The sequence below is a fragment of the Corapipo altera genome, unplaced genomic scaffold (genome assembly GCF_003945725.1).
Source record: "Corapipo altera isolate COAL_440 unplaced genomic scaffold, ASM394572v1 23, whole genome shotgun sequence".
Taxonomy (NCBI): domain Eukaryota; kingdom Metazoa; phylum Chordata; class Aves; order Passeriformes; family Pipridae; genus Corapipo; species Corapipo altera.
The window spans coordinates 1,899,949-1,962,632 of NW_020884878.1; the positions used below are offsets into that span (position 1 = coordinate 1,899,949).

A 62,684-nucleotide genomic window follows, 5' to 3' on the forward strand; every position below is an offset into this window, starting at 1 on the left:
GTCCCCATTGTTCCTTACCCGGGACCCTATCCCGGTCTCTCCAGGGGATCCCTGTCCCTCTCCCCTAGAGCCGCTCCAGCCGCCGCCGCGTGCGCGCCCTGCAAGCCCCGCCCCCCGGGCCCTCCCCGCGGCCCTATTGGCTGCTCTGGCCGCCATCTTCCCTCCCTGGTGACGCAAAGAGAGAGGATTGGTGCAGGAGGAGGAGGGGCGTGTCTAAACGTCATTTGCCGCGTTCTGATTGGCTCCTCGGGGAAGCCCCGCCCCGTACCCGCCGTGCCTCACGGCGGGGTGGAGGAGCTGCCGCCATTTGCGGCGCCCGGCGGTGACGGCGCCGGGCGCTAGAGCTGGGAGTGTCACCGCCCGAGGGCGTCACCGCCCGGGGTGACAAGGCAGGGAGGGACCTTCATGGCCTCATGGCCGGAGTCCTGCCGGCGCTCGGAGCTGCCCCTGGTTCGATGGCACCGAGCGAGCCTCGCAAAGAGAACGATGTCACTTTGGGCGGAGCGGGGTTAAGTCACTCAAAGGACAGCGAAGGACACATGGGATCGGATGTGGTCAGCAGGATTAGGGGCTGAATTTCCCTTTACAACTTACTAGCAGGAGCTGACGCTGTCGGTGGTACCTGTGGAGAGGCAGGTCCAAGGGCTGTGCAGGGTGTCACATGGAGCTGCATCCTCCAGGAAAGCAGGAACACAGAGGGATTATTTCCTTTGAGGGGTCCAGACAAGGGAAGGTTAATTAGGTTTCCTTTTCCTTCAGCTTGCTGTTACATTGTCCCAGACCCTTATTCTTCCAATTAAAGTTCCAAACAGTATTTTTCTCCCCCCTTTTTTTTTTTACTTACCGTTTAATAGGCTGACACATCCAGGCTATTAGAAGAACAGCATAATTAATGTTTGCTTCTTATAACGTTTTACTTAATACTGCCCCAAGTTTTATAATTCAGAATTCTTTGTTCTGCTCTGAATTTACTGTTCAGCACTGACAAATACTGCTTCAGCCCATAATCTCAGATGTTATTCAGTGATAAAAATAATTTGTATCTTTATTTTTGGACTGGTTAAAATCGGATTTGTGGTCTTTTCTGATAAATGCTGTAAGTTGTGAAAAATAATACTATCGATATCAATTAAAATATTTCTTGAAATTATTTAACATTCCCACTGGCATTTTTTTAAATTAAAATCTAAACATTTGAAGTGAGTATATGTTTTTCTAGCAGGATAAAAAAGAGCTTTATCTAAACCCAGGGATGTGGTCAAGTCACATGGACAACAACCACAGAGCAGTGTAAAAACCACAACTTGTACCTCAGTTTAATGGCCACCCTAAAGCAGAAAATCAAAAGATACTTCAAAGTACTGACAATCTCAGTTGCCTGCCAATAGTATTGTGCAAAATTTTAATTAATTCTACATGCTCCAGTATATCTACTGTTATTTTTATTACTTCAATTTGTGTAGGTACATAAATAATGCATGTATTTGTGTTCCTGCCAGCACAATCATCTTTCTGCACGTAGAGATTACCCTTCCCTGTGATCACTCCACAATACTGTGAGAGAGACTACTTGTATCTCACAGTTGCATTGATAATTTATCTTGTTTCAGCTTAAAGTCTCCCCTCTAAATAGTTTATTAGAACCAGATATTTGTATTTGTGGGGAGTCACAGGTGCACAGGTCACTGAACCCTTTAGCCAAGCAGGTATCACCCAGGACAGACCAATTCACCAACTGCCATCAAAAAGTGCCCTTTTTTTTGTTGTTTATTTTGGCTTCTTAACAATTATTGGGGAGCCATTTTTTTCCTGCATGGTGCACTGAACATAGAAAAATATCTGAGCACGTAACATCAAAGCACAAATCCCCAAATCACACACTTGGTGTTTTCACAGTAAATACCTTCCCTTGCTGTGAAGTCTGACCCCACTGGAGCTGTCACCCAGCACAAATCTCTGCTCACACCAGTGACAGTCCTTATGAAGATTTCCAAACAGGAGGCATGTGATTTCATTGAAGACACAATATGCACTATAACACCGTATTGCAAATGCCAACAGTACAATAATAACTTTAGTTATTAGTTTTTCATCTGAATTCCCCAGGGCTGTTAGTGTTGCCACAAATTCATCAAATACCTTCTGTTCATTGTTCATGTGGTAAAAGCAGCTGCAAGATCCGCTGGAATGACACAGTTGTACAGCCACAGATTTGGTGTCCAGCACTCCCAGACGAACCCAGCTGCATTAATAGGAAGTATCTTTTTTTTTTTTTGGGTAGCACATCAACACTGCTGAGTCACAGTGTATTGCTGTGAAGTTCACCACAGTAAGTGCACAGCAGGTGCTCCGGAGATCACTTTGTAACTCTTGACAGTTACACCACAGACATAAAAAGGCATTTTGACAAAGGAATCTTTAAGAGCCTCACCTTAAAAGAAAGAGAAGTAGCCTAAACAAATCCGAGTGTCAGTGTCAGTACTCTAGGACCCAAAAAACAGCAAGTTGCCTGGAATGGGAATTTTTTGCTGCGTGTTTGCATAAGAATAAAACATAATTTGTGACACAACTGTCCCTGGGTAGAGCCAGTAACTTATGCATGCTGCCATGATGCATCAGAAATATTTTCTGCATCTTGTTTTCCTTCAATTTTTTTTTTGCTTGGGTTGCACTGTGTGAGGTACAGGTCAGTGAGAAGAGTTTCTTCTCCCCCCTGCACTCCCAGCAAAGTTAAAAAAGGGAGGGGGGATGGAAGAGTCATTATTTTAGAGTCATGTATTACACAAAGCAAAGAAATAAATTAAGGTACCTAGATGTAATTGAAATTACTTTTTGTAAGATGCCCCTTCATAAATAATGTTCATAGGGCTGGATAATTCTCAGTGATGCTCGTTACAGTTTTAACTGGAACTATTCAGTTAAAGACAATCAAATCAAGCAGTTGTACCCTAATTACTTGGCTACCTGTCTTGTGTGTCAAGGCTAGTTTTGTGGCAGTATATTTTGGCCACCTATACCAACTTTTACAGTGTAACAATATGTAATTAGCTCGTATGTGCACGTAGACAAAGTGTTACAAACCATGGATCAATAAACATAATTCCATCAGCAGATTCCTGCTGCTGAAGCAGTAGAAGGTAATGTGCTTTGCTGGAGAAAGGGGTTTATTTTGAATATCTTTATAAGGTATATAGGTTTCATTTTCAATTCTCATCTCTTTGTTGGAGATTAGAGGGACAGAGAGTTGGAAAACCTCTATCATTTTTTTTTTTGCATTTCTATCTGCAGACCTTGAAACAAAATGTAGAATGAGGCAAATTTATTATGACTGATGATTATCAAGTTTCTGGATTTATAGAAGGTACTTTAATGCTTAATTGCCTCTTAGTGCTGAATAAGCATTTAATAAACCAAAATCAAAGGCTCATTTAAATTATATACTCTAATTACATAGTACAGTAAAAAGAAGTTTTGATTGCAAAGTCAGTCTGTTGGGTAAGGACACCGTTTTTTAGAGGTCAGCTCAGATTTAACAGTACCTAAGTTCACAAAACCTAAGCTACCTTCCTGCATCCTGCAGTAGGAAGAGCTGTGTCCATCAGCTCTTTACTGCAGCAGTTCTCAGTTTTAACAATGCTGCTGTTGGTAGCAGTGCTCCCAGTTTCTCATGACCTGCACAGGGTGCCAGGTTAAGATTTTATGTTTGATCCTGTTGAAAGCAGAAAACTGGGCCAGGCACTGTGAGCTCTTCCTCAGCCTCCCCAACTGTTTCCTTTAGTTATTCCTAAAAGGCTGAATGGATGTTCCAGGCATGGTTCAGGTGGGAAAAAGACTGCACACAAGTATTGTTTTCCTGGTTGTCCTCATTATATGAACACCCCTGCTAAGGCTGTACGTGTTGAGATTTGGGGTTTACTTGGCAATTTTGTTAGTGGCAAGAATTCCTGATTCCTCCCCGAAGCAGAAAGACCAAACTGGGCACTAAAGCAGGACCCTTCCTTCCCCCTCAGGGGTAGCAGAGGGCACCCCAAGAGCACAGTTCACTTAACCATTGCCAGTTGGTTTTGTATTTGTACAGAGGTGAAACAGGAGAGCCGAGCCTGAGCCATTCCCCTTCTTCCTGGCTTTTCCCAAGAACTCAGCCAACCACCACACGTGAGGTTCCCGAATACAGCAGGCGTGTTACAAAGCAGCTCAAATGCTACTTGTTGACTTTTGGGGGGGGAGTTCCTAAGAGAGTGGGTCTGTCAGTCTCCACGCACCGTGCACTTTTTTGTTGGGAAGGTACCATCTTTAATCTTGCTTCGAGGTCCGGTCTTCTAACCCCAGCTGAAACTGGCTGACACCGAGATCAGCTACAGAAAACTCTGCCCCAAAAGTCCGAGCTCATGGGAGAGAGAAGTACTGGGCCAACAGACCAGATGCATATTTCAGAACTGCTGTTCATATGGTGTTTACATAACTACTGAAGTGGCTTATAAATAGTATATAAACTCTGAAATAGATGTTTATTTGCATTGACAAGAATGAAAAGTCAGCAAGCAGATGTTTAAAAAAGGTTCCAAGACAGGCCTGTTAAGTGAAAAGAGTCAAACCTGACCAAAAGCATTTTTAATTTTAATTTCAACTACACGTTAGTGAGGTTAGTCAGCCTGACTAGTTAGTCCAGACACAACACCAATACTGACACACAGCCAATGCATCAGGAAAGAACTGAACTGCTGCTGCAAGGCAAGCACAGTGCAGTGCTAATTACCATCGGTGTGAAATCAGTCTGAATGCCAGACCTGTTGACTCTGTGCTTTCATCACTGTCTTAAAGATATTGGCAACTTTTACGCCTTTAAATCTTATTAAAAATGATCAGAGAAAGCATTATGTCCTATAGACATCAGCTCAGAGAAAAATATTCCAGCTCTTAAAGCAGAAAGTGCTGATTTGAGTGAAAGCCTTATTTAATTTATAGTTCCAGCATCTGCAGCTGATCCAGTGGAGTCCACAGCAATGCCCACTGAGCAATCAGGAGCCATCACAGCATGCATAATGCTGTAAACAGCAAATCCCCAAAACCAAATGATTAAAGTACCTGCTGCACACAGTGGAGCATAGCTGACAGCCTCTCTGAATTTTCAGTTTTAAAAAAATCTTTGCAAGTTAGCAGAAATCTGGGTCATCATGTTCTGGAATGTAATCATTCTGTACGAGGCAAATATGATTACATCCCTTTGCCTAACAGCATGAGGTAAGCTATTGCAAAGGAACTCTTCATTACAGGCATTATTTTGGTAATCTTCCCAAGGCAGTTGTGGATTTGATTAGCCACCAGGACTGAACTCTCTACAGCAGGAATTACCACCCACATATGGATACCAGCATACCAGGAGAGATGATCAAACACACGATGGGTTAAATAATTCAGGGGAATTTTTTTATCTCTAACTGATATGGAAGCAGAGTGTGCTTTCTGCTTATGCTTGCTAAACTACCACGTCAAATCAGCCTTACACATGTAAGGGGAAAAGAACTTCCAGGAAACAAACTTGGGGGTTGGTTTTGGGCTTTGAATCCACCCACAAACTCAAATCCGAGACCACATGCAATCAAACTTAATTAGAATTAGTACAGGTGATGGACTGTTCTCCAGCTCCCATAACAGACAACCACGAGAAAGTGTTAGTCCCAGAAGGGGAAGGCAGGGTCACAACATCAGAGGTACATCAGAGCAAGCCTACCAGCCATACATCCAAACCACATCATCTGTAAACCAAGTGTTGGCCACATCATCCAGAAAAGTTATTGCACGAGGTCAGAATATGCCACTTGTATGGAGCCTGAGCATTCAGTTAAGTCAATAATAAAAGGTGTAATAAATATCTGACAATTAAAGGATAAGAAAATCCTTCAGAAAAGAAAAACAAGTTTCTCCACATCCATCTGTTCTTCACAGACTAAAGCTCTATTAAAAAATATAAAAAGGAAAGGACAATTCCCAGTGCACTGCAGGTTTAAGCTTTTGGGCAGGAACTCGCTTTTACTTTCTGCAAAGTAATTAGCAAGCAAAAAGTCAAATCAAATTAGACAATCTATATGCAAATCAGAGCTAAACTCATTACAGATTATTTTTACCAGTAAGGGTTTATGCAGTTCTCCTCTATCCATTTCTCTCTTGTGATCTAGAAGTCTCATGGAAAGAGCAACAATACACAACTGAGGAAGATCCAAATCTCAGGTCTATGGAGATTGTTATCCGTAATATTTGGTCAGGAAGGATTGATCAAAAGTGTTTCAATCACACCTTTCCAGTTTCAGTTCAAGGCACAAACCAGAACTGCCATGAGTCTATCAATTAAGCTCCATCAGCTGTTTAAGCAGAGGAGGAATGCTTACCCCAAATCCCTTCAAAATCATTTTATTTAGAATGAAGAATTAGAAAGACCAAGCACATATGAGTCATTTTATGAAGAAACGGACCGGAGATTTGCTTTAGAAACAAGGATTTAATTATAAAGACTTAGAATAAACCTTAGTTTCCTCAGCAAAGACCATAAACAATTACAAATATCAGTGGAATGAGAAACAGAATCTCACCTAAGAGGTGTTATATAATTACACTTGGTGAGGTTTCCATCATGTACTTTTTTTTGAGGTTATCCTTTCTGGGGCTCCTTGAGTGATCTTGGTTGGGTTTTGTCTCAGCATCTGCAAAACTATCTCAAAACTTAGAACTAATAACCAACAGTTTGTTTATTTCTGCAGTCCTTGGAATTAGCATCCTGGTTATCTACATTCCTGACAGCTCTAAAAAATGATAAAAAGGCCTTGGCAGGCCAAAAAACAAAAAAAGAAGAACCTCTGCAAGTTCCAAATTTTCTGAGCATGAAGGATGAGTTCTTACCTTATGCAAAAAGTGTAAAAAGTACAATTTTGTGCACCAGTGCCACATAAATCTTTCCATTTAGCAAAACAAGGAGCAACACTGTGCAGTGCCCAACAAATGGACCTGCGGTGGCCTCACAGCTTCCTTTCAAGGGGCAGTTCCCACCTCTTCTGCAACTCCTTTCACATACATCACTCAACTGCTCAGACTTCTTCCTCACTGGGTGCTGTACAACTGCAGGAAGAGAGGAAGCAAGAGTTGTGCTCACTAATGTTTTTTGCTACACTTCTCCAAGTAACTTAAGACTACTTCAAGTTAATACAAATACACAACTGAACTAACACGTTCTCATGCTTGCATATCACACAGCAGTTAAAGCATCTTGGAACCAGGTAAAACAAAATCCACCAAGTTTGGAATTAATGTTATTCTTCAGCTGGCCTGGTTTCCTAAGAAACAAAGCTCAGGCAAATATACTGCCTGCATACATTCCATGAAAATGAGTCTGGAAAGAAAAAAAAAAAAAGATACTCACAGCTGGCTGATTTTCAGAGCAGATTTGGGAGGTGAGCAGAAGTTACTGGAACGTGACCCCTCAGGAGACAAATTGCATGGCTGTTTTCTGAGGGGAAATAAGAACTGGGCTATCTCATTACACTGACCCCACATTGCAAGCCAAGGCAGCCATCAGGTATTTGCTGGACACCCAAAGTTCAGGAGTGTCACAACTTGTGAAACTACTTCTTCTCCACAACAGGCTCTTTCCTAGAGAGCAAGTCTCCTGTCAGGGTAAGAGATGCTTCCACACTCATTTATCAGCACACAACAAGTGATAAAACTTCAATCTTTGTATACAGTTTGATCAACATCTTGGGTTGGCTTTTAAAATATCAAATTAAACAGTCCAGATTTTAAGGCAGTGGAAAAAAACTTCTCATTTCAGTATTTCCTTATTATTGTTTCCTTAAACTTTTGCCTCTAGAGCCCACACCTTAAAAGACAATATTGTTGTAACAATTACTGCTATATGCTAATATGAGTGTCAGGTTTCTTGTGATCAGTCTTTTACACTTGTGGTATGTGTCCAACTACGTCACTGAGCACTGGAAGGAATGAAGACAGCAGAACACAACGGAATCCAACAGTAGTTTATTACCCACTCATTGCAGATGAAGTTAAACACTTCAGTTACCAGTCAATACGAGTTTAAATATTAGTTGACAACTGCAGAAAGTGTACAACGAGTACAAAATCATTAACCATAGTGTAACAAAAAGTTCCAGTGTACTGATGTCTAAAACATCAGTTGTACACTTATTATACAGCAACCATTATATGATCCTCAGCTAACTCGGGGCTTGCATCTCAAAGGTGTGGTTTTTTTAATGAAGTTCTCCAAGAGGTTGAGAGATTGGGTTACAACTGCATTATTTCCCAAAATACTACTAACATACAGCCTTACCTTACACAGACAAAGCTGGTTTGTATTTTATCAACACTTCCTTTTATCAGGGAATGCAGTAACAAGAAAAAAAAATCTATACATAAAAAAATTAAACTCCAATACACAATATATTATATATATGTATATCTATATTGTACTACAGATTTCATATAAATCAAGTATAGGCCAAATTTTGGCATCAGTTTTAAGTGCATTAAGTTTAATACAAAATCCCCCTCAGACTCTGCTCTTACTGTTCACGTCACTTGCTCCTGAACTGATCTTTATCAGCTTTGATACTTTAGACATCTAGAGTTTTCTTAAGATCTTATTTCCATCTCAGCAATATTACCCTTGTCTTTCATTACACTTTCTAACAAAAATAAACTTGTAAGAAAACTTAGTGACTAATTTAGTCAAAGTTTAGAGACTAATAAAATTCTCCAACTTGATGGGAATTCTTATTTACATTTACTGGTCAATAACTTCAAGGTAGTATTATCCCATGTACCCTCTATTCTCCTTTGATCCTACAGGAACAGTTACTGATAGTACACATCCTGCTTTGCTTTCTTAAGTGGACTCTTACCAACATGCAAATTATTTCTAGTGCAGAATGGAGTGCAAAGAAATTTTTCCAATGCATGGTTAAATGTGCTTCAAATCTAGCATCACTTTTTAGAGAACACCTAAAGAGCTCTATCTTCTCTGCCACACAATGTCATATTTTGTTTCCAAATTCAGCTTTGTTTAAGGAAGTATTGTAAGAAGAAAAACAGCATTAATGACTCAATTCATCTATCATTTTGACAAAGATGGTACTTACAATAAATTTTAAAATGGGCTTATTTTTTTTTTTTTTCTGAAACAAAAAGGCCACTTGAGCTTTCCACTGGAATAAAGTTCTGGCATGAAGTCATTCAATGAGACTTCCTCCCACAAAAAGTTTCAGTTTCCGCAAACTTGTTTGTAAAATACAGAAATAAATTGTATAACCTACAAACATTCTACATTAGACCAAAAAACCACCCAGGAATCAATTACAGCAAGTTGAGTCACAATACCCCAATAAATCAATTGTTCTGTCATCACTTTATCTACTGACATTGTTCTGGGGTCTCGTCACTGACACAATTCTGGTACAGGGGGGAAGCATCAATGAAGTGTCACAAATGTGCAACCACTTCCAGCTACTGAGAAACAGCTTCCAAGTTAAGCCCTTTAAAAGTCTCGTAAAAATGGGGCTGAGTGTGATTTTAGCAAGAACAATCTCTCAGACCTCAAAAGCAAGGCTGTCACACCTCAGAAGGGAAGTCACTTCAGACACTGATGTCTGTACACAGGTCAGAGCATGGATTTGTCCTTCAGGGTTCACTCTCAGTGTAACATGGAAAGAACCAGGTGCAAAACTTCGAGTAAAGTTAACAGGAGTTTGACAGCAATGCCCCTTCATACCACTCAATTACTTAGTATCATCTGTATTCTATGTCAAAAATCTCAATTTTGTATTGAGAAAGCAAATACTGAAACAGAAACAATTTTTAGCACAACAGATGTATTTACTTACAGCATGCAAGGTTTGTTTTTATGCATTTTTGCAGCTAACAGCCACTCACAGCCCTTAAGTATTTACAAGTTCAAAATTACAATCTTCACATAAGTAGCAATTGGTTACAAAAGTTCTGGTCAGCCCCTTGGAAATAAGCAAGAAATGGAGTAAAAAAGTACTGAGAGCAGTAATTAAAAATAGCAAAGGAAAACATAATTGCTTCTAATATCCAGACAATGTAACACTGTTCTGGTAAGAAAAAAATAAACAACACAAAAGCCACGTATCACATTTAGAGATGCCATTTTATAAGAAATGCATCTTTATGGTGGTTGTTTGGGTTTTTTTGGAGAAAAGCTGTACATAACCTTTAAAAAATTCCAAGCAAATAAACCATACACAACTCCCTTTGGTTTGCCAATTTACCTTTAAGTAGCTTTTCCACCTCCCACCTTTCCCCCACAGTTTCAAGGTGAGTGGTAAGGCAAACATGAGCAGAGACTGAACAGCTTCACAGGTGATCACACAGGAGAAGGATGCTTCAATCAACCCCAGCTCGTGGTATAGGATGCAAAAGTAATCACTTTTTCAGAAAAATGAAGCTTTTTTCAAAATAACAGATTCTAAAACTCACCCAGGATGCAATGCTCACTGCTGACTGAGGGCCAGGTCAGCAAAAAAAATCCTGCTCCTTTATTTATGCCTGTTGGTATTAAGTTTCATTTCATACAGTAATTAAATAAGATGAATTTAACTCGCAGCTTTTTGTAATAAATGTGCATTTTTATCTGTTTCTATAAAGTAGAAGTTCTCTCCTTAAGACTATACAGCCTGGGACAGAGGGAATTCCCTAGCAGTGACATGGAATACATTTTTGCACTATTTCATGAAGGGTTTCAAGCATATTTTCCTTCTGTAAAGACATCTAACTACCTTTTAAAGCTATGTTAAATTTATTTAACATTTATTTAACCATTTGGTACCAGCTGATGCTCATACTAGAAACATTTTTCACGTTCAACTCTAGGAATAGGTTAGGGCAAAAAGTGCTCCAGTTCTACCTGCTGCTTTGTTATGCCCAATTCCAAAGAATCTCAGCTTATTAGTAAACAAAATTATACTACAATACAAACATTTACGTTGGGATTTTTAAGTGTTTGCATTTCTGTGATTCTTTATTCTCTAACAGTATTTGTATTGCATGACATTTGTGCTAAACTGCCCTCTTGAGCCTAACCCCTTATAAAACATGAAAATAGAAGAGTAAAACTTTTTCTCATGTAAACTTCAGTAAAGTAGTTGCAGTCTGAAGAGACAGAGTTGTGAAGGTGCTGCATAAACACTCTGATGTGCATTTCCTGGGGACCAGACTGTGGTACATGGAACATGACATTTTGAAGTTACTCAGTGTAATGTATAAAAATATAAAATATATATTCATGAGTAACAGTAGAATAAGATACAGTGCAATTTTCCTTAGCCTGTTGAAAGCTCTACCTGTGTGTGATCCTTTCCACCCCTTCTATATCCTCCACACTACACTTCATGTTCCATTAATACTACAAGAGAGCAAGCACAGCTAGAAAAGACAGCTTGAGCTACACTCTATATGCTGTAAACTTGAAGTGTCTAAAAGTCCAATATGTACCTTAAAAATTAGTTTTGCTCACTTTTCTGTGCTAGAATTTAAACATTTTTTGCTATAAACTGTAAAGCTAGGATATTCAAGGAGAATATGCCCTAAACTTTAGAGAAAGCTATCCTATTATTTTCACCAGTCCTCAGACTAATTTAATATAATTGAAACTACAGCACTTTCTCAGGGCTTTAAGCATAAGGCATTTTGTGTACATTCCCCCAGCTATTTATTTAATGGCTATCTTGGTGTGCAAAGCCAAACCAGTGGAAATCCCACCCTCAAAACCTCAGAAACCAATTTACCCTTTACTGCACATTCAGCATTGAACTGTAAAAGGGAAACAGAGAGAAAAAAAATCAAATGCAGAAATATGCACAGAAACAAGGGAACCATTTTTCTACTGGGTAAGGTCTTTTCAACCACACAAGTTGTTCAACACCCCCTCAGCTCTGAATTCCTCAGTTTGAATACATTCATAGCGGTGCATTCGGGGTGCACTGGAGAAATGCATCAGAAAAGTTATTTTTCACATGGTCTGGTGCCAGTGTACCATAAATTCCTCTGCTTCAAAGAAAGTGAAGTTGATTTCGTAAATCTACACAGTAACAGTTTGGAGATATGATCTCCAATACAAAAAAAAAACAAAAACAAAAACAAAACAAACCCCTTCCAATTCCAAATAACGTTTACAAAAAATTTAAGCTTTGCATTCTATCTAATCACTGTATTTCCCAACCAAATGATGCTTTTCCTGAAAGAGAAACATACAATGCAAAATTAAGTAATTTGTGTCTGTCACTGAGACAGCGCTTCCTGGAATAACAGTTCCTGACACGGAAAGAACACATTGGGCAACACATGAACAAGGCAAAATGAAACAGAAATAGGCACATGAAAATACAGTTGAAGGGTCATATCCTACTCATCACTGGAAAAAGGACCATGAAAAGCTGTAAAATTTAGATATGCACAAACAGTTCATGCATTGACCATACTGTCTTGACTGCTCACCATCTGTCAGTCAGAATGATTAAAAATTTAATTTGATCTTTACATTGTCTTATAGCTATCTAAACTGGGTAAAAGTGACTATCACCTTTAAATATAGTATGTTAATGCATAAAAATACATATATTTTCTAGAATAAGGATTATATTTTCTAACCAAATACCTAAAAGCAGTGGTCCTTCTAGATTAGTTTGGAATAATAAGTGAAGCCCATTTCCTTGCAGAATGGGGTGTTTTTATTGTTTATATGTTTAAATAATTAATTTTGAATATCTGTCCACTGTATAAACAATCTCCAGAAAAATATATCCTCTTCCAGTAACTTACAATACACATTAAAAATACTTACAAAAGGGATTATTGTTCATTTACAACATCTTGAGCTCACAGACACAATTTTTGGGCTATTTCATTACTCAATTTTGATCAGGCAAAACTGAATATTCTGGTTAACTTGAACCATGTCAGCAACACGGACAATCTAACATTTCAAAATATCTGCCTAATTATGTAAGATTTTAAATAAAAATTAGGCATTTTTACATCACAGTATATATGGCATTTCTTAATTTAGCAACAGAAAGGCACAGTTATCAAACCATAAAATACAGTACCTGAATTATGTATACTCTAATGATATCTACCAATGCTAATCCAGACATTTTACTCTGTAGAGGGGGCTAAAGAAAAAGGCTTCTGCTTGTTTATTTAGAAAAATTCAACCTCATTACAAGTTTGGTCCATTAGAAATACCTATTAGCTGAAACATCTTGAAGCAGGACTTCAGGAAAGAACAGAAGAAAGCAAATTTAGCAGCCTATGGTCCAACAACTTGAGTAAATTACCATGAAATGGCAAACAGATGATGAATGGAGCCTTCTGATTAGTTGTCAGACATACCTGTTAAAGTGTCAGTGTACACAGGTACAGACTGACAGACATCCCAGATACATTCACTGCATCACACACACACACACAGACTTTGTTACAGCAATAAGTCTAGACACAGCATTTACAGAGTTCAGCACCTCTCCTGGACTGATACTTGACTGCTGGCCCTACAGCATCCCCAGAGATGTGCAAAGCCCTCTAAATGCTTTGCCTGCTTTCTACTGCTGTCAATGTGAAGACCCTGCTAAAGCCAAGCTCGCCGGCCTTCCCGTAGCAAACTAGTGCACCTCCAAAAAGCAACTAGCTCTGTTCTCCCTATTTAACGTGCTCAAACTGCATCAGGAAAGACCAATGAAATGGAAGAGGCAAGGAACAATAAACATGAGGGAGAACCCAACCATTCCATAGGTGATATAGCGATAGGGAAGCTCAACTTCCATGCGCTGCCGTGCTTTCCGTACGTCGCCGTGCGGGATGCGAAATATTTTACAGGCCAGGGGGATCGTGGCTTTTTTCATGGCCACTTTTGTTAACAGCAGAACTATCACCCCGATCAACAACCGCAGGATGGCTTTTCCAAACACAGTCACGGTGAGGGAGGACAGGGACAACGGTAAGGTGTGGGGAGGAGGATCCAGCTGGAGGCCCATTATGTGGTTGACGTGAGAGCCGCAGGCCACGCCGGCACCACAGCCCAGGATCTGAGCCGTGTCTCCTCGCGACGTGCTCCACGTGTCCAGGGTAAAGGAGAAGATGCCCAGGGCCAAATGGAGACTGATGATAATTAAGGGTGCATATTTGTAAGTCAAGTTGAAGTTATCAATCAGGTCCACAACTGGATGGAAGACAACCAAGATAAGAATAGCATACAGAAACCCAGCAATAACGTCCTGTTGAAGAGAAAGACATGGTTTCAGTGTAATAACTGTTAAAAAAATATTTTAAATCACATTAACAAGAACACAAGCCTAGACTGCTGTAATGCTAAAAGTGACTTGTGGATTCCCTTTTTTTCTTTTTAAAGATAAGGTAAAGAATTGTATTTGACCACCTATTAACAAGTTACCTGAATCCTGACCAGATCATGAACGAAGTTACGATCAAATGATCCATGATCAAAGTTGCAGATCTAGACTTTCTAGTAAGGTCTGTTGTGACAGGACAAGGGGTGACGGTTTTAAATTAAAAGAGGATAGACTGAGACTAGATACAAGGGAGGCATTTTTTCAATGTGAGTGATGAGGCACTGGCACAAGTTGCCCAGAGAGGTGGTGGATGCCCCATCCCTGGAAACATTCAAGGTCAGGTTGGACAAGGCCCGAAGCAACCTGGGCTAGTTAAAGAAGGCCTTGCTCACTGCAGGAAGGGTTGGACTAGATGGCCTTGAAAGGCCCCTTCCAACCCCAAACCATTTAGTTGTTCTTATAGGATTCTGTCTGCTGGCAACAGTGGTCCTTGTCCAGGGTCAGGGCATTCCAACCTACAGCCAGCACAAATCCAGCCCAGCTAAATACATTCTGCCAATTTAAGTTTGCTGAAACAGCTCAACAGTGGATCTCAGTGCTTGGGTGCCAACACACAGGCACGCTGGCAGTTGAGGACCGCTGCAGCCAGGCATTAGAGCAGCTTCAACTTTCCACTCCAGCTTCAAAATTAACAGTGGAGCAAGAACAGAGAACTGATTCCAGCTATTAAAGGAGAGGAAGAGGTAACTTCCATGGCTTCATACTTGATTTTCAGTTTTATTACTGATTTTAAAAAGGTTTTTCTTAGTTAAAAGACTACTCTATTTTTTAATTTAGCGTTAAAATTCAGTTACTGTTGATTAATCACTCAGTTGTGTGGAATTATCTGCACCTTTTGTCACCTTTAGTTGTTAATGAAGAACAAGCACTACACTAAACCAAAAACTAGAAATTGAATCCCCTTCATTCTCATGCTTATCAACTCTTCCATATGAGCCATAAGGTGGGACTTGGATCAGCAGGGTTTGTAGTGCTCCCTCTTCAATGGATCCTTTTTGTTCACTTCCACTAATTGAATGCTTGCTAAAAGCTCTAATACAATTGACTGATATGAACATCAGACTTGCTCAGTTCTGAAGCAACCACAACTGTCTGCTCTATTTGCCATCCTATTCCCCCCAAACTCAGGCACCATGGCTGATGTTTCTTGCAGGCAACACGTGGTGAATTGTATTCCCTCAAACACTGCAGAGGATTCAGGTGTGAAACTGCCAAATAACCCAGTCTGGTCACTATTTGTTGCACTGCTTTGTTCTAAGACATTATGTGTCAGCTGAACTACCAGTCCATCACATCATCCTCCACACAAGTGGTTCTAATTTGGGAAGCCTCCTAATTAGTGATACAAAAATGCCATTCAGTTTTTCTGAGCTGCCTTATTTTCACATGCTCCCTTTACACTGTGTTCATCTAGCAGCTTTTCTACTCCCTACCAGGCTTACTCTTTTCTGTCAGTTAGCTTTTCTCCTTCTAGCACGTGATCCTCAAAAACCATCCTCATTAGCAGTCTTGCATTCCAGTTACCCCTTTGTAGTGTTCTTGTTTTCCCATTTTTACATTGCATACATCTGTGTTTCAGTTTGGGGTTTTTTTTAACCCTGTTTAAAAAATGAGTTTGTTTTTCAAAGATGACAACTTCGTTATTTGGTTCTAGAAACTCTGGGAAGTGAAACCCCAGCAGGTAGTGTGGTGCTCTGAAATGAATGTGCTTTGAGCAGCTGAGATGGAACCCAAGTGAACATTAACAGCCACTTTCTCATTCTGCAAAATTATTTCTACTCTGTAGAGGAAAATTTAGTCTACACTTCAGAGTAGTCATCAATTTCTGGACATTAAATAGCTGTTAAGTTTCAACTGCGGACTGAGTTAATAAAAGACAAGCATAAATTAACCATGATATTCACTTTTAGCTGTTGTATCAACTTCTGTGCTGAAGAAATGTAAGTATTCTGTTCCTGTATGGTAGGACATTCAAAAAAATACATCTATATACAATTATTGCACTGTAAAACCTTCAATGTGATGGCAGTTTATGAAATCAGAACAGCATTAAAACAGAAGCTTAGCAGGATTATTTTCTTACCAAAATTGAATGCATTCCCATATAAATTCGACTACAGCAAACCAAAGAACACCAGCAGAGTGCAAGGATCAGTCCAAACATAAAAGGATACTGGTAGGGAACAGAAATGGAGAAACTGTATTAGAATTTGGAAAAAAAATAAATTTTAAAAAAAAAATCACTCTATGAGAATTCTATAAATAATTCCAATGAATGCCACTTATGCTTACCCTTTTCCTTGCCCTTTCCTTTCCCCCAAGCCTATTAGAACACCTTTTCATAAACTCAAAATGTTAAGTCAAGCTTTCAAATTCTCCCTGGTCTTCCTTTGCTTTCAGGATATATGAATTTCAGTGCTCAGGTCATACCTTTTCAAAGCACTAAGAAATGAATCCATCTCTGTAGCAGTTGTCTTGCCATGCTGAGAGACCCTAAATTGGCCACATGGGCAGAGACAAGTGTGTGCTATAAACTGTGTAACAGTTCTACACTGAGTGAAGCAGCTACATCACATACCAGTAACCTTAGCAATTATCCAGACAGAACCTAGTGGCTTCACGTTTTCTTCCTGAAAAGGAGGAACTCATCATAAAATCACAAATAAATTCAATCCTTCCTCAGTCCTTTATTTTAGAGCTTCTGCAATCCCTGACTCCACCTCTGGGCATCAGTATGAAACTCCTAAAACAGTGATCTCTTTTGTTCTCTCCAAACCCATATAAATTTCCTCTCACAGTCCATATTTGTTAAACAAAAAACATCAAATAATTATTTGCAATTATTTCCATCTTCTCATAGATTTTTTTTTATTATTAATAAGGACTGTTTACCAGGAAGAAACAAAACAGTTTGCTTTAATAAGCACATGCCAACACAAGTAGAAACTTAGTTCCTTAACTTTCTTAGGTTTTGGATAAAACTATGCTATATTAACATATTACACCTTCTCCACTAACATATTGCAAAATGTTGTACTAGACAGGATACAGCTTCCTTTTTTTCTGTATTAAAAATAATTATTAGTTCTTTAAAAGAAGCAGTCACAAGACAAAATGGCATGTTTCCAAAATTGCTTCACTTCCCATGATAAATCATTTTCAATAGAAACAGGCAGTCTAGATGTACTCAAATTTAGGAATAAAATCTAAGAATGACAGGCAGTTTTCTTGCCCTTTCCCTTGTCCCTTTTATGGGTAACCTGAAGGGTAGAATACACAACAAATTAGAGAAAGTTTCTTTAACATTACTGGAGAAAGTCCTGTGTCCTCTGTGAAGGCCACTGAACAGACTGACAATTTCCTAAATCAGTCCTTCAGTGAAAGGTATGAGAGAAGATTATCAGTCTTCTGCATTATTCCAGTGCTGTTTGAATTCTCAGCTCCAGAACCAAGTTAGCATGACAAACCTAAAATAATTTTCTCAAACTGACAGCATATCACTAAGCTTAGATTTCACATAAAGATTTCACATCAAAATAAATTCTAAATGCCCAGCTCACAGTTGTGTTACATCCGGGCTAAACTAATTCCTGTAGCAATATTTGCCTTTGTTTTTACTACATTCATCAACAAATTGGACCTAAACAAGATTACAAACTTGTGACTCATTTCTAGCTGAAATGATGAAGGAACAAATCCAGCTTCCTGCCTTTCAGAAGTGTGCTAATAACGGGCAAACCAGCAGGAATTTGGTCACACTCAGGCAGGATTGCAGGGTTATCAGATGCCGACGTTGGAAACCAACCCTGTACGCTCCAAGTGCGGCCCCATCGCTCTTCCTCATGATCCTTCTCCCTTCCTTGCCACTGACCTCAGGAGAGAAGGAATGCTGCCTGCACCAGGAGGACAGTCAAGCCACACAACCTCCCTGCATGGGGCTGCTCCCCACTCCCTGCCAGAGGACTCCCAAAGCAGGAATGCTGTCTATGCAGGGATAGCTGTACCCTATGTCCCATGAGGAGGAGCTCTGAGTTGCCACGTGGCCATCCTTGTTTCCTGGCACACATCTTCTGTGTTTTCAGGGTCCAATCAGGGGTAAGGATTTTCTTTAATAAACACAGACTTGTCCTGTTTCTGAAATACCTGACAGAAACAGAAGCTGGAGCTTTAGCAGGAAGACCAGTGCAGTGCCAGGCTCAGCAGGGCTACAGGAGTTAATGATCCCGTGGGTGAGAAGCTGGGATTGTGGGAGGGAAGAGGTCAGAGCAGCTTTAACATCAAAATCCCAAGAACAAGGAGCATGAAGGAAAAAGTTAGGTGAGGAGTCTTGTTTTAAGAGTCCTGAGCAGGTCATTGTAAACAGCAGGGAAAGGATTCTGAAAATGAAAAAAGAAATGCTTACTCTCAGTTAAGAAATCTCAAGGGAGGGGTGTTTGGGAAGAAGGAAACTGTCAGAAACTCCAACTTTGAAGAATATTTTGGAAAGAGTATTTGTCTCTGTCATATCTCATTCTAATTCTGAATAAATACCCTTTAAACCATCTGAAAATATGGGCCAGCTTAGTTCCTCTGTAGAAAAACATAGCAGAATAGTTTGGGTTGGAAGGGACCTTTAAAGACCATCTAGTCCAACCCTCCTGCCATGGGTCGGGACATCCTCAACCAGATCAGGTTGCTCAGAGCCCCATCCAACCTGGCCTTGAGCGTTTCCAGGGATGGGGCATCCACCACCTCTCTGGGCAACCTGTGCCAGCATTTCACCACCCTCTAAAAAAGTTCTTTTTTTTTTTAATCTAAACTAAATTGATCCTCCTTTAGTTTAAAAACATCACCCCTTCTCCTATCGCAACGGGCCCTAAAAAGTTGGCTCCCAAATTTCTTACAGGTGCCCTTTAAGTCCTGATCACAAATAAAGCACAACACTCTGCCTCCTCCTTGGCCTGTCTCACTATACCCCATAAAGGCAGCCACTGGGTTCAAGAATTCCCAGGACACCAGACAGGTAGCACCTGCTTAAACCCTGCCTTGGGGTGGTAAAATAACCACGTATTCCCTCCTCACATGTAGGGCTAAGTGCACAAGGTGACTGGAGGAGAATATTAACACTCCCACACAGCAGAGTGCTCAGCAGCAATGCCAAGTCATACCACCAACAGGGGACATCACCTTGATCCTTACAAAAAAGCTGATGCCATAAATGTACTTCTAAATTGCTGTCTGAAAATAATGCAATACTGAGGTACCAGCAAGCATTTCCTAAATGTTGTTTCATCTAGAAAATGACAGCCTGTACTTTGCACATATAGTGGTATATTCCATGGCTGTGTATCTGCAACCTCCCACTGTCTAGGCCTGCAAAATGCCCCCAAATAAGAAATATTTTCTGTTAATATAGTGCCTTAAGAGTATTAATATTTGGTTTTCTTTATAATACTGTAATTCACAAAACTTATCTCCTAATCACAACTGAATCTTCAAAGAAAAAAAAATGAAACAAGCAGCTTTTACTGTGGTTTTTTACTTAAAATAGGCACATTTTATAAAAGACCACAGCAAAAATCTTAATATAAGTTTATCTCAAGTGTTCATGGAAGAAAGCCATAAGCACTTTTTTATTTTGCTATGTTGACTTGGGTCTCTTATTTTGGAAAATACTGCATTCATGAATTCGAAAATTAACAGCTACCAATTACCTCTGAGCTATAAACTTTCAGATCTTCTCTGTATAGTTGCATGCAGACACACTGACAGGCTCTAGATAAATGAGAGATATTAAAGCATGAATTGCTGAATTCCAGCAGTTTTATTCCCACGGGTCCTGGCACGTCAAATCAGACCTACAGAGGGACAAAGGACAGCTGCACTTCTGCCCTCTTCCCCAGTTCACTGCTGGTTTTACTGATTTAGGCATCAGAAGGCAGACTGGCACCACATGTCCTTTCAGGTGACGGCCTGAAAGGTTGTCAGAGATCACAGCTGGGAGAGGTAAACATAAAAACCAGGTTTCATTCTCTCAGCTTGTTCTTTTTGATAAAAAAATTGTCATATCACTGTTCTTGACTGCACTTAGTGTTGCTGTCAGTCAGACACTCAGGAACAGCCCAGTTTGGACACAAACACCTCAAACTCTGTCTCCTTGTCCTCAACTAAGACCATCTGAAGTACATCCTCAAAAACCCATTATGCCTCCATAGCCATCGTGCCACCTCAACAATTCTGAGTGTGAGGGATATTTTTTGAACTGCACACTGCCTTCTTTTGTCTAAATAAAAAAACCTCCAAAAACCAAGCATGTTATTTAAAATTAAAAAAAAAAAAAAAGATGATTTCTTCACTTCACACATTAAGATAAACCTAGGAATAAAACTGACTGAATAAACTACTCATCATTTCTCAGACCTCAACTCATATGCAGAATCTTGTTTCAAAGAAACTGAATTAAACTCATCAGATTTAGAAAACAGCACTAAAACTGTTCCCAGGAAGTCTTTGAGAATTTTATGCCCTATGTTTCTAACAAAATTTCCCATCCAATAGAAAATTCCATTACATCCTCCAAAACAGGCTTGCAAGCTTTTGACTGGATTCCTCACAAAACCTTTCCCCATCCTCCTCCCTCCCCTTAATCTGACTTTTTGCCAAGAGTCTTAATAACATAACTATTGTTTAAAAATGCTCGTAAGGAAACAATCTGTCCCAAAAGCTTTGACCTAGGTCAGAAAATTTCTTCTTTCATAATGAAACACTATTAAAAGACACTCTAGATGCTCATTTCTTTACTTTTTTAAAGCACATTCTACACTGGAGAAGTTTCCAGCACCTACAAAGGATTCTAAAATAATTTCCCAATATTTTCAGGGTCCTACAGTATTACTCAATGATCTTTTTTAATCATATCATAACTCAGAAGTTCAACTTGAGTTTGAGATGATTATTTTGGGCCAGAGTCCACGGAAAGAATCCAAGCAGCACTTGCAGCACCAGGCTTTCAATAAGGTATTTTGGCTGTGTACTGGCAACAGTCATATGAAAAGCCATGATCAGTGTTTATGGGAATGACTCCGAAACTCTGGTTGGACAGATGAGTACAAAAAGCACAGCACAAAAATGGTTCTGTGCAAGGAGCAGAAGAAAAGGGAGAAGAGGATTGTTAGAAAGATCACTTATCAGTAATTTTAAGAAAAATAAACAAACACTTTTTTTTCAAAATGGGCCAAGTGGTAAACACTACTGGTTAAGCTGCATTTATCAATAATTTCCTTCTTTCTTCCACTGACCAACCTTAATACCAAAAAGCATGAAGACCTCAGTGTTATATGTCACTACAAGAGCTTCTTCTTTAAATTCCAAGGTAAGGTTTTCAATGCCAGTCCTGCAGGGAGTTAAAATATTGAATTTTCTGCCACATATAATCTGAAAAGAATTTAAGGAGTAACAATAGGAATTAGCCTGTTACTTCTTTTCCTTGCAGTCATTAAAAAAATAACCCCTCTCTGAACACAACCAGCAAGAATCTTATGGCTTGCTCTGTTTATGCCCCTACACCTAAAACTATAGTTTTTCTGCAAAATGTTTTCTCAGGCTTAAACAACACATCCCATTTGAAAGAACAAGTAGTGCTTTACATGTGTACAATCCACCAAGAAAAAAGAAACCGCTTGAGAACTATTTCCTTTGAATCCTTTTTCATCAAAAAACTCTGTATCCAACCTTGCAACATTTGTTTTTACATATTTTCCCCCAAGATCCTTTACTTTAATTAAAGATTTGCTTAGGCAAAGCTGAAAAATATATTTAATGCCAGTCAACAGGGTTTAATAGGACAGGCTGCTGTATTCCTCTGGCACAGATTCCCCAGTGAGATTTCTAAGAACTGGCTGTGCTCTCTTCAAACTTTTAAGAATACCTAAATCAAACAGGCCACACAACTTTTTTCAGCTTCCTTTACCAACCACAGGCATTAATATGGCCCACAAAAGACCTCACATTTCAAATACAAGAGACAAGGCCAGTGTTGAGACCCTCCAAGTTCCCATCTCTCTTTCTCAGTTGCTCTCGATTGTGTGGGTAATTCTGTGTTTTCAGATCATCCCTTCAGTTGTGCTTCTCATGTCAGAAGCACTGACTGTTTAAGAAACGTGTAAGAAAAACAATTAGACAAGCACGCATCTCTTTGCCAAAGTTTCTTCCAAACATTTTAGTATTTCAGCCAAAAATCCATTTGGGCTCGTCCCAGAGGTGAGGTGTCTCCTTCTGCAGTCTATACTTGCTCTCACACACAGATTTTGTACATAAGAGATGGCTTCCTGTGTGTAGCTTGCAGTTTATGACTACATTAATCTTACTAATAATGAAAGCCTTTCAACAAGGACAGACACTTAAAACTAGGATTTGCCCCTTTCTGTAAAATTCTCACTGTAGCAATGTTGTGATTAGACTATTCATTCACCCCCAATAATCAATTATTCCCTATTCCTGTGGGAATTTAGTCTCTTGAAATGAAAGAGCGGGCAGACAATTCTAGAGGCAATATTCAGTTGTGGTCAATCAGAATCAGAGAGTGATCAGATCTCCCAGAAATCCCAATACAGATCCTGTCAAACCCATCTCATTTGATTAGATTCATCAGCCTTGATAAAAGTCTTGGCACAGACAAAAGATTTCTGGGAGTTTGATGTGGTACCACGTGACAGTTTTACACAATTGGTACCACAGAGTCAACAGAGCACTAATTAACTGAGAACTGAAAAATACAGCAGAGAAACCATTGCAGAATAAATGCATCTGCTGTGGGTTTAGCAGGGGTGTTTATCCAGGTCACCATTAGCACCAGCAGGGTGGAAAGACAGTCACTGATGAGAGGCTTTGCATATCAAACACTGGCAGACACGGGGAGGGCAGTGCTGTCATATTCAGCACCATCAACTGCTTCAGAGGGGAAGCCATTCTAAGAACGTTGGTTAATTTAGTTACAGAGGAACTGCTACTCATCAACCCAGGCTCTGGGCTCCTGCTGAACATCAACTGGGCGAAGTTTGCTCGGCGGCCGGCAGAGAGAGTCAGCAGCTCCTGACTCAGCTCATCAATGCCGAGCTCAGGAAGGAGTGCAAACCCATCACTTCCTAATGCAGACAGCTACTGCCAGAGCCAGGCTGCATCCTGGAGGAACAATGGGAGAAAACTGTGTTTTCTGCCTCTCTGGATGGTATTTTTTTTTGTCCTCCTCAAAATAAGCCAGCAGGGTTATGGTACATTCAGGTGCCATTCCAACTCAAGCACCATTTCTAATAAAATATGGCTTTATATCTATTAGAAATTAGTGGTTCAATGTAATCAAACAAAATATAAAAAAGTACTTTTTCCAGCAGTCTCAGCCTGAGTCTTTGGAGATTTTGTAGATAATTTTAGCAGTTCACACTCTTTCTTCCTCCCCATTCAGGACATGATAAGCCAGCCTGGCTCAAACTGTCAGTATTTCAAAGAAAGCAGGTTTTCCTCAAAGTGATAAAGGTTTAATTAAGAATTATAATCCCACTGCCTTTTAAGTGTTTGTCCTCCTCTTTCAGGGCATCAGAACATCAAAGACAGGAAAAAAAAGAATCAGCATCTGTAACGTTCCTAAACTCTTGTGAGTCTTTGGCATGAGCTTTATATTTCAAGGGTACTGAAATATCTTTGAAACAAGTGGTTTTCCCTCCTGAAATGTAGCATATTAAATAAATAAATAGGGATTATGTATCAAAAGCTTCAGGTAAGTTCTCATAATAGAAGGAGAAACTGAAAAATTATATTCCACAGTGGACAGAACAGTCAGACATTATGAAAGTTATGTCAATATATAACTTGTTTCTCTCTGAAAGTGAATATTCCCAACATCCAAACCATCTTTAAAATACATCATCTCTGAAAATATTTTACTTGAGCAATTGCATTTATAGCAACTATTTCACTCTTACTGTATATAGTCAAAAGTACTTTTGAACACCATGTGAAAGGAAAATAATTGTAACAGCATTACTTATAGCCATTGAAAACATGGAAAGCACAAATTCAACAGGTTAAAAAACCCTACTGCAATCAAAACATGATTTTAAATGGACAATCTGGGCCATATGTAGAAAAATAACAGCAGATTTGCTCTCTTCTCTATGTTATTCAAGGAAAAGACTCCAATAGATTGTCTTTGATAGAAAAGAATTATCACACAATAGTAGGAAGTCATAGCTCACTGAAAGCAAACTCCAAATAAGCCATACAGGAAAGAGATTCCCCTCTCACTGGAATAACATCTTTTAGAGCACGAGCAGCTTTCTTTGGTTTAGTATAAACTTCAAAGTGACAAACTCAAAGTCACCTCTATTGCAGAATAAAGTCCCTGCAGAAAGTCACACTTGTATCTGCTTCAATTCACACTCAGCCTCACTCCACTGTGATTTTCTGAACCAACAGTCCCAGGATGTGGACTGGTCACCATCAGGGTATGTGTAATGCTTCTTCACACTGAATATATACAGAAAGACTGTACCCCAACATTTGCCAAAAAGTTTAAATCTAACCATCTGTACCTACTGCTAAATTTTTATAATTCAATAAAAATCATTTATAATTGATAGCTTTCCAAGAAGTTCTAAGGTCAGTCTTTTTTGACACCATCTATTTCCAGAAAAGCATGACAAAAACACGTCACATAGATTCTACCCCCTTTCAACACCAGTAAAATATGGAGAACAGAAGAAGCATCAGATGAAAGCTTAACTCTAGAGGTGAATCAAGAGATTCTTGACATGCCAAAGGTTAACTCCTGATTAATATTTGGAGATAATTTAAAAATCAGAAGAGATTTTTTCTACATGAATATTTTGAAATGGTAGAAGCTTCAAGGTCTGTTATTCACACCCATTTCACAGGAAAAGGAATCAAAAGTAAGACTCAAACACTTTGCTTCCTCATTTCCTAAGCACACTTCTGGACAAGTAACAAGGCTGAATGTTTATGATTTCTTAATATGCATTCATTATACATATGTTTAGTCAATTAGCACAGTGTTTCACAGACTGCAGTCACAGGGCTGGCAAACCAAAGATCGAACTTGGTTCTTTGGCAAAAACACATTTCCCACACTGTCACTGTGCTGGTTCTGTAAAAGCAATCGAGGCGGGCTCTCCTCTGCACACATGACATCAGTCTCTGCAAAGCTGATCGACTGCTGCTGCTAAATGAGGTTTCCCCACATGCAAAGAAAGAGAAATCCAGTTCGCTCCTCCAACTGACATCAGCCCTACACACCCAACAAGTGATAATCAAATATTCAAATGATCGAACATTGATCATGACGAAACATGATCAAAACAACTTTGAGATTAAGAATCTCAGCGAAAATCATTTATTTCAACATCCATAAACCATGACATTATTACTTATATATTATATATATTATATATGACTATCCCTGCACAACTCTAGCAGAGTGATACTTCACATTTTCCTAGCAAAGAATATGAATCCCTAATAGTTTTCTTTTGGGCACATTTTAGGGCATTCTTTTGGGCACGTTGCAGAAAATAGATACATAAGCTTTGGTTAAAGAGAGGCCAAATACAATCTCTAACCTTCAACTATCTCTTTCCTTTCAGCCACTCATTCTAGACACTGAGATAGAGCCACAGAGTGTCAGCCTGTGGCAGCCGACAACTGGTGATTGTTATCAGTGACTGGGAAGACAAGAGTTCAGCCCCTGCCTAAAGCTTAGAACGAGACGTTAGTTCTCTCTGTTGAGATTATATCCCACTTAAACCAGGCAGGTATTATAATAAGGATTTGCAACCATTAAGAATTTAAGAGTCGAATTATTGCATAACTTCTTCAACATTACACACACAGTCCTCAAAACTCTACACTGGACATTTGATGCCTGGGAAAGCCTTATCCCTCAGTTACTACTGACACTGGTGCAGTGATTTAAAGCTGGATACGTGATGTCCTTCCCTTGGAGTCGCTGCTGTTGCCGTACTTCTAACAGCAAGTGCCGAAGCACATGCCACTGCTTGCGTAAACCAGATGATCAACACTGTTATTTTAACTTCATCTATTGACCCAAAGTGCCACAGGCAGATCTTAGAGATTCTGCTGAATGAAGGTGCTGAAAAGATCAGAGATTATCAATTCCTGCTAATTAAGAGCACACTGATAGTTGTAAGGTCGCCCGAAAGTACAAAACCCAGAAATAATCATTTACAGTTTGTCGTTAATGAAACCAAAATCGTTAAAGGAAAGCTAAAGCTACAGACTGACTGAGGCTACAAAGTGACTCGTGGTAGAGAACGATCAGCAAAAAGTGCTTTACTTGATGGCTCTCCACCAAATTCTCACTCAGTAAAACCAAATGCCTGTAAAAATATCAGATGCCTATCCGAACTTCGCAAGAAGAAGGGACAAGTTGGAAAAAACCCTCACAAGAACAAAATGCAGATTATTACCGCAGACTTTTCGTGCCTGCTGAGCTAATCCACAAAGCCAGCAGGACTTCCATTCAACAGGACAGAATTACTAGAACAGTTCTTGTTACCTGAGCACTCGCTTAGATCGCAGGAAAAAAAATATAAATAAAGGGGGGAGGGGGAAAGGCACAAATTTCACATTTTTTCCCGAACAAACTCAGCCACCTCTCCTCCCAAAAATCAATCAGGACTGTCGCATCCTCACACCCCGGGGCCGGAGAGCGCCCGGCTGAGGACGCGGAGGTGCGAGCTTTACCTGCCAGCGGCCGTAGCTGAGCAGCAGCAGCGCCAGGGGGATGGCGGTGCCCGACATGGCGTGGGTGGAGGGCATGCTGTACTCCGAGTTGTAGAACACCTCCAGCTTCACCACGGGCGGCGAGGCGGGACGCGGCCAGCGGATCACATCCTTGGTGCACTGCCCCAGGTACATCACCCACACCCAGATGATGATGAGCCTCCGGCCCAGCCAGGCGTCCAGGTTCCAGATGCAGAAGGGGAAGAAGAGGATGTAGAAGAGCTCGTTGCCCAGTTCCGTGCCCAGGCTGAAAAGATAGTAGAGGAAGCGGCTGCGGGTGGCGAACTCCTGGCTGCCGTCCTCCTCCTCCGTCAGCGAGTTGCGGCGCGGCCTCCTACTCCAGGGCCGCGGGGGTCCCGCCGCGCCGGGCACGGCGCCGTTCCCGGCGGTGTTCCCGGTGGGATGCGCCTGCCCGCCCGCGGGGCCGCCGTTCGCCACCGGCCCCCGCTGCCCTGCGCCGGCCCAGCCCGAGGGCCCCTCCACGCCGCAGAGCCGCTGGAACGCGGCCACTTTGCGCGGGTCCTGCAGGTGGGCGGCCAGGCGGGCCAGGCGCCGGCCCACGGACATAGCGAGGGGCGGGACCGGCGGCGCGCTTAGGGCGGCGGGGGGGGGGGGACGGGACTTCTCCTGATGGGCGGCGGGAGCGGACGGGGGCTCCGCGGGGGAGCAGAGCTGTTCCCTGACGAGAAACGCGCTGGAGGGCGAGGCGGCGGGGAGCGACGGACGCGGCGGGGCTGCCCCTCGCCTCAGCGCGGCTCCTCCGCCGCTCCGGCCCCGCTCTCGTTCCCTCCCTCACGCCCGCGCCGGCCCCGCCCCACCGCGCCTGCGCGCAGCTCCCCCCCTCAGCGCGGCCGGGACCCCCCGCCCGGGACGTCCCCGCCGCTCGCGGATTGGCCGCGACCCCCCCGCGGTCCCGCCCCCACGGACGGCGCAGCCAATCGGGACCCGGCGCTACGCGAGGCGGCGGGCGGCGCGAGGCGGCCTCGAGCGTGAGGGGCAGGAGTCGGGGAGGTGGAGGGTTTGCGTGGGAGCAGGTCGGAGCCTTCTCCTTCTTCTCTTCTTCCTCATTACAGAATCAGTTGGGCTGGAAAAGGCCTCTTGAGATCATCGAGTCCAACCTGTGACCCAACACTACCGTGTCAACCAGACCATGGCACCAAGTGCCACATCCAGTCTTTCCTTAAACACCTCCAGGGACGGTGACTCCGCTGCCTCCCTGGGCAGCCCAATGTTTTAGTCACCCATTCTGTGAAGAAATTCCTCCTAATATCCAGCTTGAACCTCCCCTAGAGCAGCTTAAGACTTGCTGGAGCATCAGACTTACAGAGCAGTTGGCTCCCAGTAAATTAGTTGCCTTTCCTTCTGTAGACCTACAGGCAGGAGGAACTTGAAATTCGAACATCCTTTTGTTTTCAAATGTGTATGATGAGAGGCTGCCAGCTGTGTCAGGGGAGGTTTAGGTTGGATATTAGGAAAAGGTTCTTCACTCAGAGGGTGATTGGGCACTCAAACAGCCTTCCCAAGGAAGTGGGCACAGCCCCAACCCTGAAGAGAGCTTAAGGAGCATTTGGACAACGCTCTCAGGCTCGTGGTGTGATTCTTGGGGAGGTCCTGTGCAGGGCCAAGAGCTGGACTCGATGTTCCTTGTGGATCCCTTCCAATTGAGGATATTCTATGACTCTATAATTCTAACACAGGGCGAGCTGCTGCTGCCCTCAACCACAGCCACCACGTCTGGCCTCAGCACCCCCAAATTCCGTGCCTGCTGCCCCTGCCCTGTGCCTCCTCTTTGCCCCCAGAAGCCTAAATCTGGTGGTGTAAACATGAGGTGGAAAGCTGAGGCTGTGAGTGGTCATAGCCCCAGCAGTCAGGCCGGTTTAGGCAGTGAGTGACCCTCAGGGCTGTGGAGCTGCTTGGAAGGTTTCTGCCATGCCTGAGGCAGAGTCGTGCCTGACCCATCTCCATAGTCGGGAGGAGGTTTCCACATCTCCTTCTGAGTGCATGCAAGGCTGGAAGTTCAGCAGGACCGGAACGTTTGTAAACAAGTACGTTGAAAGTCCACAGTTGCTGGGGTTTCCATGCTGGAAGTGCTATGGGAAATGCAAGCTCTGGTCACTTCTGCCCTCTGATGCTTCTGCCTGTCCAACGAGTGCTGATCTGTGGTTTGCTAATGCTCCAGATCTTGCCTTAAAATTAGGAGGTTAAACAAGTGATTAAATGTTACTTTGTGCCATTTTTGAAAAGGGTAAGTAATATGACCCCAGTGACTGGTTAACTTCATAGTTATCTTAATCAAAATAAAAAATCTTTTGTGGAATTCAGCTAATAAAAAGTTGAAATGAAGGAAAATGATGCAAGTCTACACAGTGTTTTGGTTAAAATAGATATCAATACTGTTTTGAGGAGGTACTTGACTCAAGGCTCAGTGCTGCACGATATTCTCATTAACATTAGGTGCCTGCTGTGCCAATAAACCCATGCAAATGGGATTTGCTGCCAGGTGTCAAGAAGAAGAAAGCTATATGAACACTTAGTTGAAAGAGATGGTGTCTAAAAAAGTTCCAGTAGCAGGTCCTGTGTCCTACTACAGTTTTCGCTGCTGCTGCAAAAATTTGGCTCCAGGATTAATGGAATCGTAAATAATCAGCACGAGACACTGATGAGAACAGTTGGTAGAAGCAGCCTGTTCAAACATAGTGAATTTTAATTCATCAAAATATATAGTTGTCGATCTAAGGAACCAAATGTGGAGGCCATAACTGGAGAATAGAAGACTATAGCCTGGGAAGGTAGTGACTTTGAGAAGGGTTTAAGGGTCAGATAAGAAAGCAATCAGATAAGGGCTCTCCTGTATGTTGTCACTGCAGAAAGGGATTAATGAATGTATAAACAAAGGAATTAAAAAATGTTTATTTTACCTCTCATGTTTGGCCTCAACAGTGTTGTCACAGGGTAGTGCATACAGCGCTGGTTTTCAGATTTTAAGGAGCATGTTGGAATAGAAGAGAGAGCAAAAGAATGAGGCAAAGTGTTCTGGTGGTTGGAGAAAATGCATTACACTGGAATGTTTTAAGAGCTCATGCTGTTAAAAGTTATCTGAAAGAGAACTGGGAGGTGACTTGATTGTGGTGTATAGGAACATTCCTGGAGGGAAATACAGGATATTAAAGGGCTCTTTTATCTATTGAAGAAAGGCATAATGGGAAGTAATGGCCAGAGGCAAAAGCCAGACAAATTCAAATAGGAAATAAGACATACCTTTTTCCATGGTTAACCACCAGAATACATTCCCAAGAGAAGCTGAGGATATGCCATCGTTTCATGTCTTCATGTCTTCATGTCTTGAAGATTAGATGTATTTCTGAAAATTATTTTTTAGCTGAGCAGAAGTTATGCTTTATGTTATTGGATGAATACAGGTTAAAATCTGATGGTCTGTGAGCACAGCACCAGGGTGATCTAGTGGGACCATTGTGTTTTAAATTCTAAGTGCCAGAAGCAGACATTTCATTAATAACCATGAGCATTAGAATCAATTTTTTTTGCCTCAAAATACTTATGCACCATAAAAAAGCTGATCTGAATTAAGCTTTTGGCTGCAGAACTTACTTGCTAAGACAATATCTAAGGGTTTTAGCCTTTTCCTTCCTAAATTTGCTCTCTTGTGATTACTTGGAAAAATTTCTCTGCATTTTCATTTGAATTTCTGAAGGAGCAAATCTTTACAAGAAAATTCATTTGGTGCATTCTGATTCTCTTGGCCTTGAGGCAGTTTTACGTATTTGATATTCACATTGTGAAATATTTCACCGAGGATTATTATCCAGAGTGCTCAGGTAACTGCACCAAATGAATCCTGATAGATTTCCTATATTGTACATTATGTACATTTGTATGTGGCATATGTTTTCATCGTTGAGTCTTAACCTCACTTGAGGCATTATAATATGAACAATTATATTACCAACAGAGGAGCTGCTGTTACTGAAAGAGGGATGAATGAAATATAAATAAGATTTCAGATCAGCAGCTTGGCAGGGAAACATGAAAAAAATCCACCCTTGAAATGGTACATGATCAATTTTTCTATCTTGAGATTGGAAGGTGTGCTGTCATTTCTCTGCCTTCTGAGAAATGCTAATCCTGCAAGATACATGTGCTTCCTAATTTACATCCTTCCCTGGCTCTTGGGCAGAAAATGCAAAGACAGGAGCTGAAAAACAAGCTGCCGCCTCTTTTGTGCATTTTCCCAGAGTCAAGCCACAAATAATCTCCCCTTAAACACAGAACAAACTGAAATCTGTTAATTAACTTGATGATGAATTCTGGAATGAGATCTGAATAACTGTACGGGGGGAAAAAACACAGTGATTACAAAGGATAAAGCAAGACTTGTCTTTATGGTATGTGCTTGGTAACTTAAAAAAGCAGAAAGTGTTTGTGTGTGTGTGTGGCTGAAACTTGTTTACTTGACTTTGAACTGTTAGTGTGAAAATTACATGACATTAATACTGAAGTAGCTTTTAAATTACCTTTGTGCACTTTAAGGTGAATAAGGATTGCAGTGGGCACTCCAAGGGGAGTGTGGAGTGCACCCTAAAACTGCCCTTCGACAGAGAACGTTGTTTCTTTGTGCCATCTGCAGAAGATGGCCCCGGAGCTGTGCTGGATCCGTGTCAGCTCAGCACACGAGGGCTGACTGAGCATGACACCCCTAACACGGGCAATTCCAAGGATGCCTGGCAAACCAGCCGTGTTCTCCAGGCCGTGAGTATTTGACAAGACAGCTGTGGGAATCGATGGCAAACGAGGTGCAGAACACATCACACTCACAGCTGCTGCTGTCACTGCCCTGTGCCTGGGTGACAGCAGCAGCACCAGGAGTCCCTTTCTGAAGCAGAACATCCTGCTTGGCGTCCATTTGGATGTGTGTTTAACATCGTGGGTCTGCCTTGTAAAGCTTTTAACAACTTAGTTTATCCAAGTCAGCAGCAGCCAGTTGTTTTTCTGTCCTAGTAAAACTAAAGCAGGTGGCAGGATGTTCTCCAGGACTTCTGTCATCATCAGAAATAGCTTGAATCTGGTCATCTTTTTGTGCAAAAGATATGTTTGAGAGCATTTTGTGAAGAGAATTAAGATTATTTCCCAGCATGATGAAGGACGGAAAGGAGCATTTGTAGAGGTCTGAAGAGCTGCTTTCCCACTGAAATAATTATTCAAAGGCTGCTAGTGTTTTGTATTATTATTAGTGATGTTAAAGTGCCTACAGTCAGAGGAAAGCTTCATTTTAGATGATTTTGAGTGTAAATGAATAAAATGTACTAGCCATAAAGTGTTTATTATTAACTTTTAAAGAAATTTGTGACTTGAGTGTCCAGATTTGAGAAGGCAAGAATTTATTTATTATAAGGTTTATTCTAAGTCTTGAAAAATACCCGGGAGAATAAGGAAAAATGGATTTTATTTCCAATTAATACTTATTGCTGTAAGGAAAAAAACCCCAAGAGTGTTTTAATTTGTTCTTGCGTATGAGCTATTGCAATAGCTCAGTGAAGGAGCTGGACAAGTTCTGTTACAGGAGTGGGAGAAAGAACATGCTGAAGGGTTTTCAGCTCATTTATGCTGCACCCAGTCATTCCTGAGTTCTGCACAGGACTTTCTTAGTAAGCGATTTCAGGTATTAAAATGTTGCTTATCTCTGTAAAAGTTGCTGCTCATGAATCCCAGTGAAAGCTTTTTCAGTGGAACTTAAAAGAATTTAGCTGTCTTTATTAAAAATGTATTTAACGAACCAATTATTTTAGATAAGGTCTAACAACTATGTTATTCTGCATGGGTAAAAAAAGATACAGCATTTTGGAAAGAATAAGGCTTGGTTCTTGTATCTTTTTTTGTTGGTATGCTAAAACTTTACAGCTGGAATAAAAAATTAGTTCAATGACTTGCTGCAATCTCCTGATTTCATTTCAGCCTGGGTATGCTTTTATTTCTGCAGGATAATGCTCAAAGTTCTGTATGTAAGAGAGCCTTTTGTTGTTGTTGTTGGTTTTGTAACACTTTGCCTGTATTATTTACTTTGTAAATCTGTTAAATTGTGCACACACAATGCTGTGGCATTTGGGTATGATAGGGAAAGGCCACTAGTTACCTCAGAATTCTGATCCCTTGGCAGCCTGGATAAATTGAAAGGCTAAGGCCCAAATAACATTAACTTAGCAATAGCATCATGAGCAACAAAAGCAGAAAACACAGGCTTTGTTTAAATGGTGGGTGTTTTGCCTCAGAGTTACAAGCTTGGATTTTCCAGGGAATGGAGTCAGGTGGCTCTGGTGTGTTGCTATTTTAGTCCGGGTGGTGCAGCAGCGTTATGTTCTCATGTCACAAGATGTATTTCTTATTATACTGCTGCCTCATTTAGATGAGAGCCAAGTGTGCCCATTATTCCAGAGTCTGCCCAGCCTGCCTGGGTTGGGTTTTGTGTTTTCTTCACATGTCTGTATTGCACATAATCTGGGACAGGCACAGGATTTTAGTGACTAGGCATTATATGCAGGTGCAAGGTGTGCAATGTCGAGATTTGCCACAGCAAAAAGAGTAAGAAGTTGAAAATACAAGAGACTGCAGTGGTGGGGTCTCCTCTGTAGAGCTGTTTTAGAATGCAGTTGTTATAGTCCTTTCATTCTTTTCTGAACCTAAATCCGTGTGTTTAACCATTCTAAACATAATTCAGATAAGACGACATTGTTTAAGGTGCGTTTCTATTGTTTTAAAAATGAGATAATTCCATTTTAAACATTATCTTAAGGTATTTTATATCCTCAATTACAGCATGAGAGTGTCTTGCAGTCATTAATTGGCAGCTTGTCAGAACAATTCTGTGAGGGAGTGGAACATGTGATTACCGCCCCCTTAATTTTACTACTGGGAAAGAGATACAGATTGGGTAACAGTTTCATTATAATTCCATTTCTTCCATTTTCCCAGGTTCCTGTAATTTTAATTTTTTAATTTAGTATTCTGCTGTTTGCGTAGTGAGAAAATGGAGATTGGAGTTTTTACCCCTATGGTTTTCGAACAGACTAACAAATCCTAAAGCAACAAAACAAACTTGGTCTTTTTGCCTCTTTGTCCCAGGATTTGGAATTGAAAACAAATGAATTTGGGAAACTGGGTGAGAGGCTGGTTGCTTTGTGGGTGGATAGGGGTTTGTTTGCTCTTTTTCAGAAACAAGAAATCAAAAAAAGAAGAGGAGGTTTAGATTCCTGCTGTTTCAAAAGTTTGGGTTTTGAACTACCTAGTTGTGGGCATGAAGCTCTCATTTCTGGAAGTTGTTTCTTCACTCTGGCTACCAGGAATTAAATTATAGAATTGCTTGTTTTGGAATAATGTGCCTTCATTCCCATGCTTTCCTTTATTATCCACATTGTTTGACTGTGACAAGTTCCTAACCTGTGCCTGCATGTGTTTGGGTGCAATCACTGCCTTATTTTATAGCTGTATTTTATTACTAGCAAGACGGCAGAGGAGGGGTAGAATTAAACAAAAAAACAACCAAAACTTGTGCACAGCCTTTCATCAACCTGGAGCCCAGAAGTAGAGGGTTCCTTCTTCCACACATTGTCTGGACTTTGGTGGTCGTGCCCAACTTGCAGCCTTTTTATCACTGTGATTTCTGCAGACCTCTTAAATGTATTTTTCTTTTAAGAAAGGAATGAGCTCTTTCATGCTGGCTTGAGTCAGCTGCAATTATTGCACATTGGATCAAATTTTATGTGCAGGAGTGGGAGCTACATCCGTGTCTGAAAGCCAGCGGTGCTCCAGGGGCAAACAGCTGCTGAGAACTCCTGGGAGCAGGAGGCTTCTTGTTGGAGCATGTCAGAGCAACAGGGATCCCAGCTCCTGGTTCCCCAGCAGCAGAACCCTGTTCAAAGGCCATACCCCCAGTCCAAGAGTGAAAACAAAGCCTCTCCATAGGGCATCACAGAGTTGCAGGGGTGCCTAGGACTCCTATCAGAGTGATCACATCCTAAGAGTTACAGCTCCATGGAACAAAAATAAAAAAAGCACCTTTTCAAGAAGCCAGACCCATTCTGATTCCTGAGAGTCATCAAAGGGATGCGCCCCACACCACAGGAATGAGAAGGAATGCATGGGAATCAACCTGAACAGCAGGAGCAGAGAGTTTACCTTGTGGCATCCTGACATGAAAGGGAGGAGCGTGTTCAAATCTTACCATCAGGCTGAAAAGTTCATGTGTAGGTAACTAAGCAAGGCATGTACATGCCAAATAAATCCCTAGGGAAGACAGACTGGTATGATGAGAGAATCAGGATGCAAAGTATAAGATACACAGCTGATGGGAATTTGCCTCAGAATGCACAGATTGTGTTTTAATCAGTTCTGGACTTTTTTCCTTGGAAAATCCCGAATTGCCGAGATTATGAAATGGAGCAGATTCATGTCCAAGGGTGTGTCAAGTTACTCACCACTAGAGTAGGAGGAGTGAAAGCTTCCCTAGGGTTATTTCTGACAACATTTGCTCATTTTCAATTCAGAGATGGAAGAGAAGCCACAGTTTAGGGAAGGTGTTCATAATTCATAGGATCATTCAATGGAAAAGGCAGATACCTTGACAGACAGAAGAGATCTACACGGGATGAGAGAGCTGTGTGGAGTTGGCTGATAACAAACCAAATGAGAAGATGGCTCTGAAGCTCCATCCCACACCTCAGGCAGGGCTAAAAGTGAGATACCTTGAATTCAGTGCAATACAAGATCTACTGGTGGTAGTCAGTTACGACTGCTTTTATAAATAATTGGGTAGACCTCACTTTTTAACAATATAGGATGCCCATTTTTGATGTAAACGTCTAGTGGTCAGAGCTTTTGCCTGTGATAGCCAATACTAATTCACTGCTCCTGTTTGTTGCAGGTGAATTGAGAACATCCACGACATCACCAATTTTCCAATCTGATGAAAATGCCAGTGATGCACCTCCCTCAGTGTTCCATCTTCGGGGTGTTACATACTCCCAGTCCTGGGAAGGTTCTCAGGAAAAGAGCAGGTGTGCTCAACACACATGATGATACTCAGAACAACTTGCTTGCCTTACTGCTGCGCCCTTTTCCAGGTAGTACAACCTGTGCATCCCAGGGCGATTCAGAACCTGTATGACAAGTATTTTGGATGTAGCTGGTGGTTCTGCCGCCTCTCGCTCCCAGGGTAGAGCGAGCACTGCTGCTCTTCTTGATGACACAGAAAGTGCTCAGAATTATGTGGGTGTCTGTGACATTTCACAGAATCACAGAGTATCCTGAGTTGGAAGAAACCCATCAGGATCATCAAGGTCCAACTCTTGGCCCTGCACAGGACACCCCAAGAATCCCACCATGTGCCTGAGGATGTTGTCCAAACACTTGAACTCTGTCAGGCTTGGTGCTGTGACCCCTTCCCAGGGGAGTCTGAGCCATTTCCTCATATGTAAATTAACCCTTAAAATATCATCATGAAGGAAGTAATTAACATTTTTGTGGTGCTGAGTTAAAATACACAGGGTTATGTGACTTGCCCTCAAACATTCAAGGCCTTAAATAAGTGCATTGTCGCGATGGGTAAATTCTACAATATTTACTTTGGGCTCTGGAAATGGGACTCAGGTGGATTCCTCTGGCCAAGTTCAAGAAAGCTACCTATAAATCTTCTGCTGTGGCAGCTGTCTGATCCTAGTAGGTAAAATTCCTACCACCTACTCATTTGTTCTGGAAGTTCCACAGGTCACTAAACTGGAGTGCCCATGACTGCGCTGGTGTCAGTGACTGGTATGGCCAGGCTCCCATTGAATCCTGCCATGGTTTGGGAACACAGCAAAGACAGGTCTATATTCCACCTGAATACCTGGAGAAACCTACACTACTGTGCACAGTTGGAGCCTCATATGGCTGAGTCCAGTGTTGTTCACAGAGAAACCAGAGGCTTCTGTGAAAAACATGAGGGAAGAGAAGTACCAGAGCTTCCTTCCCATAATATCTTAATACATGTAGTTAAGTAGAGAGTGGAAATCTCAATTCAGTTTCACCTTGTCCTGGTGGGATGCAACCCACTCATGACTAAGAAGGCTGCTGTAGCCACTAGATTATGGCATAATCTGGGGAATTGCATCTTCCATCCCTCCTCCTGAGTTTTAGTCCTCCTGTCTGTAAAACACAGAGGAACAGAAAGAGATCCAGCAGGACATGTAGTTTGGTGATTGTGTTGTAGGAAGTCCACATCTGATGGAGCTTAACTGCTTTGGCTGAAAAGGGAGCAGAGGCACTTGATCAGGTGACCTGATTCCACAGGTATTGGGAGTTGCAACACTTGTATTGCAGGCCCCCAAAGTCTTGCCCCTGGAGTTCAGTGAGATTAGTCATGCAACTAAGTCATGCAGCTGTAGATTTGGAGTCAGGATATGTAAATGGTAGAAACTGGCCAAGAACACAAGATTGCTGATTCACAGAGCTGTGGAGCAACCGTGCTTGAAGCATAACTTCAGGATGCAGGAGCTCTGCGTTAGTTTGCCGGTACATCTTCTGATACCACCCTCGTGATCTGCTGTGGCTGCTGAAAGGCAAACAATAAAAGATTATTTATAGTAAGACACACGTTTTTTAAAGAAGTTATTCATTTTGGAGGCAGTAGGGGACTGCGTAACCTTTTGATCACTGTATTTTAGGAAAAAAGATGTTTATAACAAGACTGGAGGAACTTGCAATGTAGGTTCATCAGTGAAGAACCCGAGTGTTTAAGGATTGTGTAGTTTTGCACCTTCATTGTGCTGGAAGCTACATACAGCTGATGAAGGGGCTTTTCAAACCAGCTTAGCTAGACAACAAAGGAACACAGGATACTATTCATGAGGGGGCTGGAGTTGTTGCACTCACTTTGTCTTAAATTTTGCAGATTTTCTGGCTAATCAGATGGTTTTTCTCCTTATTTCTTGTAGGCTAGAGATGCTCACATTCTAGAATGTGATTTTGCCTTATGACTGTCCTACTGTCCCCCTCTGTATGATACATATGTATGCACATACACCTTTTTTAATATGCCTTGTACTCATTACCTCTGTCTGTCTTCTTATCTCCATTTGTTTGGTTGACACTTATCCTATGAGTAAAGTCAGAAGAAATCTTAAAAGTCCCTTTGGTTTTGTTTGCATAGTGTGCCTGGCACAGCTTTTGTAGCCACAAACTGTGCAACCACTTCTGTCCCACTCTTTAATCCTACCAGCACCGGTGGAGTGCTCACACTTCAGGTCATTTGGCAGTACCAGGGTCATGTTACTATATTTCACCTTATTTTTCTCACCCTTTAAGTGCCAGCTGAAGAAAAGCACTGGCTGACTCCTCTTGACAATGCCAGTAACAAGGACAAAATTGGGTTTGTTCTGGAAAAAATAAAACCCAGAGAGAATCACTCCCTTAGTACAGTCATTTTGTTGTGGGATATGGCTTGTAAGTCCTACCTAGTACAGGACTCTTCCTCATTTTTCCCAGTGAACATGGATTTCATTAGGAAACTGGAGACACAGAGTGACACTGGTGCTTGAGGATGTGTATATCATATGTCCTTGGATGAAAATGACAATAATTATCCAATATCATTCACACAAATCATAAACAAAGCCCAAGTAAAATTTTAAATCTTCACAGATAGAATCACAGGTTTCTGAGTATTATCCAGTGTGTGAATAGAACTTCCCGTCCTGTCCTAGAGAAATTTCCACCCGCTGAGTCCGCAGGATTTGGCTTTCATGCTAGTAGTGGTGTGACAGAAGAATAATGGAGAGAACAAGACAAATGTGGTGTAACAATGACTAACAGATGTATTTCAGGTGCAGATGTAACAAGAACACCTTCTCAATCCAAAATCACCACCCTCCAACAAAGCCCTCACTAAAATGGGACCAGGACTTGTGTATCTAGACAGAAATGGCACCTAAACTCTGCAAGAGATTGTTAATCATCATCATGCTGCTATTGCATGCCATGTTAATGACATCCTGGCAAATAGGACTTCACCCAAATGGCAGACCCTATTGTTTAAAAGACAGCTGCCTGCAAGACTTGTAATGAAGATGTGGTAGTTTTTTTGTTTTAATTTAACTGTGTAGTTTGTTTTCTGAACCAGGTGCTTGGAAAAGCCACGTGTCAGGCTCACTGCAAAAGAGCTCAGTGTCTGTTGGGGCACAGTCTTGGGTAACAGAGGGCAATGTTCAAGCCAGAAAGGCAAGTCAAAGAGGCCAGGGCAGGATCTGGCACAAGGCCAGACACAGCCCAGCCTGGAGGAGACTTCTCACAGCTCTTTTCCCTGCAGTCTTGCCCCAAGTTACAGAGCTGGCCCTGAATACGGGCAACAAACCCCTCAGAGCAGTGCTGAAGAGTGTGTTAGTGCTCAAAGGACCCTGACACTGTGAAAAACAAAACACAGTTGTATTTGCTAGGGCATGCAAAATACTTGCAAGAAAGCCTGCATATAATCACAAATCTGAAATCCAAGTCAGATTCTGTGTAAGCCTGGCTAAGGTTTATGATCTGAAAAGTTTTATGACCTGAGCCGTGTATTCAACAAATCTGGCTTGATTTATGTATTTTGGCTCAAATGGTTTAAAACCTGAAGTTTAAAAAGTTTGTATAGTCATTTATAGCCTTCTGGTTTCAGAAGCTTTTTTGGTCACATACAGTTCATACAACTGCTCTTTTCACACATATGTGGAGGAGGACTGTATGGAGGAACCTGGGTGGCACTTAAAAAAAGACCTTGGAGAAGTCCACCTTTTACTTTCAGGGTTATTTCTTACAAGGCAGTCTATGTAGGTTTTAAGCATCCAGTGATCTCCAAATTAAAGCAGTCATGCTATGCTCCCAAATGTGTAATTACAAAAAAATACCTCTTTGTAATACCCCACCATGAAATGTTTAATTTCCAGTGAAAATACTGACCAATGCTGTGATTCTGCAAGGGCTTATCTCTATGTGTCGTGCTCACACATCTCCTTGGAGTCACAGGGATGGCACTCAGGGCTGAAATCTGAGCAGATCTGAGCCTTGACAAGGTTACAAAATGTTTGAAATGAGTTTTGAGAAGCCTGTAGGACTAGGGCAAATAGAATTAGGATCCAGCTTCCTTTCTTAGTATTGAAATATTCTCTATAAAAACAATAAATAGATTGAAATGTAAAGAAATTATTTAGGTCAACGATGACAGTTGTTTAATGGGCCTCCAGGGCTCTCAACTCCAAATAAAACCAAGAGGAGCCAGAAGTCTGTAACACCTCTTCAAGCCATCATGTTGTTAGGAGGCACACATTGTATCAAGTTCTTTTTCCTCTCTGTACTTCTGTACCTATAACAGGGAAATAAGGGCACTGATTTCCTTTGTAAATCAACTGATGAAAAGTGCCAGAAAAGCTGTTACCAGTGAATACCTGCTTTTGTGAATAATTTCCATGTAGCATTTCAGACAAAGGAACCTTGGCACTCATGTAGAAAAATATTATTACATTGAATCCACCAATGTTTCCTTACCGTGAAAAATTAAAATATGAGGTACAAACTGCCAGCACAGTCCTTGATAAAACAAAATTGATACTTTGCAGAAGCTGTTTTCACACTATTCCCTCTGTGGTTCTTCACCACACTCAAAACAATTGAGAATATCAGATTATAACAACACTGGTTTGTTGTGCTGGAAAATGGATGTCAAAGTCCTATGCATGTCTAAGTACAGCAGAACAGTAAAAGCAGCACAGCACAGCATCCAAGTGTCCCATGATTGGCACAGAACTATTTCACAAAGGCATAAAAACAAAGAAGATGATCCCAAAGATAACAAGAGAAAAGCTTTCCAGAGGAATACCTAACAGAAACACCAACCCTATGGGAAGCATATCACATCTTCCCATGACCAAGAGTTTTTGTTGTGGGAATCTCCAAGGGCTGGAAGAAGGGCAGGGCCCTTGTGGGCAAGAGGTGGCCTTGGCCCTGGGGGCCAGGCAAGGCAGGGAGAGGTGTCCATCTGCCTCCCACAGCAGCCCCAGGCTGTCACTTTGATCACCATCTGGGTGATTCCTCATCTGCCAGGGCTTGTTTTCACTGAGAACCATCCTACCGAAATCCCTTTGAGCATCCAGACCTGCGGCAGGCCAGGAAACAGCCCTGGCACAGAGACTTCACCTCTGCCCTTGTGCCCCAACTGTCTGCTTCAGGTTGTGGGCACAGTGAGATAGGAAGAGATGATAGAAATTCATGGAGGGGAGTGCTTAAAAACCATGCAAGGCTGGGATCGGAGCTTGCTTCCACAAGGACTTTTCAGGCACATGAATAATTTCCATGAGGTGAAGAGGGAGAAAGAGAGCATTTCACCTGAAAGAAGTTCTGCATAAAGAGAAGAGCTGACAGAGGAGTACAAAGTTTGATAAAAAAAATATAAAATCACAGGAAAAAATTTACAGACTGTTGGCATGAGGGATGGGGAGGCTGCAAAACGCTTAGCTGAAAGAAGCCAGGGAAAAGACATGGAACTGTTTTTTAATTACTCTGTCTGTGAGAAGATTATATAGAGATTAAGGGAAGTGCGTGTTTGCAGTGATAATACAGCTTGAGGGACAGCCAAGAGATCAGAGGTTGTTCTGAGCGTTACCAGTCATCCAGTGCCTTTCAGTTGATGGAGCCACATAAGCAGCACTCACTGGGAGGGAAAAACTGCTGGCACTGCCTGGCAGGGCTTACCCTCATGGTGTCCTGGCGATTTAAACTGTGCCGGGCCAAAGCAGATGGACTTGAGCATGAAAAATGAAAACTTGGTTTTGGTTAGGATTGTTGTAATTTAAAGATCAGCCTAGACATGCACCTACATATTGTACTGCAGGTAGGTCTAGGATATCACTGAGATACCACAGGCTCCTGCTTGTGCTCCATCCCATCAAAACCCACGTGCCTGCATCTGTGTGCTGCCAAGCACCAGCAGAAAAGCCTCCTAGGAGCAGAGTATATTGACTTTGAATCAGCACCAGGTTACTGTGATAACACAGCTTTTAGTTGGATTATACCATGGATGCTTACGCTGTATAAAGGCAGCTTGAAAGGCACTTGTATAATGAAAAAAAACCCATCGTGTATTCCTAATTGCTTTATTTATTCAGCTGTATCACTGCAGAATCACAGAATGATTGAGGTTGTAAAAGACCTTCAAGATCATCGAGTCCAACCTATGGCCAAACGTTACCTCGTCGATTGGACCATGGCACTGAGTGCCACATCCACTCTTTCCTTAAACCTCCAGGGATGGCGACTCCACCACCTCCCTGGGCAGCCCATTCCAATGCTTAACAACCCTTTCCATGAACAAATTCCTCCTGATGTCCAACTTGAACCTCCCCTGCTGCAGCTTTTACTGAGCACCGGTTTGCTCCAATAAATTTAACTATGATCCTCCTCTTCCCTCTAGAATCTTCTGTTGATCCCAGGCCTCTGGGAAAGCTGCATATTGAAAACCAGTTGGGTGTAAAAAGCTGCTGCAGTCAGGGCAGAGATTCAGATCGAAATGGTGCCACCTGGGACATGGCAACAAAGAGCAAGTACTGCTGCATCAACACAGAGCAGCTCCAAGTGTGTTTTTCACAGACTCTGTGTCCACCTTTGCTGAATATTTGGAGACAGAAAGCAGCTTTACACAGGTAATGCAGTCCAAACTCATCTCTCTGATGTTTTCTAAAGCAGGAGCCTTCTCCATCAGCTGTTTTTCCTCACTGAAATCTTACCTGACGTGCAAAATTAGTTTCAGCATTAACCCCCCTAAATTTGCCTGTGAATACTGTGTGTGTGACTGTGCTCTACCTGAAAGAGCTGTTGATGCAACTTTTCATGCCACTGAAGGGCACTTGTCAGGACACAGCTCCATGTGTTTCTCTCCAGTGAATATATGACCACTTCTGTAGTAGAAAACAAGAATTAAATGTTAAAGGAAAGGAAAAAAAAATCTGAAATGAGTGAAAAATGCAAATCTTGAGTTCATCTGCCAAACTTTTAATATGTCTTAGGTCTGTCTCTGTCCAATTCAGCTGTGTTGTGCTTCCAATAATATACTTGCTACTCAACATGGCAAAACTTATTGAAAAACTAGGAGAGGGTGGTATTTATTTTTTTTTAACACAACTGGATTTGTGACCCTTATCCTTCCCCTCACGCTGGTCTGTACTCCAGTCAATGACCCTCTTGGGGGTTTGCTGTTTGGAGGGAGTTGGAGACACTGAGTGCTACTTGAAAAAGATACTATAGTCAGATATTTGCAGTGTTTAGGTGTGAGTAAAGATCTGTAGATAAAAAGTTAAGTTAAAAAAAAGAGTAAAATATCTGAGAAGGCAAACGTGGATTTACTCTTCCTGAGAGCACGGTGAGACAATGCATTACATTAACTAGTACAAATCCTGTTTCTGTCTTACTAATTGGTTTATGCTAATGAATTACAAAAATGTCTGTTATAAAATTAGACATACACACTATTTTGCAAAGTTCTATAGCTGTACAGGAATATATTTGAGCAGACACCTTATGCTGTTCAAAATCCAGAAGTTAGCCAGCAGCCGGCTGTAACTAACTCGAAACAAAGCATTAGAAGGAGAGACAAGGGATTGGTGAAGATTTCAGTGTAAATGTATGGGAATTTAAGAATTCATCTGCTGAAGGATGTCTTAGCTTTATTCTCTACTTTCCACTGGTTTGATGGTTGCACTTAGGAGCAGATTCATTGTACTCATATTATAAGTATTTGTACTTGTAGTGACTTTTAAGAGATACAAACTACTGGGTGGAAAAGCCACCTAGTGGTACAGGGAAATGGTGCCAGGCAGGAGCGGTACCTCTGAATTCCAAGGAAAGATTTGTTCTCATGCTGGGCCATTGTGCAGTGGCATGCTTTAAAGGCTATTTGTTATTACTCATGGGAATATGTATCGTAGGTGCATGAAACCCACTGACAAATTAAATAAGTTTTCCAAAAGACAGCACCACGAAACTTTGTTGGATCGTTGCCTGTTTAATATATGCTGTGTAGACAATAAAATCTCATTTAGAGCTATTTCAGAGAATCAAAAGAATATGATTCAGTTTGCCCCATTTTTCTTTCCACCTGTCCAAATAAATGTAGGAGTTGCTCCAAGTCCAGCTGTCCAGAGAACAGAAAGAGAAGAAAGCCCATAAAGAAAACACCCACCTGTACTGTTTATTTTAATCTTCATTGTGTTATGGCTTTAAGGCATGAGAAGTCAGTGCCTTTGCAGAGCTAAGGAGGAGCACTGGTAAGCCTTATCTCTGTTCTGGATCCCATTGGTTACTTTTTTGAGGATAATTTCTATGTCTGTTGAGAAGAATCGGGAAAGCCATCCAATTTGGGAAAACAAAAATTCACCCTCCAGCAAAAAGCTGCTGGGTGAGGCTGCCCAGGGCAGTGCATGAGCGACACATGAAATTCTGCCCCTTCAGAAAGGCTGAGAGGAGCTGGCAAATGGTCACAACAGCTCTATTCCTTCAGGACTCTTCCCCTCAGCACAAGCAGCACAGAGTTATTGCAGGAATGAAGGTGTATCTCCCTTCAGCACATCAATGATTAAACCTGAGCCTGTTTAAAGAGTAGTAGAATAGGCAGCATGTTCTTATCTAAATAGTCAAAATGCAAAGCTACAACCCGCGGGCTGGAGGCTTGGTTTTTATAATGTCAAGGTCTTTGCAGCTTTGTGCTCAAAACAGAGTGTTCTCTCGTTTGCAAATTCATCTGCGAACACCCGGATGAGGGAGCTCTGCAGACACGGAGGGATTAGCTCAGCATTGCACAGCCAGACCTCACAGGATTCTTCAGCCTGTGCTGGTTGTTGAATGGGGATGTAGAGAGGGAGAAGGGAATGCCATGCCAAGCCACATCTGGGTTAGATGTCTGCTGGAAATCATGGGGCTGTGCCAGCAAACACACCTGAGCATACCTGAGTGCAGACCACCTGTAACATGTGCATCCAGCTCTGAGGATCCAGCAGCCCCTGTCACTGCCTATATCTAATGTAAGGAGTCACAGTGTGGGAAAGGGCATATGGCAAAGCCCTCAGCTGTGTAAGAGACAGGTATAAATGAAGGGGAAAGGGGATATGGCAAAGCCCTCAGCTGTGTAAGGGGCAGATATGAATGAAAGGGACTATGAAGATGAAGCCTCTTTAGGTAAATGAATTTCATCCTCGGAATGGGAGGCTTAGCAAGTCAAGCTAGGCAATTAGAGTAATTACCCCTAAATGTTTAATTACATAAATGCATCTGCAAATACACACCAGGTCTGAGGTTTACTACGTGTAGTAAACGCAAAAATGTGCCAATCTGTGCATCAAATAAATCGCAGCATTTATGAATGTGAGCTGACAGAACTGCATCCACTGAGCTAAAGGAGGAGCAAAGACATGTAAGAAAATATCTGCCAGTACCAGCATTCCCTAGTGGACACGGAGTTTGGTAGCCAGGGAGGTCAGGATGCTGGAGTGGGGAGCAAAGACAAGTAATCCAACAATTGCCTTGTGAGACCTGCTCCATGGGGTGTTGCTCTGAAGACACTAATTTCTTTCTCCTTTTTGCAGCACTTGGCCATAAGCCTTTCAGGCATCCTTGAGGCAGGTGGGGTGTAGGCAAAAAGGAACCTAAACCAGGGGGATACAGATCTGTGGCAAAAAGTAAGAGGGACCTGGGAAGAGAATTTCTGAAATGTTCCCCATTTGTAGGGTTGTGAGGAGCAGCATTCCCAGCTTGTGTGCACAAACATTACACACAGCTCAGAGTAAATTAGTCAGCTTTCCAGATGAAGGTGAAGAGAAACCTGTGGGAGTGGGAGGTGGCACATGGAAGCCTCCCAGGACACTCACATTTGGCTCTCCCTGCTCGTTAAAGCATACTAGGAGTCTAATTTGGGTGATTGGGTGTGGTGGTTGTGCCAGAGTGCCTGAAAACACTGGCATTTATGGGTGGACTCAAGGCTCCCACATATCCACTGCTTTATTCAGCTTAAGTGCTTTCTGTTTGCTAAAGATTTCCAGAGGTGTCGCAGCCAAAATCTCGGTGGACTGTCTCCGGGAGCACTTCCCATGGGTTGAGACATCCTGCATGACTGTAGAACCTGCAAGCTGCCCTGCTCACGTGTGTGCTGAGTGCCCTCTGCTCTCCAGAAAGTCTCAGCCACTGGGGGTGCACTCAGTCCAACTGCTTCATGTGCTTCCCAAAACTGTGGGATTTGTAAGCAAGTCTCACCCAGTCATGCAGGAAGTCTCACACCATGCTGGTACCCTTAAGAAAGACTGTTTACAGGCAGAGCAGCCTCACCTGTCCTGCATTTCCAAGGTTTAATAAAGACTTGAATGACTTTGTGAAGTCTCTCTGCTTTGGACTTCATTCACTTTGGTGACGGTAAAGAGAAACACAGAAATCTCAGGAGCAAATGGTGTCTGATGAAATTTCTGCAGTATCTTTTCCCAGTATGCCCAAATTCCCAAATCTCTCCCGGTGCAGATCCCTCCTTTAAATGCATTTCCTGCATCTATCACCAAAAAATGTAATCAGTAGAAATCTAGCAGCCTCCTATGTGCTTCAAGGTAACCTGTGTACTTCAGCCCAAAACCTCTTACATCAAGCTATTACAGCCTCACTGTCTGTTTTTTCAGGGAAGTTTCTTTGCTGCCCTTCCACAATTCAAGTTCTCCGACCATTGTTTAATGAATCAGTTAGTTTTAATTTTTTTAAAAGTTTATGTTCTGTGTGTCAGCAAATTTCACCTGGTACTTCTGCATCACATCCTTCATATTTGTGGGGAGTTTTAAAAGGTCACAAATGAGCCTGTTCAAGTCAATTAAATCACAAGTGGTGGAGTCACCATCTCTGGAAGTGTTCAAAAAACATGTGGATGTGGCACTTGAGGACATGGTGGTGGTACTGGGTTGACAGCTGAACTCACTGATCTTACAGGTCTTTTCCAACCTTACCCATTCTGTGATTCTAATCTTGTAGTAAAGTGCTGCTTGACCAGGATAACAGGAAAACAGGCATGACCTGTATTTCCCTGCTTGAGCAGAGAGACTGAACCTAGTGACCCACAGTAGTCCCTTCCAACCTTACCCATTCTGTGATTCTGTGAACCTCTAAGTTACTGATCTGTAAAAAACTACTGCAAACCTTGAGCAAGGGTACATTAAAGGGGGCCTTGTATTTTGGGAGCTGTATGTCAGCCCTTCTCTGCACAGCCCTGAACACACATCTGGGAAATGAACTCTTCTGCTTCCATTGCCTTATGCTTCTTGAGCACTGACTTTTGCTTTATGGGCACACGGTGGGGATGAAAATAAGCCACTGTTAGTAAATAAGTAAAAAAGGAGCACTGCTGCTTAGTCACTTTGAGTGGAGATCAGAGATTTCTGAGTCTTGGCAGTGAGTTCCGATGTCTGATCAGTAACATTCAAGGTTGCCTTCCAGCTGTGACATGAGCTGGCACACATAAGGTGACAGCAGCTTTACCACCTCCGTATTCATGTTAGGCAGAGCACAGTGTTGTAGTCCATAAGTCCTAAGGTGGGTGCTGGTGTGCCTTGTCTGGGTGTCTGTGATACTGATACTGTTCTGACCAAAGAGGCAATGCTGAGAATCGGTTTTCAGCCTCTAGATCTGGCACTGGGGACTGGAAGGGAACTCTACCAGGCAGCCAAATGCAGATGTGATTGCCTTTTCAATGCACATCGCTGTTTCCACATAGTCCACTTTACTGAGCAAACACAGCTCGGTGCTGGCAGGGATCGCTGTTTGTCCTCTTCCAGCAGCTGCAGCTTTGCTTTGTCTGTGAGTAGCTTTGCCAAGTTTCAATTTAGGGTCCCAATAAAGCTTTAACAAAGCTCCAAACTGTGAAGGCAAACAAAAGAGAGAAAAGAAAAGATAATGAAATGTAATTAGGAAAATACTGTTGTATGACTGCAATAACTTGGGATACTGGGAACTGCTCGTGAAGACAGTTTGCTTTAACAGAAGCTACCACAGTGGAAACCACAGTGGAAATCACTTCAGAAAAGCAGTCCTGCTTTCCAGGGTTTCCATGAGCATCTGCAGTGTGTTGATGAGAGGATTCAGCATCCCTCTTGCCATTCTTGCCAAGTCAGGCAGGTAGCCCTGCAGGGTCTGCAAGCTTTCTGCAGCAGCTGAAAGGGATACTGTAAGACACAAGACCTTTTCTTTGGGGAGAAGCTTTGTTGTCTATTTAATACACTCCCAGAGCAGAAAACATGAGTCAAGTATTTACCTTGAGGTTTAGGCTGAGCACTGCAGCAATCCTGAACAATAGAGAGTTCTCTGTTGGAGCTAGGTTTTAGTGAACAAGCCTGAACCGAGGAATGCTTTAGCTCTCTCTGTAACCAAACTCATTGTTTAAGGTCTTGATTAAATTTTTTCTTTGTCAAAAGACAGGGTGTGTTTTGTAAATTTTGTTTGCAGCCATAGAAATCCCTTCATTTTAAGGAATTTCCTCAAGTCAGTGAAAAGTAGGCATTCTTTTCTACATATTCCCTAAGAATATGCCCTGCTTTATTACAAGTTTTATAATTCAAGCCTGGAAAAGCAGATTTTTTAATGTGTTTCTCATCCATGCTCAAAACTAGTTTGTGGGCCCAGGCAGCCCTGCCTTTACCACCTTGCTGTCCTTCTCCTGGGGAAGCCCCTGCCTCCATGTTTCCTGTAGGAAAGCTAGCTCTTGAAGGAATTTAACATTTACAGTCTAAAGGCTTTGTCCTGACATGCAATAGCATTTTCCAAACAGGATGCTTATGAGTAGACCTCATCCACTTTGAGTTGAGAAAGCAAAATAAACCTTAAATGCACAGCTCTCTCCTGGTTTTTCAGCCTCTCCTTGCTGGCTCTGGTGGTAGCAGGTTTTCCTGGTGGGCTCACTCACCTTGGTCTCACAGTCATTTCTATGCCATGGAAGGCTTATCATTCCCTTCCATATCTTTCTTCTTATCAATCAGAACTATAAAACTGGCCATTGCCTTTTCAGGTTTGAGGGAAACACCTCCTCCTTTAACTTCTCTTCTAATCCAACTTCTTGGCAAATTGTCCTTTAAAAGCACAGAGAGGCATGGGTTACAGGCATAAAAATTCTGATTTCTCAGGCTTTCACAGCTGTTGTCAGATATGATTGCAGGGGAGCAATATCCAGCATGTGCCTCTGTTCAGTGTTTATGTAAGCACTGAACATTAATCTCTGTAGTACAAAATGGGTAAAACATAGAGTTAAGCTCAACAGTGAGACAGATCCCTTCCTTCTGCTGTTTTAACCCTTCGGCTTTAAGGCTGGAATGAGAAGATTTGATTCCGTGATGCTTAAAACAGAGTGAAAAACAGCAGGGCTGTCCTCAGTGCCGGGTAGCAGCTCCCCCAGAAACTAGAGGTCACACAAGTCATCGATACAGACTTTCAAAATGTTCATTATTGATGCCTTTCCAACCGTTACCAACAGCGGTGGTAATTCCTCCTTGGAAAAATTCCTCCCCAGTCCTCGCTCGCTGCCTGCTGCCCGAGTAACGCGCTTCCCCACTAGATGTCAGCGTTGCTTCTGCGAATCACCGGCGTTGATGAAAAGCCTTTAATGAAGGTCCCTCATTTTTCCAGGCCTTTATCAGGCTGGTGGGAGACAACACCCCACCCCACCCCCCCTTTCCGCCAGCCAGCACTGGACCAAACGCTTTTTGGAGGAGATTTGCACCAAAATTTGCTTTTGGCTTCATTAGGAGGATCTGTCCTGCCGATGGGAACCCACCTACTAACCCAGTGCTGGGCACCGCCCTCCAAACAGCCACTGAGATGTTTGGAGATGTTTAATTGCATTTACTCAGTTGGAAATAGGGCTATTTATAATGAAATATGACCCACAGCAGTTTAACGTGGTTTAACGTGGCTGTGAATTCACTGGAGGTTGTGGTCCCATCTCCCCACACGGTGCTCTGTCGGGTCGGAGGGTCCAGCAGCCAGAACTGGCATGAAGCTTCACCAAGAGCATGATCTGCAAGGGCAGAAAGAGTATTTCTTATTTCCAGTTTATTCAGCTACCTGGCTAAGGACAGCTGAAGAAATTAATTGACAACAGAAAAAGCAGGAAAACTTGTTTTCTTCCTTTTACCCAAGAAAGGGAGACAGCTGAGGATGAGAGCTAGCACTTCTGACATCTTGAAATTCAGAAAAAATCCTCCTAATCCAATTACAGAAAATACTTGTTTATTTAATGAATCAGTTAACTCTAATTATTTTTTTAAAAGAATACGTCCTGTGTCATTTCCTTTATGTATTTAGGACAGTTAAGATCTTTTATAGACTAAAATTAAATTTTAAAGCACTTGTTTACTCATATTTAATTGCAACTCAACCTCCATCCAGTTTGACCTAAGTGAAAAATAATAAATAAAAAAAAAAGCATAATTCACCATTTCTAATAGTTTTATTGAGATATAATTAGGAATCTGAATAAATGCATATAAGATACAGACTCACTTGAATAAGTGAAAGCCACAGGTGCCCTCCTGGTTAGTCACATCTATTTAATTCCATCAGTCACTAAACTTAATCTTTCTTTAAAAATTGAAATAACTGTGGAGAACCATAGTAAAACTGAATTTAAAATACCAGGTGGGTTTTTTTAAATTAAGACTTCCTGATTGTTGAACTTTGTCATTGTTAAAATTTATCATTTCAATCCGTCCCTGGAATGTACAGTGAATCACCTCTTCTAAATACAAAGCACAGGAGGCGATTGCCCTTCTGCAGCTGCATCTCTGGATTCAGCTTTTTCATTACATTATAATTAAAATGGATCTTTAAAGTTGTCACGAAAATAAAGGATTAGTGGCACTGAAAATGAAAGTGTAATGGAAGGAACTAAACATAAGCTATGAGCAACTTCAGCTCTGGCCTCTTACCCGATTCCCATTTCATTTTTGGACTTGTCTGAAGTGAATAAAGAGCACAGAGCCAAATTACACAGTGAACTTTGTTATTAAAACAGCATGGAGTAATACTTTGAACTTCAGAGAGATTTACATTTTGTTTTGGTCCATGGTGGCAGTGGAATAACAGCATCTCTGTGTCATGCAGGGCCTTCTTGGGGGCCTATCTGGCACTTGGAGATGAGCCATTTCATTGCTGCAGCAAGCACGTGTTCTCCCACACCCAGCTTACCTTTCCTTGCACTAGCAAGAGTTGAGTTTTGTCCTAAAAGTTGTTTTCTTTTATAGAAATGCAGTCTGCTCATGCACATCTGCCTGCAGTTTGTTTTGCATTGCCGGAGTGACCTTGACCTGGCTCTTTGTTGCAGGTTGGTGAAACATCTGGAGCCCTGTGCTGCATCTTGCTGCAGAAAGGTGTGCTGGGACAGTTCACTGAACATCTGCCTGGGAGCAGTCGTTTCTGCCTTCTGCTGGCACTGCAGCTCTTGCTGTGCTCTGACTCTGCTGCAAGGTCACACTGGGGGGGTGGCTCTGGGGTACAGCTCTGTGCATCAAACCAACAGCACATCCACCTCCTCTGATCCCTGGCTTTGGTGCTCCCCAGCACAGCGTGCCAGGGTGCTCAACCAGCCCAGCCTGAAGCTGTTTTTATTTCTTGCAATGAGCTGTTGGTTGCTTCAGGTCCCTGAAGGGTGAGGTGGCTGCGTGGTCAGTGAGTACCAGTGCCAGTGCCGCAGTCCTGCCCAGCCACAAGTGCCATGGGGAGGGAACAGGGACAGACCATGCCCCTCAGGGGCTGGGGGCAGGTGAATGGGCTCAGCCACATCACGAAACCACACATTTAAGACTACTCCCCTTGCATTGCATCTAGTGGTGATACGTCTGTGGGACAAATTTGTTCAGTACCCTGACATGATTGACCAGAAGCATCCCAGAAAGCACCTCTATAATGGAATGGAATGGAATGGAATGGAATAGAATAGAATAGAATAGAATAGAATAGAATAGAATAGAATAGAATAGAATTGAATCTTTCAGTTGGAAGGGACCCACAACAAACCTCTCATCCAACTGCCCGACCACTTCAGGGCTGACCAAAAGTTACAGCATATTATTAAAGACATTGTCCAAATGCCTCTTAAACACTGACAGGCTTGGGGCATCAACCACCCCTCTAGGAAGCCTATTCCAGTGTTTGACCACACTTGCTGTTAAAGGCTTCCTAGTTTTCTGTTGGATCTGATAGTTGAGCTGACTCATTCTAGTGACCTCTCATCACTAAACCTGGTGCAGGACAGAAGGAGAGGGCACAGCTGGGGCAGCTCAGGATGGGATCACCCTACTGTGACTGCTCCACTTAGATCAGCTCAGACAAAATGCTGGCTCATGCTCACCCACATGGGCGGAGCTGCCAGAAGCTGCAGGCTGTGCCCTTCCTGCTCTCCCTTTCTCTGATCCATCAACCATGGCTCCCTGTGCTGGCTCCAGCCAGACAACTGAAAACCAACTACATGCCTTTTTCCAGACCATTCTCCAGCTGCACCAGCTCATTTAAGCTGGGATTTATGGCTCCCACAAGTGCCAGTCTGATAGAAAGGAGATGTGAAGGCCACCTGGCTAGAGGTGGCGGGGAAGGACAAAAATGCCTTCTGGAGCAGCAGCGAGGTCTTGCATCACCCTCCACCTAAGCCAGGACTTTGTCGCTCTTCACACCCATGTTTTCCCCCTTTTTGGCCTTGTCCTCATCTGCATGAATGTCTGCTCTGCTGGGGACTCTTGCTCCAATCTTCCTCCAGATGCTCTCTGGGACCACTTTTCTCTCTACCTGAAAAAAACTGAGGAGGCTCAAGCACCACTTTGGCCAAATTAGGCTTGAACAGGTCCAATCTCTGCCTGCCTTTGTCAGGAACAAGTTCTGCCCAGGTATCCATAATGACTCCATTACCTCTGACACCTCCAGGGCTGTGCACAGGCTCTCCTTATCCTTTTTTCTGCTGGTGGCAGCGATATGTCCCTTTGCCACAGAAGAGTCCTGGATTTTATGCACTGCAAACCCTAATAATAACAACTACTGGAAGAACTGCAACCACCACAAAATTCCTGCTGTGTCTGCAAGGTGTACTCATTTGACCTTGCTTTTTTCAAGACAAGCAGTGTATGATACATGATAATGTATTGCACTAGCCTATGTATCAGTGGACATTCTCCAGAAATTAAAATTTGGGAAAAGCTTTTAGTTTATTTCTGCAGAACAAGGGCCAGGGACTCACTGTAGGTCAACCAGGAGATGTCCAGCAGCTTCCTGTGGTGCTTAAAGCTGGAGGGAACAGCTCAACTCCTCACTGCACCCAAAAACCCTGTCTTGGTAGTATATATGTGAGTAAGAGGTCTGGGACTTGCACAGGACAGGCCTGTGTCAGGAGCCATTTATAAGTGATAATGAGAGGAGTAGCCCTGATCAGCAGAGGGGACAAGGGGTTATCGTTGCCCTCCAAGGCTGAGGAAGCCCAAATCCAGCTTAGGAGCTGTGACTGGCTGCCTCTGAGCCGGGCTTGTCTCCAGGGCTGGCAGCTGGGGTGGTGGGTGAACTCACCCTGACGGGTTGGCCATGGGGTGTGACATTCCCAGGGTGGAGATGGAAGGCTGCAAAGTTGTGGAGAAATGTGGGGAGACTGGGGGTCTTGGGGTCCCACCTGTGGGGCCCTGCAGGGACTGGGGGGAGGTGACAGCAGCACTGCCTTGGTCCTCGTGATTTAAACCCATCTTTGTGCTGGTAGAGGCTCTTTCTCTTGTCATTTTCCTTCCCTTTCTTTAGACGTGAGGGTGACTGCTGATGTTTGGGCTAAACACAAAATAACATGTTTGGTTTTCCCACTGCAAATTGCAAACAAGGTATTGCTCTGTGGTCAGCCCCAGGCAGTGGATGAGCCAGCAAACCTGTGACTGGCACTAATGCTTGGCTGGTGGCTCCCTGCATGGAATGGAATTGTTGGTCCACGTGCTCGTGCAGAGCAGAAGGTCCCCCAGCGCCTGACACCAGGGCCTCGATGGCCAAAAATAGCTGGGCTTGCCACAGGAAGGATGATACCTCTGGAAGGCTGAGGCCACACTTCAAGGGACAGTCTGTCACATGGTCAGAAACACAGCAGTGTCTCATTTCGCATGCATTTCCCTTGGTTTAAGGAAAACTGTTTACAAATAAATATCAAATTGTTTGCTCAGGAGAATAGGACTTGGCTAAAAACCTGCACAAGCATTTGGGAGCTGAAGATCCTTATGGTGGGTTTAAAGGAAAGGATGTGTCCACTAACACTGCTTTTAAAATAGACCAGTGTGTAAATGACAGAGCAATTTAGGGACTCTGGGCAATGCAGGACAGCAAACGTCTCTCAAAATATGGGAGCTGTCCCCACACGAATTATAACAGATGACGGTTTACTAAATATATCCCCAATGCCAAACCAAACAGCACTACATACCAAAACAAGAGGTCACTGCAGTTTGCCTTCATGCCCCGCTTTTCTTTCTGATCTGCAAGAGACTTTCACCAGGAGGACTGAGAGCTGAAGCAGAGGTTGAGTGTGTGAATGTGAGTGTCTGCCAGGGAGGTGGATTCCCATTTAGGCAAACGCTATCAACTGTGCCTTCGAGGGTCAGTGTTGTATCTCATTACAGTCCCTACCTATCCCCTGTGACCAAAAAAGTCTCAGTCACTCAGAAAATCTTACACTGAAGGCAACAGCAACTTCACACGGCTAAGGACTGGGTGAATGAGACCTTCAAGCTGGAGACTGGGATAAGTAATAAAGGTAATGAAAAATTAATTGTATCTCCTGCCCTGAAGTACATTTTAAATATCATCTGCTTTTCAGGCTTGTGCATAAATATGCATAATTCTGCATCTTTAATTGAAATATGTATTCAGCTTGGCTGTTTTTCTGCTGACAGCTCAATGGAGTTACACTGTTAATAATCATTACAATTATTTAGTGGTATTCAGATCCTGCTAAGAGGTGTGAACCATGCTATAAGATTATAGAAACCTGGAACAAAAATATATTCCCAGCCCAAGAGCTGAAATCCAATAATAAATTTTATAGTAAAAAATCCCTTTCTAAAAAAACCCCTTTTGTATGAAATATCAACCTAAGGGGGTAAGGAACCCACACCAAACTGAAATTTTTAGAAACCATAAATATAATTCCCTCGGTCCTCTTGAAAATCTCAGCCAACTGAGTCATCAGTGAAGGAATAATAATTTTAGTGGGATTCCTACATAACCCCTGCTTAGGTCTCACCCCAAGTGAGAGCTCTACATGGAGCAGGGCAGTATCCAGGCAGGCTCATGTTTGCCTCAGTTTTAATCCCCTTGCAGGCAAAATCCCGAACTTGAATGCATGGAAAATTGCTGTTGATAATCTTATTTTGAGGGAAAAAATTATGTACCCCGACCAGCATCTGGCAAGGTAAAGGCTTTTAGCTTCTGCCTTGGAAGAAACCTCGTACACATATGCACTTCTCTGGCTGGTAAAGTTTCTGGAATTATGTTTTTTTTCCTTTAAAATTCTGAAGACACAATAGCAGCCTGAATTCCCCTTTTCTGTGTTATGTATCACTGCACAGCGGCAGCAGGGCAGGAGACATTTCATAGGCCATAAAACCAGAATGGGCTTAATCCTCTTCTCACAGTAGATTTACATTTGTGTGACTGTTAGTAAAGTTGGCAGTAAAGATGTTGACAGAGCTGAGGGCTGGCTGGGGCCCAAGGGCACTGATTTTTAAAGGTGGCAATCGGGATTACTGAATCCTGCTTCCAAAGAAGCCTTAGCCCCACTTCCTACCCTCGAGAGCTTTTTTGTTCTCCACTGAATCATGGTTGAAAATGGGCTGTAGCCACCCAAGACATGTCAGGATTGCAGGGGAAGCTGAGGCAAAGCAAAGTGCTGCTGCCTGAGAGCTGCTCAAGGGAGCCCTACCCTGACAAAGGAGGGGTGAGAAGGGTGCCTGGTACGTGCTGACATGATTCCTGCTGTCCTCAGCCCAGGTGTGTTCTAGAACCATCAATACCTACAACACAGAGGTTTCTGGTTTTTCTCTTGGTTTCCTTTTCATTGTTGGAGATGGCAAGGAAGGGAAATGCTGTCAAGAGATTAAAACAGTCACTGCTCAAAGTGAAACTATTGCAGGTCTTGTCTGAGGCTCAGTGAAAGGGCTTCAGGGGTGAAAGGAGGCCAGCAAAATAAAAATGCATAAGCCCTTGGGTGCCTTCTGCTGCCCAGTTTTGCTTTACAAGCACCTGGGCTTACAGGTGGCCTGTTGGAGCTATTTTACAAAGAAGCTGCTTGCCCAGCTGCTGTTATTCCATTGTAAATCCTGCAGGTTCCTGAATCCAGACCCAGCATTTGACCTCTACACTGTGTTTCTCCAGCTTCTGCTATGGCCAGCTGAATACAGTGTTTCTTGGCAGGTTCCTCTCACACAACTTCTGAGAAATAGAACCAAAACTGAGATGCCAAACTGCTGGTGTGATACAGTGTGCTTGGGAGGCACCAGCCAGCCTTGGAGCATGGGGGTGAAGCTGACAGGACCAGTGGGGTCTTGATTGCAGGCTTGTGACCGTGCCCTTACAGCACAAGAGGTGCAGCAGCAACAGTCCAAGGATAAAAGAGGTAATATTTTTTATTAGACTGACTAATACAATTGAAAAAAGTGGATAAACATTTGGGTTTAAGATAAGGGGATTCTGAGCCCAAAACCTTGCCTGAGTTTACTGGTAAGATCAGGTCAAGGTCTTACGGGCCCCCAAAGGTCTGTAAGACCTTGACCAGATCTTATCAGGAGCCTAACAGACTCCTAAAACACAGTCTGCTAAGCCCAGTAAGTCCATCAGTAATGCAAGATTTCAAGTGGGATCCAAAAAGGCACTTTAGTACCTGAAGCAGGACTTGGACAGGTCAAAGGTACCTCAGTAAAAACCTGTGATCCAAGAGACCCCCCACTCAGCTGGTATTGAGGGCTGGGGGTGCTCACCTTTGAATTTTAATTTTCAGTGAGGAACTTGAAGTTACATTTCCTTGTGTAGCAAACCTTCTGACCCTGTAACTGAGAAGCTGGTGCACTTTGGGAAGTGGGAAGATGTAGAGTGGAAACCTTTAGAGCCTGCATTATAAATGGAGCAAAATGAACCCTGCTCAGTTCAGATGGCAGGTGCCTCTCCTCAGGACACTAACCTGGGATGTGCCTCTGCTCTGAAAAAATTGGGAGTTTGCACCAACCTGTGTGTTCAGCATTGGTTACCATGAGACAGCCACCCCCTTGAAACACCTCCCTCATGCAGTGGTGTAGAGGAAGATGTAAGTGCATGGTGCCAGCTCCTGGATGCTGCTATAAGGTTCAGGTACTACTTTCTAAGTGTAGAAGTCTTTAGTTTGTCCTGTTTTTAGCCAGGAACCACAATCCACAGGCAAAATCGGGGAGAAAAGAGAACTGAAAAAAAAAGCTGAGTGTATCCTCTTTGAGAAGCATTTTACTAATTATGGACCTATTCCAGGAGATTTCCTACAGATTTGCTGCGACTTCAGTGTTATTAACCTATTTTTCTCCTCTGGAGCTGTGCTCCTCCATCCTTAAATTAGCTTGTGACCTAACAAAGCATTTAAGCATGTGCAACTTTATCCATGGAAGGGTTTCCACTGACTTCAGCAGAACCACTCGGGTGTTGGAGGCAGCGTTGGTGCCTCAGTGATCTGCTGGAGCCGCCTTACACGCTGGGGACAGTGTCATACATAATACTTAGATTGAATGGGAGGGGAAGAGGGAGCATTTCTAACATGATTACAGTCAGATTTCCTTTTATGTTCTGCAGAGGAAAATAGTATGCAAATACTCCACGTGCCTACACGGATTCAAAATTCCTTTCCTCTTTTTTTTGATCTCCCTAATTCTGACAAACAAGTTGCCCATGGTTTCTGAAGAGAAACTCTCCCTGAGGCGTTGGGCCATGGGCATTTTTTGAGGGGCACAGTGGATCTAGGCAGACCCCTGTTTGCCTGCTTCTGGCTACACTTTCCCACTCCAGCACTCTTCCTCCAGTTGCACCTCAGTGGAGATGAGGTGAATTTTTGTGTCTGGGAACTAAGCCAAGATAAAAATAACTGAGGTGGGGAGGGTGCTATTTTTTTAAGCAGTTTCCTGGTCTGTTTGTCAACACAATGGCACAAAGAGCTGCACCAGCACAACAGAGGAAGAATAACCTGACTGGTCCATCAAAGTGCTGCCACCAAAAAGGGTGTCTGCAAAATGCAGCCGTATCTCCTCGGCATTGCTGCACCAGCAGGGTGGAAAGTCCTTTGGGAAGTCCATAGCTGAGTTTCTATTCACTCCTTCCTCCCCTTTCCCAATTCTTGTCTCTCCTGCAAGGGATGAGGTGAGCAGAGAGCAGCTGGGCGCAGAGACTGATGTTTCTGGCATGGTGCTGATTCCTTGTTTTCTTGCTGTAGTGTCCTGTTCCCAGCTCCAGCTTGTGCTGTGCGTTCCTGTCTCTGTGCTGGATCCTGCTGCCCCCTCTGCCGTGCTGACATACCTCTTTGTGTGTCCATATCTCAATCAAAGCCTGGGAGCAATCCAGATCGAGCCAAAGTATTCATCTGGTTCCCAGCTCCAGCTCCAGCACACACACCGTGCCAGCCTGGCACAGGAGATTGCACACAAGGGAAAGAGGAGGGTCACCAGGCCAAACTCGTTTGGTCAGATTACAGAGCAGACATAACTTGGAGTATCCAAACAAAATTAGTTTATACAGCCCTCACTACCCATCAGAGTTAACACTTTATCCAGCTTGGATGTTACCAAACAAGTTACCTTTCTTTAAAAAGGAGCCTGTGCAGCAGTGGGGTAAAATGTTAGGACTTAATCCACAAGAGAGGAGATCTAATCCACGAAATAGATAGCAGCTAACAAGCAAGCTCTAAGCTTTCTAACACATGTCCATGTGTTAGAAAAAAACAAATTAAAGTTTACGGCTCTCAGACCTGAGGGAGGAATGGGATGTACCATTGATAATGAACACAAAAGAATGCAGAATTTATGGCCAACCAGGACATTTGGCAGGACTCCCAAGACAAGGAAGAAACTAATAAAACCAACTCAGTAATTGTGCTGAAATCAGCTCCAATTGGTTAAAAGTAATTTTGGTAGGGGGATCCACGACCACCGACTCAAGAAACCCCCCTGACCCAAAAGAAGAGAGAAACTGAGCATGTGGACTAATTAGCATGTGGACTAATTAGCATGAGAAGCAAGAGAATCATTAACCAATAGAAGACTAATTAATAAGAGAGCTATGTAACTTGTAACCAATGAATACTAATTCCTTTGTTTACCAAAATGTATTAATAGTCAAAAGTTTTGATAACTGATGTACATATTTTGTGGAGTGATCCTCCTGTACCTCAGTGTTGAATAAAGTAATGCCAACTTTCTAATCTAACAAACTGGTTAGAGAGTTTATTTCCTGGTTTTTGCTGACAGGGGGTAAGACTTGGGACATTTGATCTCCCTCCAATCTGGAATTCCCTCCTGGAATCTAGACATGCAAACTCTGAATTATAGAAGGGATGCCCTACCATGAAGCTCATGCTGTTCATACATGTGGGACCTGTGAGTGCCAGATCACAGAATCATAGAATCACTAAGGTTGGAAAAGAAGACCTCTGTGACCATTGAGTCCAACTGTTCAACCAGCATCACCACATTCACCACTAAACCATGTCCACAAGTGCCACATCCACATGCCTTTTGATCACTTCCAGAGATGGTGATTCCACCACATCCCTAGGCAGTCTGTTCCAATGCCTGACAACCCTTTCAGTGCAGAAATTTTCCCCAATATCCAATCTAAACCTCTCCTGGTACAACTAAAGGCCATTTCCTCTTGTCCTGTCGCTGGTTGCCTGGGAGCAGAGACTGACCTCCCCTGGGCTACAACCTCCTTTCAGGGAGTTGTAGAGAGCAAGAAGGTTCCTCCAAGCCTTCTCTTCCCCAGGCTAAACACCCCCAGCTCCCTCAGCTGCTCCTCATCAGACTTGTGTTCCAGCCACTTCGCCAGCTCCGTTGTCCTTCTCTGGACATGCTCCAGCATCTCAATGTCTTTCTTGTATTGAGGGGCCAAAACTGAACAGAGCATTCAAAGTGTGGCCTCACCAGTGCTCAGTACAGGGGGATGGTCACTGCTCTGGTCCTGCTGGCCACACTATTTCTGATACAAGCCAGGATGCCATCGACCTCCTTGGTAACCTGGGCACACTCTGGCTCATGTACAGCAGCTGTCAACCAGCACCCCCAGGTCCTTTTCTGCTGGGCAGCTTCCCAGCCACTCTTCCCCAAGCCCGCAGCCTTGCATGAGATACCTGGATGCCTTGTACCAAAGACAGCCAGCTCTCTGAGGGCTTCTCGTCCCCACTGCAGTTACCTACACCACTACCAGCTGTAGCCTGTAGTGCTGCTCTGCAGGTCTTTTCCCCAGTGCCCCATGGATCCCTCCATCATTTTGGACACTCAAAGGCAGCAGGAGAGGGCCGTGCTCACATAGCTTCCATCCCTTCACCTTCCACAAAGGCTGATCCATGGCAGCCACTTGCCCATCCTGCTGGCAGTACCCTTATACCTGGCAAAGCAGGTACAGTCTGAGCACAGGGCATTAGCAGTTCCTGGCTGGAAGGCTGTGTGGAAAAAGAGATGAAAGCTTATTTTCAGAGTATCAGTCTGTACTAAGTAATCAACAGCCTGAAGATTTGTATACAAAGGAGGCATATATGACTTCATTCTACCTTTGTGTCTTGGATTTTTTATGGTATTACTATTTAATTGCTTGCACTAGGCCTGTCCAACAATACCATTTAGCGTTAGTAACACTTAGTGTCGTGTCTTCAAAGTGCTTTACAAGCTAATTATGAAATGTGTAATTTAAGGGAAAAGAAGCACCTTGGGCTGGGACCTGTGCTGTGTTTGACACAGCCTGGCAGGCGCCTGCAGTGCTGTGCACACTGGGATGAGGAGCCACGTGATTCATGGCAGGGTAAAATCAGTGAGAAGAACCTGCAGAGAATAATGTGGGATGGTGTTCTCTGAGGTACAAAAGATCAAGGTTTGATGACTTCTGCTGAATTTGATGGGATGTGGAAGAGCCTCAAGTGATCAAGAGGGAGTTGAAATAATTCTTCAAGTAGCAGAGTGTGGTTTTGATATTGCATCTTCTTCTCTCCTTGCTTTAACGCAAGACTGAAAACTGACAGTCAAAAGTCATAAATCGGTCAGAAATGCTTGTTCCATTTTGAGGATGTGCATTACAGTAGCCATAACACAGGAATTAGGAAACTACAGCACAGCCCCAAGGCAGCCCTTTGCCTTCAGCTGTGCCTGTGGAGTACCAAACAACTGTGTGACTATACAAACACTAATTAATCCTCAATAAAACAAGTAAAAAAAGTACACAAAGAGCATTCACGGGTTGATTTGTTGCCAGGATGGCATGAATTGGAGCAGGTGTTTCCCAAGGCAGGGCAGTCAAGTTGCAACCAGCTTTGACTGATGCTTCTGCAAGTCTCAGGCTGTGTTCTCAGGCTCCAGCTGAAATGACACTCTAAAAGATGTAGGGTTCACTTTTGCCTGGAAAAGAAAAATTTCCTTACAGACAACCAGGGCTCCAAATCTGCAGGGTTTCTCGACACACCTGTTGGTATAAAGAAAAGCTCGAGTAAGTAGGTACATTTAGATTTTTAGCCTTCAAATATAGGACTTCACTTCCTTCCCTGTTTTAAGTTGGTTGATGTTTTATCAGCACAGACTGAGGAGAAACCCAATGTATCAGCACTGGCAGGAAGTGGCTTTTGGAAAGTTACATTTCTCTTTGGATAGCTGACTGACCTCTGGGTGCGTAAAGCAAAGCTCAGTCTCAATATTTATATCTTCTCACTTTGTGAACTCTACAGCCAAAAGCTATCCAGTACCCAATGGGAAAAATCTAAGGAATTCCTTCCTCTCTTCCCTTCCAAAACCCCTATTCTGAAGTTTTAAGAGACCCCCAACTTGCCCCGTGTTCACATAACTGACCCCCATCTGCGCTTCCAGAGTTGTGGCTGAGCAAGGACAGGTGATGCTGATTCTAAAGCTGAGGACAGTCTGCATCCGGAAGAGAGGGGGAAGATGGTTCAAGCCTGGGATCTGTGCCTGAGGTGAGGGAAGCTTAGCTGGAGGAGGTCTATGGAGGCTGTGCAGAAACTGGAGAGGTCTCTGATGACCTTCTAAATTTGATTTGGGGGTGCTGCAGATCTGCGACAACACTGAAGTATTTTAATTTTTTGTATCACCTGTGGCCCCAAATCCTCCCAGACCAGAAAACGCTTCTTACAACACACAGGTTCTCTTACTT

General features: G+C 42.6%; 2 protein-coding genes and 1 long non-coding RNA gene across 9 annotated transcripts in view; 1 reads left to right on the forward strand and 2 right to left on the reverse strand.

Moving 5' to 3' along the window:
- The window catches only part of WDR89 (WD repeat domain 89), a 20,109-nt gene extending 18,969 nt beyond the window's left edge, over positions 1-1,140 (reverse strand). Inside the window, exon 1 of one of the 7 annotated variants that reach the window (XM_027638281.1) lies at positions 623-1,140. The gene's annotated coding sequence lies outside the window, so the exon portion shown is untranslated. Of the gene's footprint in view, positions 1-18; positions 104-594 lie in introns of those variants that run through there. The other 6 variants (XM_027638279.1, XM_027638275.1, XM_027638277.1 and 3 more) reach the window with 6 other exon arrangements.
- A 9,744-nt stretch (positions 1,141-10,884) lies between these two features.
- Positions 10,885-28,013, reverse strand: SGPP1 (sphingosine-1-phosphate phosphatase 1). Its single transcript, XM_027638080.1, has 3 exons — positions 27,186-28,013; positions 16,516-16,605; positions 10,885-14,297 (listed from the first exon to the last, which is right to left on the reverse strand). The coding sequence occupies exons 1-3, from the start codon at positions 27,789-27,791 to the stop codon at positions 13,746-13,748; spliced, it is 1,248 nt and encodes a 415-aa protein (XP_027493881.1). The 5' UTR covers positions 27,792-28,013; the 3' UTR covers positions 10,885-13,745.
- Positions 28,014-28,926: 913 nt separating this feature from the next.
- LOC113944824 lies at positions 28,927-51,808 on the forward strand. Its single transcript, XR_003526831.1, has 6 exons — positions 28,927-29,269; positions 31,773-31,991; positions 36,157-36,355; positions 42,709-42,945; positions 44,410-44,557; positions 51,625-51,808. It is a non-coding gene; the product is annotated as an uncharacterized LOC113944824 (long non-coding RNA).
- The last annotated feature ends 10,876 nt before the right edge of the window (positions 51,809-62,684 follow it).

Coding starts and splice junctions, on each gene's coding strand:
- SGPP1 (XM_027638080.1), bottom strand. CDS start 27,791: ATGTCCGTGGGCCGGCGCCTGGCCCGCCTGGCCGCCCACCTGCAGGAC. Junction 16,606..27,185: donor TCAGCTACGGCCGCTGGCAG/GTAAAGCTCGCA, acceptor GTTCCCTACCAG/TATCCTTTTATGTTTGGACT. Junction 14,298..16,515: donor TGGGAATGCATTCAATTTTG/GTAAGAAAATAA, acceptor TCTCTTCAACAG/GACGTTATTGCTGGGTTTCT.